Source organism: Megalops cyprinoides, chromosome 5 (genome assembly GCF_013368585.1).
Source record: "Megalops cyprinoides isolate fMegCyp1 chromosome 5, fMegCyp1.pri, whole genome shotgun sequence".
NCBI classification, from domain to species: domain Eukaryota; kingdom Metazoa; phylum Chordata; class Actinopteri; order Elopiformes; family Megalopidae; genus Megalops; species Megalops cyprinoides.
In genome coordinates, this window is record NC_050587.1 from 13,933,364 (window position 1) to 14,003,177 (window position 69,814).

Genomic DNA, 69,814 nt, shown 5'->3' on the forward strand with positions numbered 1-69,814 from the left:
TGTAAGTTTGCGTGGTTTACCTCTTCGTGGCTGAGCTGTTCTTGCTCTAGATGCTTCCACTTGACAATAATAGCACTTACAGTTGACCGGGGCAGATCTAGCAGGGCAGAATTTTCGTGAACTGACTTGTGGCAAAGATGGCATCCTATGACAGTGCCACGTTTAAAGTCACTGAGCTTTCCAGTGCGACCCATTCTACTTCCAAGGTTTGTCTGTGGAGATTGCATGGCTACGTGCTTGATTTTATGCACCTGTTAACAATCGGTGTGGCTGAAACACCTGAACTCAGTAACTAGGAGGGGTATGCATACAAACTTTTGGCCATATAGTGTATAATGTAATTAAAGTCATTGTCAAGCAATCTGACCAGGTAGAGCCAAGTGCAGATTGATTTCCGTGGTTATCGTATGAACTGTTTGACCATTTTCTTCTCAGTATGTTACTTTCTGCAGTTACATAACAAGCTTGCTTATTCTTTGTTTTGGTACACTATTGAAAAGATGATCCCTGATGACTGGATAGTGCTGACTGGAGATTGGAGAATAAATCCTAGCCTCTGGCTGTGTTTTAGCGGCTGCTGTAGTGTCCTCATTTCACCTTGTAAGAAGACCAAACACATGAAGTCAGGAAAAGAACAACATACTCAGATATACAGGTTTTATGTTTTTTAATATTTTATCTACAAACTCTCATTGCTGTATTTCATGTAACAAAGCATATGAAAACCAATGCATTCATTGACTGCATTTAACACGTATCTTAAGAAAATTGAAGAAAGATTCATTGTAAAGTGCAATTATTTCATATATATATAATATTGAAATGAATATAGAAAAGTGCACATGGGCCCATTTTCCATTTATGCCAGAGTATAGTATATCATCACATCTTACATATTAAAGCTTATTATGTATAATCTTTCCTCCAAAAATGATGCAAGCCGTGGTTTGTATCTGTAACATACAAGTTGTGGTCTTGGTTTAAAAAGAAAAAAAAACAAATTCATGGGATTTACAACAAGAACACTCTTGACAGACATTCCATTAAAAGTCTGAGCATTTTTTTTAGAAAGAAACACATCAATTGTACAAGCAAAAATATGAAGATATTCATCCAAGTTTGTTTTATCGGTTGATTTTGAACCTGTTGTCACCTGAATAGCATACAGCATTGCCAGCCTTTCACATTCAGCTGAGGCAAAGGACAAAATCAACAGCCCTTTCATGAAGAGCAAATCACATCCTGCTGGACTGGCACCCTGCTTAAACCCAGATGGTGAATGGGGCTGCACTTTACAAGTAAGAATTACATTGACTGTGCTGTTTGTTGAGTCTGTGTTCCTCTCCAGGGTGTGGTGGAGTCACCTTGCGTGAACAATCACACAACAATCATGTTCAATGCAAATAAAAGAGATAAAATTTGTTCTTTGAGACTGATACAATGGCATTGCTGAACAGCAAAAACAATACAGTACAACAGGTAGAACAAGTACAGAGAGGGCTTCAAGGAAGCTAAGGAACACCAAAAGGTGCCCGTTTACACATTTCCAACCACCTCTGAAGAAATTGTTGTATGGAGTTGAATCTGAACATACACATGGTTTCAGTTGCTCATCATACTAAGTTGTATTGACAGTTTTTCTTTTAAAAAGAAAAAGATGCAGTCTTAATCACATGCATGCCGTACCCCAAGTACATCGCTTAGAATACTTAGTCACAGAAATGGACATTTAGTATATTACAGGCCAAGAGCCTGTAATTAATCAGATAGGTTAGTGTTGTTTGTGCTGTAACGTATTCGATTGGTTGTGGTCAGGGAGATTGGACCTTGAATATGTGTCCTGTAACTGAATGTGAAGCACAGTTGGAGCCTAGGGCCCAGAATACAGTAAAATGCCACTGTACCATTTTAGAGCAGAGGCATGGCTTCCTTCATATATATACTCCAGTGTATGTAATACTTCCCAAAACATCTGTTATACTTAAAATGTGAAGTACACCTGATGCTTGACAGTTGTAGGCCTAATAGTGGCTGCTGGTGTGAGCCGGATTAAGGCACCCAGAATCTCTCTGTGATTTTGTTGGGTTTAAAAACCCAGGAAAGTTTAAGGCAGTTTAACACTGAATAACACAGAATAGCACTGGTTAATCATTCTGCACCAAATCAATGCACCAAAACCAAAGCATCTTGTAAGTTATGGCCTATCCTTGGCCTGAAAGCCAATCAGGAAGTTGACCAAATCAGGGATGGCTAGATGGTCTAGTGTGTTGTTACCAGCCTTTTTCTGTTATGACCCAATACCCAAAAAAATTCCACTTAAGATTCTACAGCATTCAATAATAGCATGTGCTTGTTCACCCCGTAAACAAACATTAGCTGGAAAAACAAAAACAACGTAGGCAACAGAAGACATCACGGCATTCCTCTGGCTAAGTCCTCAGTCAAATGTACTTTTTTAAACACTTTTATTTTTTTCTACAAATAAAGAGCCATCTGCAAGCCCTTCTCTCACTGTAACAAGTCCTTAGAAAAAAAGAATTGCTAAAATCTGTCCTGGAAAAGAGCAGTGAACACACCACCACAGGTTCTATCCAGACCTTCAAGAGATGTCTACCCATCCACTTACATAAAAAACTGATACCTTTACACAAAAAGATCAGTGAGTTAGCTCTACATTCCTGCTGTACTTTTCTGTTTTCTTCCCTATTGAATGTCAGGGTCTGTGAAATAATGCTAAAAATGATTAAAAAAAATGAAAATAAATAAATAAATAAATAAAAATTGATCCCTGTGATCTCCCCGATTTCCACAGTCCACCTGTGGTCCTAAGACACAGGGAGGTTCTGTTTGATGATTTCTCTAGACTGTGGGGGTATCCTGTCAGGAAAGCGCACCTGGAACTCAACTATCAAGTCGCCGCGCTGCAAGGGGCTCTTTGGAAATGGCAACCCCTCCCCCCTCAGTCTCTTGACTGTACCCGGCTTGATGACATCACTGCAAGGAAGGGGAATCATTCTGTTGTCGATGGTAGGAATGTTCACTGTGCACCCACATAGAGCCTGCAGAGAAGGGGAGAGACATTATAAATGCATTGTTCTTCAGTGACCATTTAGCACTGTAGTAGACCTCAGACAACCTCACAAAATGGTATGCAAGTTTTTTGCTTTTGACTCTGAACTCAGTGAATATAAGCCAGACTATAACATTTATGCCTTTTTAAAAAAATATATCTTACGCATTTGAACAGATGAGTCTTTCTCATGAGATGAGTGTTTTAACTGGAATGATTATTTCCGCGGGAAGCTACATGTGTTACAACCAACTGGTCAAAGATAAAAAAGCACTCTGCTATCAGTTACGTCACAAGATTCTGCACAACAGATTTTTTTCCTGAGAACTATTGCTTGCGAGTGGCCTTGGTTATATAAAAATATGTTTTTTCAAGATCCCTCTCATAGAAGGGTTATAATATTACTGCTTTCTGAACATCTGGGTCAGGTGTGTGTAGGAGTGGGAGACTGTCGGAAGAAGGATTGCGTGGAAGCAGAGAGAGAGGCAGTGTGCGCAGGCGAACGTCTGTGAGTATGCAACGGCATGCGTTGCGTACTGCGTGGGAGTGCAAGTGAATGTAGTGTGTGGGGGAGTGCGGGAGGTGGACTAATTTTAGCTGCCACTCTCACTTTCTAGCACAGATGAGGTAACCGCAGAACTCACTCACGCCTCGAACTGTTAATGAGGTGGGTTCGCAGCGAGCAGGGGCAGACAGGGATAGAGTGTTGTTGGAGGACAGAGGCGTGGGAGTCGGGGCTGGGGAGGGAGAGACTGAGATTGGAACATAATGTGCAGTCGCCAAGGAACAGAGACAGCGCCGGCGTCTCTAACAATGTACTCAAACCCTGTGTGACCTCTCCTCCCTGTCTGATGAAGATAAAAGCGGCGGGATAACGCCTCTGAAAATTACTAATGTTTTTTTTTGAAAAATGCATGGCATAAAGAAGAGTATTATCAAAAACAATATTAATAACTGACACAAGAGGGTTACATGGAAGCAATCTATCATTTGTGAATGTCACAAATCTTGCATTGGTAAAGCAGCATATTGTGTTCTGTTCAGACAGTATACTTATACATCAAGATGCTTCTCACCACCAACATTCATCATTAAGCTGTTCAGGCAAGGACATGGTCCCCATTTCCCCCCTCACTGGCTTGCTAAAAATCATAGGCAAAGGCACCTCATACATCTAATGAGGCCAGTAATGCCTTTGAGCTGATTACATTAATTTCAACAGCACATGTTGATGGGAACTTGCCTTTGGTCACTTAAAATAGCAGCGAAGGCGTAACAGCATATAATTACATTAGTCTCATATAAGATGGTAATGCTCCAGATTTTAACCGGGGGACAATATAATGATGATAGACAGTGCTATTTCAGGACAAGACGGTTGTAGTCACAGCCATGGGTATGACTGGAGACAGTCTGGGTCACAAAAATGTTTTGTTTGTTTTGGTGTAGGAAAACTAACAGATTGAGGAAAAATTACTTATATGCTATGACCCATGTGACCAATTTACTGTATCACAATGTAAATTATAATGGGTACATGGTGACCTATGGGGTCTCTGAAACATCTAAAGAAAGAATAATCCTTCAGATTTGTGTATGTATCACTAGCCCTAGAAAAAATGTATTTTTAAATAATGTAAGTTCCTTAAGGGTGAGAATCCAGACATACTTCAGTCCTTGGAAAACATGGTTTTCTACATTAATGTTTAAAATGTGCTTGAAGCAATCTGTGTGCATCCCTAATGTTGTGCTGAATATCAGATACCATAGATGAGCAAATACTTGTTTCAAATTCTGTTTTGACACTACTGACTCCTAAGTACTTGGGTGAGTATTCATTTGTAGGTCAGCAAGCATCTCATCTCCCTTTGCTGGTCTCAGGCCTCCCTCTACTACCTTGGTGCAGACCTACCTCCTTCAGACTGATCTTGACGGTGTAGATGATATTGGAGCCATCCCTCTTGAAGTGGGGGTGTCCCTTGTCTTTGAGGACGAAGGCGATGTCGGCGGGGATGTTCTCGGAGGTCTCGTCGCCCTCCTTGGGGAAGGTGATCTTGGTGCCCTCCTTCCAGCCCCTCTTGATGACGATGTTGAGGATCTTGTCCTCGGTGCGCAGGGTGCGGCCGTCGGGGTTGAGGCGTCGGCGGGTGATCTTCATGCGCTTGGTGCAGCCGTGGAAGACCTCCTCCAGGGAGACGCGCAGCTCGTGCACCACCGGTGGGTCCTGCAGTTTGCGCCGGCCGTGCAGCGCCTCTGCGTGGTGCCTCCGCCCGGCTCCGCCGCCGCTGCCGTGGTGGAAGCCGTTAATGCCATTGAAGCCGAAGCGGCTGAAGGCGCTGAAGGGGTCGTCGTCCCCTTCCACCTCGATGTCGATCTCATGGTCCCCGAAGCCGTTGGTGTTGCCCCTGGAACGTCCTGAATTGAAGAACATGTCGAAGGGGTTCGAGCCCCCAAAAAAGGAGGCAAATGTTGCATGGGGGTCCCCATGAAAAGTGTAGTGATAGGTGTTCCCCTGCCCTCCAGCTGATCCTCCTCCTCCAGCTTTGAGGCCTATAGGGTAAAAGAAAATATGCTATAGTTAAATACATACATCATATATACATGTTTTATTTATTGTTATTATTATTTATGTAGTTAGAAGGAGCAACACACAATAATCAACATATCAGCAATTGTTAGATTTAGCTATTAGTGTCAGATACTGTCTGCAGGAGATTATACTATACTGAGAAAAGAGAGCTCACAGCATCTTGAAATTGTTTTGACTGCTCTTCACAAGTATCATGGTATACTACACTGCAATTAGGCTGTATATGTAACTAACGTGGGGAATCCAAGCAGTGACTCATGGCCAAGCTAGCATGGTCAGTCCTTATATATTCATAAATACTTAAATGAACATATACTGTAGATAAGTGCTGATATCCAACTTGCCCCTTTAGTCTCACATTTTTTTGTTATGAAACAAAAGGTACAGAGACAGTTTTGTTAGAGCAGCACTTCAAGTGATAGTCTGTTACCAGGGAATCCCCTTCTTGCATATCAGTTTTCCTTGAATGCTGTGAAATATTTCTCAGTTCGTTTTGATTTGTTAGAATGACCCTTTAAATTCACACAGTTGAGCTACGCTCTGCTCCCACACAAGCTGCCCACTACAATGCTATTATTATTCCACAGAGGATGCATTATGTGCATTTCCTGCTGGGAAAATAACACCATTTCAGGTCAGGAAGGACATTCTCACCTGGTTCTTGAACTAAAGCACAAGTTAGTCTTCTTGTAGGTTAATGAGTCTTTAACAAATAGTTGTGTATTTTCTCAGTACAGTGGTTGGGAACAAAGGAAATATCTACACTCCAGTTTATACTGAACAATAGGGGCCTATCACAAGACTTGCTTTCTAGGATTCTGCCATTTCAGAACAGGGGTAATATAGGTTACATTTTAGGCACATGGGGGCATTCATGTCTGGTGCAATGAGTCACAAAAGGGTTGACTAGACTTACATTTCAGAGACAGTACTTAAATGCTCTGAACATATCCCTTACCATATCATAAAACACTCAAGATGAAAGGCAAGATATACACATTTTCAGCCCAGACTGAATATCCCAGACATTAGATTTAAAAATAATGCATTGCTGTTATCTCTTTACCTTAACACTTCCCAATATTATTTACAGTAAGCCCCTTTGGGTCTCACAGAGGCCATGCAGTGGTTTGGTTCAGGTCCACTGTTTGTGAGACATTGGCTGAAGTATGATTAAAATTCAGCCATCTCTTAAGAGTCATCAGTCTAGGTATTGCACTGTAGTTCAGAACACTCTGCCTGCAGCATCCTTAAAGCCCCAGGTAGGCAGCTCTGTCCCTGTTACTCCTGGCATGCTCTGCAGCTAGCAGACACAGTGTGAAAAGAGGTGAGGTGACTCACTCTGGGGAACTTCAAAGCCCTCGGTCTAAAGATAGAACATTATGCTGGCACTGAGCCTGGCACAGAGGGCATGCGAGTGCTGGAACACTGAATAGTACAGAACGGCCTCAGCCAAAATCACTCTGCTATTTCTGGCATTTTTGGTGTACTGCAGTCGCAGCCAACTCCTGTCTCGTCTGGAAGTGCTCTAGAGATCATTTGTGTTTTCATCCTTCAAAAGCATAGCGTTACTATCCAATCTGGGAAAAGTCTGCTTCATAATACAGCATCCTCACTGCCTCGGTCTAACTATATCAAGTGTACACAACTTACTAGAAAGCTGAAACCCATCTCATTACACCAGAAAGAACACTTACCATCCTCTCCATACTGGTCGTAGATTGTCCTCTTTTTTGGGTCGCTCAGCACCTCATAGGCCTCCGCAATTTCCTTGAACTTTTCCTCAGCGTTGGCCTCCTTGTTTTTGTCCGGGTGGAACTTGAGGGCCATCTTTCTGTAGGCCTTTTTGATCTCATCCTCGTTGGAGCCAGACGGGATCCCCAGGATCTTGTAGTAATCCTTCCCCATGGCCTTGATGGACAGGCAGTGCACCTCTGGGACCACGCGTGCTTGCTAACAAACAGGGGTCACCACAACTTGGTCAGTCACACAATAATGAAAGCAAAAAAAAGAAATCAAGGAAAAGGGGGAGCAGTTTCAAGTCAGACTCTGACTTGAACGGTGCCAGGTAACTTATTTTGAAATGGATGTATGTTTGTATGCAGGATTCATTTCTTGCTGTTTGGGTCACTTTGTGAAACAGGGACTGGACCCCCTTCCTAACCTCAATAAAAATGAATTACACAAAATAAAAATTGATATTGGCAATCTTACTGATACTGATCATGCATTCAGCTGTGCAAGATCAAGGACGTCTTTCAGACTGAACTATATGTACCCATATCACTGAGACACAAGATCATTTTAATCATGCTGTGGTATCAAATGTACAAAGTCCTGTTATTCCTTGGTCAAGTTGCCAGAATAGGATCCAGCTCAATAGGGGATCCCCTTAAACGGAAATCTGAACCACAAGACAGTGAATCACCATTGAACAGCCACAACTCCGGCATTCTCAGACACTTGATTTGACTTCCAGAACAGACAGTGCCATTGTACAGCACAGGCTGGCAATTTTTAGCACCCGGCTCAGCCATCCAGCCATTATTCTAACCACTCCAATCAGTAAATAGAGTATTAACATATTTGTTAATCAGCCTTAGGTGCACCTTCATTCATTACAGCCTCTGATGCTACATTCATGCAAGACATTCTAAGTGTATAATGAGTAAAAATATTAAGATAGCTTAATTAACTAGGTGTTAGAACAATGTGATGCATGGCTGATTTACTACCAGACCAAGTTGCAACCATAGTGATCATATTCAAGTGCCATGACGAGCTATTGAGCATTACACACTCTATATGATATACATTTTGGCCAAAAGAATAGAAATTTCGAAAATTGCACTTGCTAATCACCTTGTAAAAGGTTATTTGCTGTTTAGGCGTATACAGTATTACACCTGCGTTAATGAAAATACATCTAACATACCGTGTGGTACAAAGACACCGGCTTCTTTAGGATAATGCACTAAACGTAGAGATGTAATGTAGACCAGGATACACAGACAAACTGCCATGCTCGGTGAGATTTAAAAATGGAAGATTTAGAAAATAATGATAATTTAAGCCGACAGAAGAAACAGCCAACGAACAAAAGAGTACCGTATGAACAAATGGTACTATGAATGCGGCACCTCGTGTAAGGGAATGAAAAAAATGAATTTACAGAGGAAAAAGCACTCCTACCAAAGATACTTGCTGAGAGGGAACCAAATTGGCATAGATATGCTGAATCAGTGCAATATCCTTAATATAAAACCTTTTCCTCGACTATTTCCCCGCTTGGTCTGCGCTATGGTAAAATGATAAAGCAGACGATATTCATCCAGATCGGGAACAACCGGTAACAGTGCGAGCCTGACGTCATTCTCTCCTTGGCTATTCTGAACCCCGGATTACCGGGAAAGCCGCAAAATCAAACCATAGAGCGTCTGCAGTAACAGTGAAGTGTATACGGCAAGATGATTGAGAGTAGTTATAAACCATACATGCATGTTTAATGAACACATACGCAGAATAATTCACTTGATATATTAAGAATTCCTTTCTGAAAGTATAACAATTGAGTTAGAAAGCAAAGTATAAAGACACTGCAAGACAATGAACTCTAAAGATAGTCTGCGGTTCAATATATGCACACACATAATGCCGAATAAAGGTTTACCAGGAGCTTTAACATAACATTTCGCACTAGTCACAATAACATTGCATTACATTATTGTGATTCAGCAGACGCTGTTATTCGGAGCGCCTTACAATTTTATCAACTTGTACAGCTGAATATTTACTGAGGCAATTGTGGGTTAAGTACCTTGCCCAAGGGTACGACAGCCGTGCCCCAGCGAGGAATCAGACCAGTGACCTTTTGGTTGGAAGCCCTGCTCCTTCCCCTACCCCACATTAATTGATAATCCAAGATTCCTATACACTAAAGGCAACATTACACTTTCTCAGCAACGAAGGAAAGCATAAAACAAGTTATAATTAAAAGGAACGGCAAACAACACTGATGACAAATGAATACGAATAAGTTTAAATTCAACGGATGCTGATAATGACACAGTGAAAGTTATAAGAAATAAATGCATTATGACATATAAACACCATACATTAAACACATTCCAATACAAGAAACAAAAAGACAAAGCTAAATGCATTTCATACAAACAGAATTTTGAAAGATGAGAAAAGTTATGAATAATAGTTTAAATCTTACCCCCATTATCCAGCTGTCATTTCTGTGTATAACACGAACCTTACACTTAAGGTTTTTGTGTTTCAAACCAAACTGAGTCCAAATCAATACCATGGTGTTGAGCAATTGAGTTAAGCAATTCTACAGCCTGTGTGCACCGGTATTTATATAAAACCCTTGGACCTTACCGTGTCTGAGTACCGCTTTGCTGACTGCCAGCCTCCGCTTCTCTTGACACCCTATTCCACAAACCCCGCCTACACAATACGACCGAGCATCCCCAGAACTGCCCAGTCTTACGTATTAGAGGGAATACCATGCCAATCGTTACTACTGTACAGTCATTGGTGCAATTGCTATCATTCACACACAAGTGTCCGCCTATTTACCATTAGGATCAATAGTTTCCGGTACTCTCAGTCCGCTGACAGGTTTTAAAATATATTTTATTGTGTCGTTTGTTATACAATACATTTATACATTTCTGAACCCTTGTACAGTGTTTAACCTGAAGAAAATCGTTAATTTGCTTATTACTGCATTAATAGGCTAAGTTTCTGCTACGGTTCCGTTTTGATTGGTCCGGTATCCCCCCTCTTCAATCACCCCCCCCCCACACACACACACATACACACACACACACACACACACACTTCACGAGTCAAAGTGCTTTGTTGCAGCTTGTATGTCAGATAGCCACGGGGAGTTTTTCATTTTTAAAAATCGTGAACCCAGGAACTTAGACTACAGTGCCCACGTAATACTTTTCGTGTAGGCTACATGGGATACTAAAAGATTGTCAAGACTCACACAATCCGGCCAGTTAGTTCAGAAAAAAAATGCGGTATACACACACCGCCCATTTCCAATATATATATAAATAATGATATATATATATATATATATATATATATATATATATATATATATATATATATATATATATATATATATATATATATATATATATATGAAAAATAAGACTATTACCATTGTGTATATGTGGACAATACGCACTATCTAGTTCTTTCAAAAATATTAAGCATTCGCTAAAATCTGACACCTGTCTTCTGAAAAAAAAAAAGATCAGAGCAGTCAATTTATCTACTGAATTATTCAATTGACTGAATCATTCAATCAACCTATTGATTATTGATATTTCAAACGCCAGTAGAATTAACGTCCATTAACGGTTTAGACACTGTGGAGATCTGTTACGAAACATGGCATTACATTATGTGTGAGTTAGTCTGAACAGGACATACATGGCCATACTTCCTGTTCCTTGGTTCAGCCAATAGCATAAGAGTTGTAACCAAGGATTCTCCACAGAAAAAGGAAACGAAGACAAATATGGTCTGGATGTGCTCATCAAGACCGTCAGAGGAATCACTGCAGGTCCACAATGCCAACGAATAAGAAAAAACAGGATTCAAGGATTACATGAATCACAGAGCGATGAAATTATCACAACTACTATTGTTACCCTTCTGCCCACGGGAACGCAAAAATGTTGTAGTTAAAGATACTGTACAACACCTCTAAATGACATTAATTATTGTTTATCATTTTTATTCAAAACATTGTAATGGTGATGGGTGTTAGGGGCTGTTAATATGCTATTCAGATATAACAAGTAGTTATTAAATTAACTGTATATACAAAAGAAAGTAAGTGTTTTATATATAGACTATTAAAAAAGTCAACCAAACAACAGCATGGGACTAGGACTTCCTTCTTTTGCTACCATTTGTCTTTGCTATTAATGTCAATGAGGTGCATTGCTGGATTTAGCAGTACACTACATGTGCTTATGATATGCATACTCTAATGAACTGTTTTCTGTACAATAAAATGCTCTCTCCCAGTAAATATCCAATTCATTTTGGATGGCTGACTTTGAGTTTTAAAGTTTGAAACATGAATTATGTATTAGACAGCCAAAGCTCTTTCTGGTGTAATAAAGAAATGGTGCTTTGCTGATATATAATATAGGAGTAAAAATACATGATATATATTGTAGACAGAAGACTCGCCTTTTCAGGAGTGTTACATTTTTTATGTGCCTGTGCGCTTGCATGCATGTGTGGGTATGTCTCTGTGTTTTTGTGAAGGCATGCTCATGTGGATTTGTATAATTCACTATTACAAGTAGCAGTTATGGTTCCTGAATATCTGTGTACTGTTTTACAATACATGTATATATACATATGTATGTATTATGACTTGTTGTAGCATTCTGAATATTGTCCTCAGGCACTCCCCAATCCACAGAGATATTCAGGGTAAAATCATGAAACTACCTGTCAGTGGCCTTTAGTAATATCCTTGCCCACTGTGATCTTTGTCTGCCATAATAATAGGCACCAAATTTAACATAAAGTAATAATACATTCATGGGTACATGGTCTGAACAGCATTGTGGACATTTAATTAACTTAATCCTAAAATTAAGGCTGCTAATTAGAAGTCATTTCTCTTTGCCAGGGAATCTTCTGAATGCTTTAACCTTTAGTCGATGTTTAAAATGTACAGTAATTTTTCCACGCTGAACTGTCTCCAGCAATACATTTATTTTCAACTTTTGGAAATCCTAGAATTCTTTTCAACTTTATTAAGCTTCTTTTAAACATAATATTTTAGAAAAATACCTCTTGGAGAGGACCTTTCACATGTGATAAGAATAACAGCTCTGCTCAGGCAAACAGAATATGCCTGATTGAGGGATTAAATTAAAGAATTTCATCATAATCTCGCTCAAGATTCAAATGAAAGAAATGAGATAAGACTGATACTTGAATGTATACTCTTAAGGTACAAATTAAAATATTAAAATGAAAACACATCTTGATATTCTTCACATTAGTACCTGATCACTATTCTCTGCATATCTTTAACTGATAGATGTGATGAGGAATCACAATTTACCTTTGTGGACCTGACAAGGTGCACTTTGAAATATACCATATTGTACCTCTTTTGCATGGTCATTTTATCCATTCCTGATGCTTGCACATAACTTACACAAGTTAAGCAAGCAAAGTTGACAGTGGACTAATTAAAGTCCTATACTTTGCTCTCAAATAAAATATCAGTGTACACCTGGGAAGCAGTCTCAGTCCAAAAGCTTTCCTTTGCTCTTGCAATCACTTAAGTCTGCCCATAGGGTAGCCTACAGGAATATTTTCAAAACCTGAAAACCTCAATTCTGTGAATACCCACTGCTGTTGGAGATTTGTGGTTCAGATGGTTTATGGTTCAGAAGTATGTGCCATAGCATTAGCGTTTCCTGTAAACATGACATTGTCACACTGTAGCAGTTGCCAATTGTCACTGTATGTGCCACCAAGTGAGGCAAATTTTTGTTCAATCTCCGACTGAAAACATCGACACCCTATTGGTGGAATGGAGCAGAATGGGGAGAAGGAGAGGGGGCAGAAATGGCAGTGTGACGAGAACAATTTGACTGCTGTGTGAATTAAGAAACCAGCCACACCAATCAGGGAGATTATATACTGGTTACAGCCTAATCGCCCTGCGTTTCATCCGCCCACAGTTCATACGCCCACCACTTCCTCTGCTCTACAGCAGGAGAGTCACTTTCATCCCCTCTCTCCGCTTTCCCAATCTCAGCGAGCATTTACAGACCCTCCTCTTACCTCTTCCCAACAGCGCATAGATTAGCGTCTTAATACTGCAAACCTCTCCCCTGTGATCTTGCCCAATCTCAAAGTCTCCTTCTGCATGTCAATTTCAGTCATATTCCATTTATTCACATTTAGAAGCAATCACATACGTGTTATATAACTGGCTAAAGATATGAACCATGGGTTTTCGTGAATGTTTCTTAAACCCATTAACTGACTGCTGTGTAGATACTTAAAAGGAATGTTCATCACAAGGCTAAATTTCCTTGCCAAAGACATATTTTGGTTTGGAACATCATGTTTAAATATTCAGTTCTGAATAAAAACCACAGTTCATTCATACAACCTGCAATGAAAGGATGACTCGTTTATTCTATGAGAAGGAGAACGCACAAGTGAAGTTTAGCTGTTTAAAGGATTGAATAATGCTTAAGCAATGCATTTCTTTCTCAATACATTGAAAGATTATGACTGTACATGATTTGTGCTTTCGTGATTGCTGAATTAACTAGTAACACTTTTACTAAAGATGGATCCACATTATATGTTCTTATGTATATCAAAATGTATCTGTATATATACACATACACTCAATGTGTGTATATATAAACGGTGCTTCTTTCTGTTACAAATATTCTTCACTTTGCAAGGGCTGCTTGCTACTTTGCTGCCCTGATACTTCTACACATTTCTGCAGCCTTTGACACAGTAAATCACCATGTCTTCTTTTCTTCCTCAGTGGTGAAGGGTGTCTTGGGCACTATTCTCAGCTGGATTTCCTCTCACTTCCCAGGGTGCACCTATCAGGTGTCCTGGAGTGATGCTGTATCAACCCCCTGGAGCCTCTTTACAGGAGAACCTCAGGGTTTAGTCCTTGGCCCCCTTTTGTTCTCCTGGTATGCAAAAACATATGGCTTCATCATTTCTTCTCATGGCTTCTCATACCACTGTTATCCTGATGATACCCAATTGTTCCTCTCTCTTCCCCTAGCTGATACCCAGGTTTCATCATATATCTTGGTTTGCCTAGCTGATGTCTCATTATGGATGTCTGATCACCTGAGCTTCTGTATATTCCAGCCAAGTTCTTTTCTTTCAAAGACCTGACCATTATGAGCAAAAACATCAGCCTTCAGAGCCATCAGTGTCAGCCTTCTGGACTGTCAAGTTCCTTGGAGTGACACTTGACAGTAAGTTGACATACACTGACCACATAGCGGCAGTCAGTAGAATCTTCCCCTTGTCCACTCCTTATCCATGCCTTGGCTCTCTCACCCGCCTACACTATTGTAACTTGCCACTTGATGCCATCCCTGCATGTGCAATCAAACCCCTGGAGTTCATTCAGAATTCCACTGCTCAGTTTGTCCCCAGTGTTGAGAAATTCTCCCATGTCTCCCATCCTGATCTCCCTCCACTGGCTACCAGTAATGGTTAACATGCGTTTCAAAATGCTGGTGTTAACCTACCAAGCAATCCGGATAGTGGATCACTCTTGTCTTCAATTGATTATCAATACCCAGACACCAACCAGGCCACAGTGCTCAGCTTCCTCAGGGCACTTGGCTGTACGCCCCTCTCGTGACCTCACATCATGGGCATGTCCTCTGTCTGTCTTGGCCCCTATGTGCTGGAACCAGCTTCCTGTTGAGTCAGAATAGCAGAAATGCTGGCCATCTTCTGTGGCAGACTGCAGACTACATTAGCATTGTATTTGGAATGGTATCATCCCTCTGTTGTGTATACTGCATTGCATTTGCATGTTGATCATGCCATGCCACTTTGTTAGATGCTCTTTGTAAGTCATTCTGGATATAAGCATCTGCTATGACAATAATGTAATGTAATCATTCCATTACTTCTCTACATCAATTATTGTACATGCCTGACAAGTGATTTCACTTTGTTCACTATTGCAGCAAACTCTAATTCTAGTTAACCTAGCAGCATTGAAACCTCATGCAATTAGTATAGGAGTGTATTATTGCAGTAATGTGTTTAAATTCATAACTTTGAGGAAATCAAGAGTTTAATGACAGGTAATTAGCTGCATCAATAACTTAATGAATGAAATTTCTCTGTGTGCAAGAATGCTCACTGTTCCGGTGCATTCAGTTGCATGTGTTCATAAGCTCAAACAGACATTGCAGGCTTTGCACCAGCATACCAATAGAATTGTTGCCTGGAAATTTGTATTTATGGAAAGATGAATAAATATTCATAACCACAAAGGCACCCAACCCATAAGTCATCCACAAAATTTGAAGCTGTCCTGTTATGGACCAGGCATTGCATGCATGCCAACGCAAGGCTATTAGAAAAACTAGTCTACGCTCTATATGTGTGTATTATTGGACCTAAACATGGACTTAATCACTGTAATACTTACATAATATTATCTTAATTATATCTGCAGTTCTCAAAAAGACAGGACTTACTCTGGTGGAAAAGCATTCCTTCAAGTTTAGAGAATGAGTAGACATTACTTGTTTGACAGTTCAGCTGGAATGAAAACCAGTATATACAGTGCCCCCGATATACCACAATCTCACCTATCAAAGATATACATTTTTGCTTGCAGAAGCTTGATGGCAGTTCAAATGTTTGTTGTACCTTGGTAAGAAAGCAGGTTGTTTTTCATATCCTAGCCGTATTTTTCTGGATATTTCCAGCCTAACCCACACATTCCTGCTGATTATGACTAGCCATGATATGCATTCTGTTCTGATCACAGCAGGAAAGGATGATTTCAGGACTGGTCACGTCCTCTGCCTGTGACAGTCACACCAATTAATGCCACTTCCTTTAATGATAACTTTAAAACTGTCAGTGAAATGACACTTTAAATCGGATGAATTCTGTACTTGTGGAGGGGCTAAAGTTCACAAGTTTTATTAAACGCACTCGTCACAGAGCAGTTACACTTTGTCCCCTTCACTATACACAGCGCAGCAGGTATTAACATGTATTTAAATAGGAAAGTCACACTGACTCTGAAGCTGTGTGAAGTCTTGGTGTTAAGCACAGTCCAAAGAGGAACAACATCAGCCTCTTCCAGCCTGCGTCACTCCGTCACCTCCTCGCTGCCCTCAAATGTCAGGTGGCGTGTTAGCGGCTCGTGCGGTGAGCCGGAGGGCCGGATAAGCGATTGAATCGACACTGCCTGTTGCCAGGAGTGAAAGAAAAGGAGGATCACGGATGGCCGCAGATGAGGTGTGCTGACCGAGGTGGTGGTGGTGGTGGTGGTGGAGGAGGAGGAGGAGGCAGGCTGATCTCATCCCAGCGACTGCCGTGTGACTCACCTCCACAGACGAAGGCAGCAGGGAGGCGTGAGCGAGCGGAGTGACTCGCTTTCTATTCGGCCAGAGGATGAGGCAGATTCTTCGATGGATGAGATGGCCTGAGCCAGTTCTGGAAAACGGAGGCTTACACAGGAGTAGGCAGAAGTGCAGTGGCTGCTCTGTAGACTGTACAGAACTCAGCCTCTGAAAACCCCATTGTTAGTTTTTGTGACCAATTACTTCTAAGACAAGAGTACAAAGAATAAAATTATTACCTTTTGCTATTAATGCCAGTGATTGCCAGTATTTGTGCAGTTTAGCCCAGCCTTAAGAATGAGCTGCTGATTAATATGTTTATTATGTTTATTATTATACACTAAAACACTGCCATATTTTGACGCTATAAGAGACATGTACCACTGTCTGTCTGGTTTGTGAGTGGTTAGTCATAGTGAAAAACATTAATGGTTTGATTAATGGAAATTTCGCAAATAAGAACACAAACACTGAACATAACAAATAAAAATGCCTGAAACTAAATTTTATTTTTTTATTGTTACACTGTAAAACTTAGTATGAAATTTCTATTCTACAAAAATCATTATTCCAAGTATTATGGGAAAACGTGCTATAGAACAAAAGATAGTAAAGATAATGGTGTCAGATGTGTAGTACCTTCACAATGAATACTGTTCATATGAGGAGTCCTTTCAACACTGTGTTTTGTACAGGTCTTAATGGTCTACCATGGACATACTGTACAGGTGCACTCTTTGTCTTGACATTTCCAGACTGTTTGCTCAACCAAATGCAGTACAACACAAAACCAATCACAATCATATTTATTGGTATTGATTGTATTACATTATTGTCATTTAATAGAAGCTATTAACCAGAGAGTCTTACAGAGATCATGTGTTATCCATTTATACAGCTGGATATTTACTGAGGGAATTGTGGGTTAAGTACCTTGCCCAAGGGTACAACAGCAGTGCCCCAGTGGGGAATCAAACCAGCAACCTTTTGGTTATGAGCCCTGCTCCTTACCACTATGCTACACTGCTACCCTATCCCACCATTTTCCCTGTCATCCCCCCCCCCAAACCAAAACAGGCCAGATCTTGCTCAGCGATCAGTGCCACATTCAGAAGTATGCTATTATACCAATCCAACGCATTCAAAGAATACTCCTTGGATTGAATTCCTTCAATTATTTATTTACAGAGGAGTTTATTATTTATAGCAGAAGCCTCTGTCCTGTGTCTGGCTGAGATCTTTCTTCTTGCAGATACTGGCTCTTGAATTTACATCCTCCTCTCTGCCTCCTCGTGCCTCTCCCTCCTCTGTCCTCTTTGACAGGCACGATTTGAGCGAGTGATGCCCCCTCCCCTAGGCGGGGGAGTGAGAAGCACTTTCTCTTGCCAAGGAGACATACTGTGCAGACAGCACTGCAGCAGTCTCACCGTGTTCCCTCTCCTCCCAGCTGCAGCCCACTCACATGTCTGTGAGTGTGACTGCATCCACACAGCCCGTGGGTGCTGCCTCTGTGTGTGTGTGTGTGTGTGTGTGTGTGTGTGCGCGCATGGCAGAGCTGCACTGAGTCGAGGAGAGAGAGACAGAGACAGAGAGAGACAGTGGGGGAGACAGAGAGAGAGAGCACTAACAGAGGAGGGGGGAGGCAGACAGTGAGATAGAGAAGGGGGACACAGAGGCAGAGAGAGATTGGAGAAACAGACAGAGGTAGAGATGGAAAGGGAGAAAGATACTGGTGAAAGATTCAGGGTCCAGTTAGGTTTTTTTCATATGCTTTAAGGAGGACAATTAAGCCAGTGCAATGCCTACAAGGAGTGTGACTGCAATACCGATAGATGAATGGCAATCATTGGATTTACACAGGAACAGTGACCATGGTAACCTGACAAATGATACATTGCATCTTTGCAGACACCCTCCCCCTCTCACTATTTGCCAGGGTACAGTTAGCTGTTAACTGACACAAATAATTGTCAAGACACGATGTCCTTCAAACACAACTTGATGTCCTCACATTCTCCCTCTTCAGTTTTTTTTTTTTTTTGATGCACTTGATTCCCCTTATGCCTTTTTTTCCCAGAATGCGTGTGAGTATTGAAGATCACCGTGCAAAAATAGCCTGGAGGGGAGGATGCCGTGACAGACACCGCTCGGGGAACAGAGCTCTCATGAAAGTATCGGCAGAGTCACAGGAGATCATCCTCCAATTATTTCATTCAGTACAACAGACAAGTGTCCCGATGTGACCATTACGTAACCCACTTCATTCAAGTAGTTACAAGCAATTATCACTATCAATAAACCCAGTTGTAGAGCCCGCCACCATCAGCTGTAAGGCCAGTTTGGGAGTGATTAAAGAAAAGGTGTTGCCCTCCAGTTTTACAGTTTTAATCAATTTATTTTCTTGGTGGGAATCATTGTTCACATGTATAAACACATGTTTACATATGCTTACACAATTAGCAGTGTGTGTGTGTGAGGCTATGTTCTAGATACCATATTTACTAAGGGACCCTGATCTATTCTAAGTATGTTGGCTGAGCCTAAATTCAGACTAGCCAAACCCCCAAGAAAGATTAAGATCTTTCTGTTCTCTTTGTAGTTTGGAGAGTTCAAAGCACACATCGGCTAGAGAAGAGGCACAGAGAGACTCCCTGGAACTGTCTGATTCTGAACTGGAGCTGCCTGCACCAAATTGCCTGGTCATCCCATTCCAACCCCATCCCCTCTCCCATTCCCTCTCATTTTATAAGCTTTGATGAAAAATTATTAATCCCATTTGTCATTTTGACAGACAAAAAAACTTTAATATGATTTATAGAGAATGTCATTTGCTTTGCTTTACATTGGTCCTCTGTTCAAATTCACCCTTTTGTTTAAGTCAAAGCAACTGTTAACAGTTACAGAACAGCACCTGCGAGCTAGGGTTGCCTCAAAGCCTCTGTCTACATACTGTATCTGCAGTTAATAATGTCATGTATATATTAACTCAGCACCACTGACTAAGAGGTTACAAAAACTGCAGGGTATGGAGGACACTGACTTGATCATCTTAAAATAGCGTTGCATTCTTTGTCAAGGGTCCTGTGACAGATTCAACAGGCAGATTAAATACATTAAATGCAATTTTTCTCACTTAAGTACATGTTCGGCAAATGATGCTCAGAACCGCATGCACTTCAAGAGATGAATCAGGTCCCTTAATTATACGTTGAACATATGACAAGTTGGTCTGGCTGTTATATATAAGAGTATTTAGCATGTGAAATACGCATGCAATTGTATCCATGCCCAGATGAAAGTGAAACATTTCACTAGTACAAACATTGGCTGCACCCCACTATTTTACAGATGTGTCCTCAAGTGTCCTCCTCGCATCTCTTCCTTAATTCCTTGGTGGCATCCATCAAGGAAATGAGGAAGAGACAGGAGGAAAAAATAATCAGGTAACTAATGCGCTGAGGGAAATGGGGTGTCCTTGCTCGACTGAGTTTCATGAATTTTGCATGACTTTCAGTAGGAATCCCTTCTCTCTTCACAGCAGATATGTTATTTTAACATGAAATGCGTGGTTAATTTGACTATTTTGCAAGCAAAATGTTAGATCCATAAAATGGTGTTTTACATAAAAATCTGAGATGAACTCCTTATGGATAAAGTCACTTCATTGATACATTAGACCCCTTGATAAGATGATGTATTTGGCATCAGTTCACCAGTAATGTCTTTGTTTATGTGATTTTCTAAGTTTACAGCACATGACACATTGTACTGAACACACATGATCTGTCAAAACAGATGTAACAGCACCAGCACTACCCTTTGCAAATGGGTGGGGTAACTGCAGTATACATGAGTTTAAACAAATGCATCATCAACGCCATTCAGAAACAAGCTTGGCTAATTTAAATGGTCACAGTGGTCCAGTTCCATTCAGTCATGTAACACTTTGAAATTCTCAGTGTTCAACCCACATGTGGATTGAAATGCTAAAATGTAATGATGTAAAAGAGTGCTTTGTTTGAATGCTTGACCCTTCTGCTTCCTAACACTTCTGCTCTGAAAAGCTCAATGCCTATTTGAACCCTGAGATTGACCTGAGAACAGGGTGAAGGATAACTCATCTGACTCTCTGCTCAGTAGACCACCACTGCCTGTGTTATTTGTACTACTTAACTCAATAACTTGCATTATTAGGTGTAAAAAGGGGTTATGCACTGCGACTTGACTATAGTGTCCCCCTCTGAAGTTCTCAGCAGGCTCCTCTTGATGAAACTGTCAATTCATGCCCTAGATTGATATTTACAGTGAACTGATTCAAAGCTGCTTGTCTGTTTTGCCTTGCATCCTGAATCAATGCATGGACACGGTTGAGGAGTATGTGCCACAACTGCCTGTAACCAGTATGTAGTGGGCCTTTTCCCTCACACTTCCGTGCCGTACATCACCTTAGCCACTGTTCCTCATGAAACATTAGCAAGTTGAGCTGTACTGAAACTACTGCCATTATTTGTCTAGCTATAGTAACCAAAATAATGGGCAGCTGGGTGTACCCAGTATTTTTATACATGACCATAAGCAGGTTGACATATTAATTGCTCAATTAACTCAGAAACCACACTTGTGTGGAAGCACCTGATTTCAATGTACTTTGGGTCTCTCTTATTTACATGTTTCCTTTATTTTGGTAGTTGCCTATAGCTCATATTCTCTATCTGGTATGCATGGCTGAATCAGGATTTTGAAAACTGGGCCTGTGGATTATCCACACTCTCATTGCGATCTAGTGAATTGTCTTTGTTATCTAGCTTAATCTCTGGTGGCTTTGGAAGGACAAGCAGTGCTGGGGTCCTGAGGACATTTGCGGTGAGCCGAGGTCACGAATCTCATAGCTGCATCTGCTGGAAATTCAGCAGAGTGCAGCAGCTCTGCAACCAACAAGAACACTGTGCCACTCCAGACAGCTCGGCACTCACCTGGAATACAAATGAGTCTCCCCCATGCCGAGGCCACAGAACCCCACGTGCTGGAAAACACGAGGCACAGCCTCACATGGGCTCCAGCCCAAAATAGGATTCCTGCATTTTCATTCAGAGACTGATTAGAGTTCAGGCTTCAGAGAGACAGGCAGAATTCCAATTAATTTATGTTTTCTTTGCATTTATTAGCTCCAAAGATGTTTTTCCCAAAGTGAATGTTGTCACACTGAGATGACATATTAAATCACACAGCCCATGAGGGGTGATCCCATTAAACTTGTACGATGAAAAGCTCCATACCAAATTCAGATGGGTAAATTCATGAACAGGAACACAAATCCATGAATAGAAAACAGTCCTTTGGACATTAAATGACTACAAGAAAAATATTTCCTCCAATGATTCTAAGTCACAACCATCACCCTATTCATCAAAGGTAAACAAATAACATATAAAGCAATCGTAATATAGAATCTACATAAAGATATTATTCATTTTGAAGAAAAAAGGTGCACTTTAACGTGAGATTAAAGCAGTAAGTCAGAGAAAGCCTGTGCAAAGTGTTCCTATTACAACCATTTTCCGTCATTCCAATAACTGAATATTTTTAATACTGCCATGCGTCTCTTAACGTGCACAATACGTTCTGTGAAACAGGACGTTATATGATTTGGACGTTGTATACAGTATATGGTATACTATGTATTGTACCATTATACGCCTGGCAGCGCAATCGATTTATTTCTATGAGACATGAGATACACGTGTTGCGTGCGGGAAGCGTTGCCATCACTACGTCCGGTTACGTCCGCTACATCCCATTCTGCGATCGGGATTTTTAAACTTTATTATAACCTTATGTGACTACAGTCGTATATGCGAACGGACGTTGTCCGAATAGACGTTAAGCGGCACATGACTATACTGTGTGCATTAAAATGAGGGCATTGCATTCGTGAAGGATATGAATGTCACAAAAACAGAGATCTAAAGCACTTCACAGAGCCACACGCCCTCCACTCTAGCCAGTGCTGTCCATCTTCAGTATGTCGAACTCCTCAATGACTCCTGGGAAGTCTTGCCATTTCTTCAACACCAGTTTCCGCTGGGTGCGACTGTTGACAAACACAAAGCCGTCTGTCTTGAGAAGGGGCAGCTCGGTGAAGCACAGGTACGAGCCCATTATTCCCCAGTCAGCGTTGCATTTAATGCAGGAGATCTTGCTCTTCATGTCGACGTCGTCATATTTCTTCGGTTTCGGGTGCGGTGTAACATTGCAGAGCGAGATGAAATTTTTGTTGATAACAACCCGATGAGATTTCTGCAAAAGAGACAGTCACTCACATGGCTTCCTGTACCAGTGTCACTATTTATGCCTGTTGTGATGACAATAATAAGTTTAAAATATAAAAGATTAAAATTTCACCTTAATGACTCTAAGATCACTGGACTTGCAAGTTAACTTATTGCATTTTCCACACAGCAGCAGGAAGACATCAGTTTCCTGCTTCTTCTTAGCTTCCATCAATTTCTCCATGTCTTGCTTTTTCTTCATAATTGTCTGTATTTTCTTCACCTTTATCAACAATTGAAAAAAAAACAACACGTTAAATTCAGGAATCCAATCAACTGCATAAATTCCGCTCCCCCCACACCATAAATGGCAATTTAATCATTTCCATAACAGTATAAATTATACAGTACATTCATGATATATTTCTTTAGTCTCCATACGGAATATCCTATTTAGTCTCAGAATTCTTGCATCTATATCTCATAAACTCAGGCCTGTTACAGTACACAAAAATCAAGTTCATTAAGAGGAAAAAAGCCCTCTCTGTAGTGCCCTCTCCCTTTGAAGAGCTTTTCCACTATAGTTACATCCTCATTGCACCAGATAAGCACAGCTGTTTCAGATGGAATAGGCAGTGTAAGAGGTTTAAGATTTTAAATTCAAACTTTAGGCTTCAGTTTTCCTGCATTCATCTCCATAGTCTCAATAATTAGCTGTGTGTGCCAAACGTTACCTATGCAGGACACTACAAACATAATTTTGTATTTGTTTATTCTGAAAATCATAATATCCTCTGTAATAGCCTACTCTCCACTTCAACGTGAACTGTGATTTACCCTGGCCAAGAACTGGGCGTGTTTGATGCTCTGTATGTTGTTGATGGCATCATACATCATCTTCTCATGCAGGATATTGATCTGCTCCTTGGTGGCGCTCTCCGAGCTGCTGGTGATCAGGATGCAGAGGCTGTCCTTGGCTCTGCCGCGGCCTGGGACACACACAGCACACTGTCAGTGCTCACATACTGCGTCTGTCTTCTGTTCTGACCACTGAGAGGGAACACTGTAACAGGCAAGGTAAAACTGTGACATGATTTCCCAGGAGCGCCGTAGTACCTCTAGTTTGCACCATTTTGATGACATTGCCCACATAGTCGTAGAGTAGCACAAGGTTACAGGTGGCGATGTCAATCCCCTCATCTGCCACAGAGGTAGCAATCAGCAGCTTGCTGCCTCCCTCCTGAAAGGCATCCAGGGCAGCTTTCTGTTTGGACAGGGTCATCCCTGGCACACGCATAGGGACAGCTCAAAACATACAGTTTTGCAACTCCTTAGCACCTTTACTTGTCCTAGTGTGCTGCTCGAGGTACATTACTCCACGAGGACATGTGTATCAACATTTGTACATATACACTGCTGGTGCAGGACTTCCCTGCAGCGGAACTGACGGTGATGTGTTCTAGGGAAAGCTCCACCCCAGCTCAAAAGATGAGAGGTTTTGTGAACAGTATGCACAGTGATCACAGTTCATCAGTGGCTACCACAGTTCTGTTAGGAGAATATGACTCGGTTATTTTAAGAGAAATTTGTGGAAGAACACACCTGTCCCCTAGTAGATGTGGAGTAGTGCGCTTGCAGATGCAGCAACACAGGGTATTATGTCAGTAGTATTTGATGAGCACTATATGTAATGCGATAAAACATAACCAGTAGTTAATGGAAAGCAGTTTTTTGTCTCAGTCTTGCAAGTGCATTTTAACTTCTCATTAGTCGGTAGGTTCGGCTTCCCCCTCTCAGTTGAACACATAAAAACCATAAATGAGAGTGGTTGGTGCTTCTAGTTTGGATTGCCTGAACTTTGTTGTCTCAACAGAACCATGCTAAATACCACTTTTACAACTTGTTCTTATTGTGGTAAACCATGCAGTATTTTAATAGAATGTTGAATAGCATAGTAACATATAGCAATAATGTGACTGGTTAGTTTCGTGAGTGTGTTTAACTGTTCATTAATTGATAGTTTCAGCTCCCCCCTCTCAGCTGGCAGCATAAAAACTGTGTTTTAGGGTGCTTGTTTGTGTGCGGTTAGTTGTGTTTGTGTAACATTCCATGTTGCCTTGTTGAACGCAATTTGTGCTTTACTTTGTAACTTTGGGAGCTATTCCAGATTATCTACTGAATTACAAAAATGTAAATGTAAATATAAATGTAAATGTCCTCACATTTTATAAGCTGCTCTGGATAAGAGCATCTGTTGGATAGTAAAAATGTAAATGTAATATAAACGATTAACTGTGTGTGATTGGCACTGTGATGTCATAAAGCATTCCATAAATGTGAGTATCTGCATTGAGTATGTAGTGGGCCTTTTATACCCCTGATGTAAGACTCATTTCCTTCACAGCCTCTCAGTAAAGCTGAATTCTGCTGCTTTGGCTCCAGATATACTTTCATGCCTTTTATTCTCTGCATACAAGAGGTCATAGAGGATCATTAGTTCATAAAGGACTGTTGTCCTTTACATTACCTTCGACAATGTCAGTTTTCCTTCGACCAATCAGAACTCGCGGTTTGAGGTGAGCCAGAACAGGTGTCTCCAAAACCCATTCTTTCATTGCCTGTAAAAAGAATAGAAGAGGTAAGAAGTATTTACATAATGAAATTAATCATTCCCCCTTGTTCATTAACAGTAGGCTTTCTTTAACTGTCTGTTGCATTCTTAGACAAAGTGTCAGACTAATTTGGGGGATCCACACTGTAAGTCTGGGCTAAGACTATGAAATACACTAAAGTGACTGGGTGGCACTGAAGACAGATACTGTACATTGATGGCACATCCAGCTTGGAAACACACAGCTCCACTCCTATGGTGACTACTGACGAGTGCAAGTCCGCCCCAAGTTCTGCTGCCCTTTTGTGTTAATGAAAATGAAAGCCTGTCTGAATAACAAACATTACTCTGTCTCAAATCAACCCCAGTCATTAAAAATGTCCTCACAACGGGGCCCTTGCAGCCCAAATGACAAAAGACATTTTGAAGCATAATGGAACAGACAAAAAGAGTATTTTGATGGTCAAAACAACTTTTTTATAGTCTGTGTGCAGCACACTAGGTACAGAGAAGGGAAAAACAAACTGAAAACAGGTCAGGACTCCAGTAAGAACAAAATGGATGTGAGCAATGGGATGAAAGGGTCAGTGGTTTGATATGCATTTCCTTTAATCTCTGTTTGGGCAGAAATTTCTCTCTCATGCCTTACCTCTGCTAGTGCTCTGGTCCTGACAAACAGGATGGTACGGGTCTCCGGCTTAAATCGGTACTGCTCCTGGAAGACTAGCTGCAAGTCGGACAGTTTGGGATTGTCTGTGATGCTGTCATTCGCAAACTCCTGCAACATCACCTTCTTTTCTGTAAAAAACAATGGCAAATGAACCTTTTCACTGGTACAGGTAGGCTGCAGTTTACTCCCCTCTGTCTAAGAGTGAATCAGCTTCAAATTGTGAAAGCCAGACACATCACGTGAAGCTATAAAGCCAATGTTTAACCCCAAGAGTCACCTTGGAAATAGCTGACCAGTTCTGCATCTGTCTCATCAAAGTAGGCCGGGTCCATGTTGTTAAAATAGTCTAACAGGTAGTTAAAGGCATCTTTCATACGAGCATCCTCTGCTATGATGAGGGAATCGTTGTATTTCTGAAACGGTAGAGAAAAACACAATGTGACATTAAAGTTTCCTTTTCCATGTTTTGGATCCTGGGATTGTCTGGGTAACGCAGCACATTGCAGGGGTTCTGGTGTAGAATTACCCTCAGGTTCTCTGCACAGGTGACCAGTTTTCTGCAGACCTTTTGCTCCTCTTCCTTATTGTCCAGCCTCAGGACCTTACAGTTTCTCTGCACCTCCACAATCCACTGCTCGTAGCTCTGGCTGCCACGAGTGTTCCGGGGGATCTTGGACAGGGTGTCTAATAGACCAAGCAGGCAGCACAGATTATCATATACTGAGAACCAAAAATGACAGCACCTTTAGTCCGAGGCTGCTAGGGTGAATACACAGATTCACTAAACTAGAATTCTATGTCTGTTGACATGGACCTTAGATTCCATCTTAATTAATTTCAAGTTATTTAACCACAGTTATTTGATTGAATTAGTATGCCAGTATACAGTGAAATCAACTGCAGGTAGGCATGTAAAACATCAGCAGTCTTATAAGTAACTCAAGAATGGAGAGATCACGTAGACGAAAACAAAGTGGTTTTTGATCATCTTCTCACCAATATTGTAGGTCTTCATCGCGATTGATTCCACCTGTGCCATCAGTTCCACCACTGTGTCCATGAAAGGGCTGGAGGCACGGCGCTTTACCACTCTGGTATCTAGCAGGGAACATGGGTGTTAAGCACTCTCTCACACTCAAACCATGATCCACACACTGGAAAGAAACAATACTGATGAGGCAACACTGTCAGGGTGAGCATGGCTGTCGAAATACAGGCAAGGCACCTTTATCAACTTAGCACAGGCTACAGCCCTGACACTGGGCTGAACTGTAGCCCAGTCTCTATTTAAATAACAGCAGCTACACCTACAAATGTGAATGTTGTCACTGGACAGGACACCAAGACATTAAAAATAATGGCTTTCACTGTCAAGCTAAGAGCCAGGCAATGAGCTCCATTTTTGAAATACTCTGACATTATTTGAATGGGATTCAAAATATTCTCATAGGGGAAGAGACACTTTCACCAAAAGGCCAGTGAAGTTAATAAAAACTGAATATGATGGACAACCTGAAGGAGCAGGAGAGAGCAGGAAACGGAGTAGGAGTGGGAAATACTGCACCTTTGTTCGGTACAAAGACGTGGTTGCGGAGCTCTTCCACATGTCGGCTGACAGTGGAGATAGTTTCAGTGTCCAGATTGGCACACAGCTGGTAGATGTGCTCTCTGGCGTCCTGCTCGTTCTTAGACTTGCCCACCCCTACTGATGCAGTGAGACCCACTATCTGGAGAGGTATGTATAAGTATTTTACTGTAGACTGGGTCACACAGAGCCAACTTCCTACTCGCACATAATTTTTTCCTCACAGTGCTTAAATACTTAAAGTTTGGTGTGAACGATTAGATGTTACTACAGTGTTAACACATTGAAAGTGCTCGTGCTGCTTACAGAAGACTTAAGGCTCTTTTGTGATTCTTTAAGATTCTTATGTTTCATCAAAATACTTCATCATTGCTTTTCCACATAGTTGGAGCATGAAATATACTCTTGTGGTATCTTGGATCAAGGGCACAGAAAGTCAGACTTATATTACCTGTGGGAGTGCAGCCGGTTCAGGGCCCAGCTTGAGGTCCATGTACATTTTCATGATTGCGCTGTAGGAGTGGTTCTTCATGGTATGGTGGCATTCATCAAAGAAGACAAGGGTAAACGATGAGAGCCCAGGGATGTTGCCATCTTCTAGGTTCAGCTCTAAAATCTTTGGTGTCATAATGATGATGTCATAGTTCTCCACTGCAAGTATGGCAGCCATTGGGCTGGCAGTTTCCCCAAACTGGCCGGTCACCTCAAACCTGCAATGCCACACAGACAAATTGCACACTTTGACAACCTGACCCACTTTCATACACCTCAAGACTGGTTGTGCTCACTGCACTTTATGTTGTGCATGCCTGCCATCTGCTGGATATACAGAAAACAGAAAGAACCTTGCATCTGATGTGCTGTATAGAGTGGGTTGATCATGATCACATGTTCATGCAGACATACCTCACATCACAAATCAACATGACTCACAGGAGGGTTCTGTGGAACATAGTAGCTGAAATGGAGGAGGCCTTACTCTGTGTTCTCAAAGTACTTGCGAAACATTTCCATCTGCTGTTGGCACAGTGGGATAGTGTTGGCTAGGAACACTACTTTCTTCTTTTTCTCCTCTGTACCCTGCTCTAAGTGATGTCTGCAGATCTCCATGGCAACCATCGTCTTCCCTGAGCCTGGGCCAAGACAGCGTGTTCTTAGTCTCGGGAGCCAGACAAAGTGACAGACTGAGTTCTCACGATCGTCTGGAAATCTGTATTGGGAACATACCGGCTTAACCACTCTTCCACATGGACTCCGCCTTTGATTTTTAGCCCACATTATATGCTTTAGTATTTGGAACAATGGAGCTTTGTCTTAAAAATATGATTTGTGATAGCTACACTGAGATGATGATTGAGAAACTTGTATTTTTCCTACCATCTCATGCACCTCTCAAGAATAAAATCTTTTATCATAGCATAAAATCCCACCTGTTGGGGCACATATGATGGTGTTTTTGCCCATCAGAGCTGGTTCGGCTAATTCTCGTTGATAGTCTCGCAGTTTCACAACAGAAGGACCATTCTCAGAGTTCATTGCTGGTTGTTCTCCATCTTTTGGAGTGTCTGACACAAAGAAAAAACACAGACAATGCACAAGTGTAACATTATTCACAATTCAAATGTCATGGTCATTCACATGAAGCATTTTACTTGCATAAAATATCTGGTAAAATATGACAAAGATTACCTGCATTGGCAGAAAGATTAGCGTGAGCTGCTTTTTCACTGTAAGAAAATTCCATTTCTTCCACTTCCATTTCCCCACACTCAGCATCTGGATTGAGATTCAGAAAAAAATTGAATTTTTACCTAGGATTCACCATGCAGAAACTGAAAACAAATGGTATCTCTTTAGAATGATTTCTGGTGATTCCATTGGTGATTCCAACAATGTGTGAATTTACTGGCATAGATTTACCACTCTGCTTTGCTGGATTGTCATCTGGATTATCCAGAACTTCCACCAGGTGGCGATATCCACCCAGTCCCAGTGCATTCAGGAAAATTTTGTACCAGTTAGGATTATCTGTCCTAAGCAAGAAGTCCACCAATTTGTGAATCCCATGTGTACTTCCTTTCACCTCAGTCTCCTGATAAATATGACAGGGTCATGACATGTTCATAAATACAGTACAAAACAGGCTTTACAATATGCATGTGATTTTCAGCCACATTTCTGAAGCCACTTCACTTTGCTTTTTAGGTACTTGTTGCTGAGAGAAATAACATATCTTACATTTTGTAATATCTAGCACTTATAGAGCTCATGTTTACTGAGGCCATGAAAGCTAAGTACCTTGCTTAAGAACACAACAGCAGTAACCCACCTGCAAACAGAAACTGCAAGATCTGGCCGAGAGGCTCAGCTTTTTAACTATCCTGCACAAAACTGTCAATTAGGTGGTGATCCTCTGGTATTAAAAGCCCCCATCTGTGACTGCACACTGTCTTTGGTTTTGTGTAAGCAATGGAAACTCACTCACCCGCTCCACTGTCTCCTTCTGGTTCTGCAGTAGGCAGTCAGTCATGTGTATAAGAATGTCTGAAGGCTTCACGTCCTTCAACATTGGCTTGAGTCTCCGAATCTCATCCTTGTGAAGCTCTGCCTTCTCTATCTCAGTAAAATTGTTCAGATCAATGGCGTCTGCAAGGGTGCGGTAACCTGAAAATAGATGAAGTGAACATCATAAATGTTACAGCACTGGCAGTCAGCAGAGCCGGTTGGACAAATGTCAGTGAGCGCTTCCACAAGTTTGGGTGGACCAGTGACTGTTTCCTTGAAAGATCTTGGCAAAAGTGAAACTCTCTTAAACACTCTCTCTTAAAAGGTAATAGGATATTGAAAAATAAATGGTGAATACAAGTGATCCTGCTATAAGGGTCTCTCTGATAGTGCTAGCTTTTTACACTCCAGTGCAAGAAAAACAGGGGTGTTATTGATGGTTTTAAATCAAATAAACAACAGGCAAAGTGAATCTGCTCCACTAGGACAGATAATGGAATGGATAATTTGGTTTAACCATTGTGAAGCTGCTATTCTTATATATATCTTTAAAACCAACTGAATCCTAGAGGACATCATAATCAGAAATGGCTGGAATGCTCTGTATTTTCTGACAGTGCTTGAGGGGAGGGGGATCTTTACCTGCATTACTGAAGCCATCCAGGAGCATGCGAAACCAGCCTGGAGTCTCTGGGAGTGTGTAGATAAACTCCATCATCATGGTGGCTGCCTCAGTGAGGCCCTTGTGGGTCTCTGCAGCGCAGATTTGCTCCTCATATTCTACAAACAGAAATTATTATTTTAAAATTATCCCAAATGATTAGTTTAATTCAATTAGTGAGGGTGAGAGAATGATTATACATGTACTTGTATATTCTCTGACTTTTTTCCTACACACAAAAGAAAAAATGCATATACAGTATAACAACAGCAACTATTCCCAATTAATTAATCAAACATTCAGAAATTCTCTCTAAGCATCAACTGCAACACTTGCTAGAACAGGTTAAACTCACTCAAACACACTCAGGTCAAGAAAGGTGCTAATGCTACTGGGCACCATTCTGAAAATGGCAATGCATTCCGAAGGTGGGGCATATCTGTGGAATCTACGTGGATTAGCTGAGTATAATATCTTACATACCTCCAAACCATGAATGTGGATACACTACCACTATTCCTCTGTTACATTCATGTTTGAGCTGTGCTAGTTTCACATCAGTATGATGATTAGATCTACTTCTATGCAAGAACATGAACCAACATAGATTACAGACAGTCAACTAACCCTGTGAGGGAAATCCAAATCTAGAAATTTTGAGTTTGGGTTTTGGGGATTTGGGGACATTAGGGGTACCTTGTCATTTTCACATTTGATTGATAGAATTGATAGAGTGATCCACCACCCAAGCACGTCGTATTAAATCATTACTGATAAAATAGCATTTGTGGCCATTTTGTGATGGCCACAAATATGTATCACTGATGTAGTTCATTTTAAAGTTAATTTTAACAACAGATATCTCTGTGCATTTATGGCAAGGTTGGCATTGCTGCAATGTTATCATTACATTACTGACAGGATGAATGTGCAGGTGACACACTTTGATAACAAAATAAAACATTGACATTATAGCTATGGCAATACTGAATGACCAGAACAGGATGATGTTTCAGACATACAATGTGTCAGCTGCTCTGGCTGTAATTAGGAAACTTCTTTGTCAAAAAGTCAAAGACTATTGTCGTTGTCTTTTGGCATTTACAAACAGAAGTTTAATATCAGAGAGATCTTCCACCTAAATAACAGCGTTTTCTACCTGTCAGCACGAATTACCCCTAGTGTAACTATTGTTTTTTTAGATGGTAGCTTACTTTTCGATAAATTTTAACATTTACAGTTCATTCTGAGAGCGTAGCCAATTTTGTCAAATTGGTGTTGGACAGTAGGCTACCGAGTAGCCCGAGGAAGTACCGAATTTTAGAACACAGTCCCTCTTCAACAAGTTCCACAATTCGTAGCTTCCCCGTCAGGATGGGCTACTCGGTATGTCAGTAAAAATTCTAAAATTGGAATTCTAAAAATGGAACAGATTCAGCTATTTAGTCGCTGTGACTTACCTTTTAAAAAGTCAACCAGGGGCAATATGCAGGATGGTTGAATTATCTGTATGATATAAGTCTGATAAATTCGTAGAATGTCCTTCTCGTTCGAGGCCATGTTTTACGAACTGATACAGGAGTCTCTTCGCTCTCCCCTTCTTGTCTGCTCAGTTTCGTTTCTCGCTTCCACGAGGAGTCGCAAACTTTCGTTTTTGCAGAATTGGAAGTATACCAAGAATCCCGAAATCTAAACAATCAACAAGTGAGTGGAGAATAGAAACCTTTAATCGCACGTAACTTGGACCAAAAGTAGAACTGTATGGGAAAAGATTGGGTTTTATATTACTTTTTTTTCCCATAAATTATGCGTTCTATGGAGATCTGCATTAGGAATGCGTCAGTTAGCCCAGATAAACCCTTACAAGCAGATTTCTTCATGCTTCTAAGTATTTGCCTTTTGTCTCAGCTGTGGGGTAGAAACTGAACATTTGCATGGGTGAATTTAGCCATATGGCTTAATATTATCATTTTCCCCACATGTGTTGTAACAAAACACGTTGTCGTAATACCATTTTTTAAAGAAACGGATCTTTAATTCGACAATTTAACATTAGGCTGCTTCAAATACCTTGTAGCAATACCTCTAACAACCACTGAACCAAACAGAAAACCTTAGACCTTTATATATTAACATATTGCAGAAGTGTTGAAACAAGCAAAAACCAGTATGGTTCTCAAAGCCATGGACAGTTCAATAGCAACAGCTCGCGATATAAACTACTCAATACGTCACTGGTTCAGCGTGAATTATTCAACAACGACTCAGTTTAACACAAACCCAGTGGCACATCTTACCACACTGCCACCATTTTTTGGAAAACTTCCATAAAAATATAGTGTTAAAATATGATGCCATAGACCTACTGCCATGAACTATCCTTGGCAAAAATTCTGTTCTGCATACCACAGCACTTCATGCAACCTCTGAACCCGGGGTGGCAGTGTGCCCTTGTGGTAAGGAGCAGGGCTCATAACCAAAATTTTGCTGGTTCATTTCCCTGCTGGGTACTGTTGCTGTACCCTTGGGCCAGGTACATAACTCAGAATTCCCTCAGTAAATATCCAGCTGTATAAACATACAACATGTAAAGACTGAAACCTATATAAGTCACTCTGGATAAGAGCGTCTGCTAAATGCCAGTAATGTAATGTAACCTTTTCATATGATCTAATGATAAATGAAAGGGTTGACATGTATTGCAAGTTAATTTAGAGTTGTGAAAACCAGGCAATGTCAAGAGTATCAAGTTTTCTCAAATACAAAGCAATGTTTTGTCTACCATTTAATGAGAATGGTGTTGCTGGACTTTTCATTTGTTCTCAGAAGCAATGTGCCTAACTACAGATATTCTTTTTTAACAGGAAGTCACATTGTGAAGGAGAGCCTTCACCTGTTCTCCAAAGTTGTTTCTTTGTTGTGTAGTCATTTAAATATGTGTGTTTATAAAATGATGTTTGTCTTTCAATGTGCCACTTTCAATAACTGTACTCCTGTGAATCAATTGCCTTCAAACCAGGTAATTGTTAAATTGTAATTGTCTGTTTGTACTTGAGTCATTGTCTTATTAACTGAAGTAGACGAGTCATTGGTTTTTAAAGATGTAAGTTTTATTGCTTCTGCTGTGGGAAGTGTCAGCCAGCTTCTTTACACACCTAAATTGCATCTAAAATGCAATAAACAAAGGAAGAATCATTCATATATGTTTTTTTTTTACTAATAACTCTAATTACTTTCTACTGTAATTAGAGTCTCCATAGGTTGAGAGATATGTACTTCAACCACAGTGGGCACTGGGTAACCAAAAACTGAAAAAGCTCATTTAGAAATAACCAGGAGCATTGCTAGCTATTGAAAAGAGGGGCTAAGTCAAGTCTGCCTGAGGCTTGTCTTTCTTTTTTTTTTGGAGGGAGATCAGCATCGGTAGGTTAGGGAGGTTATATCTACCTTTACAATAAATAAATATTATCACACCTTCGGACGCTGCAAGTCGAGTTCCGCTCTGTTACACAGTCTGTCTGTTGCTTTGCTATAAACACCTCCTTTTTCAGGGCAAAAATATTTGGGGCTACGCTCAAAATATTCGGGGCTATAGCCCCAAATGATCGGACCCAATGACACCACTGGAAATAACTTTGTTTTACAATCATGCTCTACCCTCAGCATATTATGTAGTAGGTGGAAAAGGACACAGCAGGGAACAGACAAACTGTGTGAAATATGACAGTGGAATGATACTTACTCTTTGCCATCACAGTAGCCATGAATGGAATATCTGGCAGTAATGAAGAAGTTATTCTGATTTGAGATGATATCAACGATACAGGTTTCCCTCTCTACACAGATTAACAAATGACAATAGAGCCGGTTTCTTTCAACCCCAAAGTGATTACAAGAATAACATTTTGCAAAACATGATATGTTGAGACCTGCCACCTACATGAGGCTCTGCACACAAGCTAGAAAGTGTATACTTGTAAGATGGGCAAGACAATGTCTCAGAGTTATTATCCAGGACTGCAGACAGCACTGTCTCCCCATCTGACACACGGTGCAACTGAACACCTCTTGAGCCGGATGACACGTGGAGCGAAACGCAGAGCCTGTCTGTTTGCCAGGCCCAGAGAGGCACTTAAGGTGCCTGAGCCATGATTGGACCCCCAAATTTTCTGATGGATGGTGTCCACAACCATTGATTTTGGATTCCCTTTCTCCAACGTTGATGGCCTGCTAATGCAGAATGCATTTAGTTTTTCAACTAATATATCAAACAGGCAGATATTGGATTGACTTCTTACACATTAAAAAGCTTAGCAGATGATTGTGTTACTAATGTACGTGTGGTATACAATATTGAGTGAACTGTTGCATGTACTAATGTACACTGCAAAACGGCATGTCTTTATGCCAGGATTTTAATTTCAAACCTAAGCACAAAATAGTGGCCTGGTATAAGTAATAAGTAATTACATACTTGCTCAGCCTAAGTGAATAAGTAAAGATATTGAGAATCTTAGAAATATTAAGTGTTAGCTGAGTCAAATTAAGAAACACATGGAGTATATGTGATATGATGTATATATATATATATATATATATATATATATATATATATATATATATATATATATATATATACACACACACACACACATCATATCACATATACTCCATGTGTTTCTTAATCAAGGGGGATAAGGGGGAACAGGCTGAAAGTAATGATAGATTTAAAGGTAGTGTTTGGGCTTCCCCTGTTTCCAGCTCACCCGCCGCCACTGCTGATTACCAGCAAATTATCGTGGATCCATTATTCAAGTTTTTAACAAACATTATGTGTAGATAAGGTATCATGGACCACTTAATTTACTAGAAGGACAGTCAGCTTTGTTTATTTTATGTGGCATGCTATATTTCATGCTGAAACACACTGGCCAGAACTGTTTCCACTTCCATGAGAGTGCCTCTCCATCCATTGCCAAGGTGAAAAATCAGTGCAAAGGGTCAGGAAGTCTGATTAAAAAAAAGGTGGGTTGAAGGTAGGTTGAGAAACAGGTTCAGCTCTGTGTAGAGTAGATGGATTTTACAGTCACAGTAAGGCTCTTTTTTGGGTCATAAACAGTTAATTAGGGTTTTATGGTCAAACTTGACAGCTTTCATACAAACACTTGGGAAAAATAACTTAAAAAACCATTCTGATGCAACCAGCTGAGGTATTCACCCAGATGAAAGTCCTTACATGGTTATTTAAAGTAACTACTCCTGCATGTTTTTGTCTCAGGGGAGCAAGTCCTGACCAGCAACACTACCTCTCTACAAAAAGAGGGGCAGCAGTGTGTTGTAGTGGTAAAGGAGCAGGACTTGAAACTGAAAGGATGCTGGTTCATTTCCCTCTTGGGGCACTGCTGTTGTACTCCTGGGTAAGGTATCCAACTTACAATTGCATTAGTATATGTTGAGCTGTGTGAATGGACAAAATTGTTGGATATGAGAGTCTATTAAATGGCAATAATGTAATGTAATGAAATGTCCTTGCTTGCATCAAATTGCAGTGCAGTTGTTGACTCTTAGCAATAAATGTTTTATTTGAAACGTGTAATGTTCTGTTGTCACATTTCACACTACCTATGAAGTGTTAAAATTATTTTAAATTGCATACTTAAACAGCCTCACTGAATGCAGTGTGAATCATGTTTACGTATCAAATTATAAATTATATATGTCTGGGTCAGAAAATTGACACTTCTAGGATATGTGTTTAGTCCTAATGGACAATTTATGAATTGACAATGTTTCAAAAAAATTGAGAAGACTTTTTGAGAACAAATAAGTGGAATGGAGCGAAAAGATTAGGAAGTAGGCACAAAACAGCTGGAAATTTATTTTGTACATTTTATGGTTCTGGGTGGAAATATGAGCTTATTATTTTTGGCCTTGCATATATTTTGTTTATGGGTAGCCAAAAAAGCACAGAATCTTTATGACTGGCAAGTTGTCTGAAATTATCACTTTTTACATACAGAAAAAATGGGACCCATCACAAAGGAAATATTCATCTTCATACTGAATGAACAGCCTCGTGTGCATGCTCTGCTACAAGTCAGTTGTGAAGCAGATGTTGTGTATTTGCTGCATTTGACTCCTGAGCTGACCTTTGACATGGGGAGTGCTCTTAAATCCCTTGCTCATGTGTCCTGCTACACAATGTTCACTCAAGCTGAGAATGATGAAAGGAATAATGGCTCTTACTACTGTATGTCTCTCATTCAGTGGTGAGAGCCTCAGGATAATAAGCAGATGAAAGGAATAATGCTGCTGGTCTGCTTTATTTAACCTGGCAAGTGTCTGGGACATTTCACTTCATGGGATGAGAGTCAGACATGAGCCTCTGCTTGCCGCTGAAATCTTCCCAGGATTGCTAGTGTTAACAGGTGTGTCAGGCTCCATCAAAATCTCACAGTATCTCCTCCAAAATATGTAAAATAGAGAAGGCATCATTCTTCATTAGATGAAAACAAATATCTAAAACATGATGCATAAATTAAGAATTATGAATTAAGTTTTCCAGTTCTTGTTCAAGAACTGGAGCTGGAAGAGACTGAAATGTTCTGCCTTCAATCCAAATAGAAGCGTTGGGCTTACAGTTGGATTTACAATATGTGCAATACCATACTCAAGAACTGTACAAATAATGAAGATTTTAATTTCAGTGATGTAGCCATTGCTGATTTTGGTTTGCAGGTAGATGAAGGGTTGCTTTGAGAATTTTCTCCATGGTCTCTCTCATATGTGCTTGCTGTAAATAAAGGGCTAGTAATTATGGGGCTAGAACTTTCCTCTGCCAGGTGCTTCTGCTCTATGCAGAAATGTTTATAGTGTTTGCAGAGTCTGCCATGACCACCTCCTGAATTACTGAAGTCAAGACAGACTGTCCAGTCCTGAAGCTCTTTGTGTGGGATCCATTAAAATACCTGCCTTGATGTGACAAGGTGCCAAATCTGCATATTTACCACTGCGTAATGTTTTCATAGCACCTCATTACTTCTAGAAAGTATTCTATAAAATGAGCTGCCAAATGCTATTGCCATCATACTGAACTGTAAAACAATTCCTGAAAAATTAAAACATGGAAAGAATTTAATATAGATATACTGTGGTGTGATCAAATAATCCAACTTGACTAAAAAACTATTTTAAGTGCAAAATAACCCGGGGGGGATTTTTACACAGATGTGTACTATAACACATCTGCAATAATGAGGAGTACACAGAGGAGTCATTCAGCAGTCTAAGGCAAGAGACTCCAGCATGCCCCAAATAAATTTAGGTAGTTATTTTATGGAGCACTTTACATGTAGGAACTGCTTATGTGTTGTGCTCAAGTCCAAGAACAACCTGTCAGTCCCAAAATGATGATCTGGCTGGAGGGTGTGGCCAATATTCAACAGAGTCCCATCATTCATGGGGTTCTGGGAACTGGAAAGCCTGACTAATGCCTCAATGTACTGCAAGCGACAGCCATCTCACAAAGAACTCTGTTTAGAAGCAAGCTGTAGAGTCTTTAAACAGTATTAATACAGCCCATTCCCAACACAGTGACTTGGAGATCATGATCGATTCATTTCATTGGGGTGCTTTTATGGCTGATTTGTTCCACATTATCACCAAGGACCAGAGCAACAAGAAGGATGTGAGGGCCTGCTGAAAATATGTGACCACAGGGTGTCACTGGTGTGCTACACAAAGTAAACATCTTGGCTTGATGTGGTTAACCCATAAAAGTACAATTCAGAAAGGATTTGGTCTTCCATAGGCTTTTATCACCAGTATGTGCTCTGAATAAAAGAAAAATCTTGTCTGTGAGCATTTTTTCCTTTTTTACCGAACACATGCACGACACTTGCATGACACTTGTTTTGTTCATTGAAATGCTTCAAATCTGTGACATATGGGATCATAAGTAGGACTGGAGGGTAACTACTCTGCTGTTAATGTAAAGAAAGAACAGAGGCCCAGAGTGTTACTTTCTTAGTTACTCTTGAATCTTGTCAGAATCTGCAGTGGCAAACGTGTGTCATGTCACAAGCTTCTCTTTGCTCTCTGCATGAAGGGCTCCGATTTCCATCCGCTTAGCCAGATGTAACAACACACCTCTCTGGGCACAGGGTGAGATCAGCAGGCTTTATGCAGTGTAACTGCAGCTCATCTGTGGCGAGCAGGCAACTGTGAAGACCTAGAGGAGGGCTGGTCACCTGATCCTGCGTGAACCCCACATCCAGGCCATGACCTAACCAAGCCTTTTTCATGAACGCAGCAGATGTGGAAAAGCACAGTCCTGGGGCTAACTGTTGATGGCTCAAGATTTCAGATAAATCCTGTGAGCATTGCCCTCATGCCTGATGTCAGCCCGGAAATTCCCGAGAAATGTAGAACCTGGAACAAAAAGAGCTGTCTGTGTGAGTCTGGATTTTGCTGCACATTGCTACCTAACTTAGTGGCCTGCACATTTCCTCTTTTGCATCATACTTGTTCACTTTTGGCTACAGTATTTAGTGCAGGATTGACTGCTGCTATGAGCAGTTATTTGTGCTTGTTTCACAGTTTGACAGAAATGATTGAACTACGGTGCATCTAAAGATAGCTGTTAAATTATTTAATTAATCAAGAGGAATTACATCAATGATTCACATAACTTTGAATGAGCAGGCAGATCATTTTTGGCTTGACCGGTACTGGACATTTAAAAGTTCCTTTACAACTGTGACACACAATTGTGTAAAAACTGTTTATTGAGTTTTTTGGTCAATGTGTGCTGGGAGGAAACCGCGGGCAAATGATATGTCACAAAGCATTTTTTATTGAAACATTGATCGCTAGATCTGCATTAAAAAATCCACTAAAAAAGAAGAGCATTCTCAATTATTTGTTTAAACACAGTGTTTAGTCTAATGATTAGTGTTTAATCATTACTGGATTTACCAGAGACTATGTAAAAATAGTTTAATTTCATCCTTGTGCCACCATTTTGCTGCCAATCCATTGTCATTGTCCAAGAGATTGTAGTGGCAGGATAAGATGCAACATATTTGGATTACACCCCAGGCCAACCATGATCCTGTTTTCTTTCATTGCTTTCACAGACTCAAATAATAATAATAAAAAAAACTCATAAGGAAGTACACTGTGCTGTTTAGCGTTGTTATGGAATTCAAAAGATATTAACTGTATTTTATCTACTCCTCAAAGCTCCTCTTGGCTTCTCGTGGTAGCTTTTTCCCTTTCATTCTGCCAACCTCAACTGTAATGTGCCAATAATTTACTTGTATCTTTACCTTTACTGTGAGTTTCCTAGTTCCAGTGAAGTATGTAGAAGTTGTGTTAAATATAAGGGAAACTTCCTTATCAAGAAGTAAAGCACATGGGAACAAGGGAAGGAGTCAAGTCTGCTGTCTCTTGAAAAACACAGAAATTAATAGCGACATTTTTCATTTTCAATTTTCAAGCAACAACATTTATCAGTGGTGAGTGTAACAGCAATCTTTAAACAAATTTGGGTCCAAATTTGAGGCTGCACTGGCATTTGACCATCCAAACATCTTTCTCTTCATGCACTCTAGTTGCTAAAACCATATGTTCCTCTGATCATCGTCAGGTTTAGACATTATATTTTAAGCAAGTATTCTACCACATACACTCAAGTAACAGTTTTCCAAATGTGTCAAATTTCCAAAAACCTATTTGTAGAACCATTTGAAATTTCTTGAAACTTGACAAAGAATGTGCTTAGTTCAATTTAGTTCAAAAGAATGTGCTTAGTTCAGTTTCAAATTAAGCATAACTTAAAATAGCAGTATTTGCTTGTAAAATGTATATTGCTTCAAAATTTCCTTTAATAAACCTTTGCAAGATGATATTTTGCAATAATTTTCTCATTACAAGATTTCTAAATTGTCTCTGAATCAAGTCAAAAGAAGTTCACAGAATATTGCGCTAACAATTCATTCTAACAATTTTCTGAAGGCTGGAATTCATGAAGCTTCCCACCAAAGTGAAACTGTGTTATTTTGTTAAAGTGCAGATGAGCAGCATTAGAAAAGAACGTGCTGCTGAATTCTCTCCCACTGCATGAGTTGAGAAAGCAAAACCTTTCCCCTGGATTTACACATCTCTGCCATGACAGGTCTCATTATCTCCTTACCTCAGTTTATACCCTGCTCTACAACGAGAGACTTTCAGACTCCATCTACTGTTGACAAGTATTACATATATTATTGTCTTGGGCTTTGCTTTTAATGGATATGTTACAGATAGAGCAGGCTGACCGCTGACATGATGTTTTGTGATACCGTAGGTGGTTACAAAGCGAAAGCCATTTAGTGGGGGGTGGGGGGGGGGGGGGGGGGGGCAGAGTCAATGCTCAAATGAAAAGACAAGATGTCTGTGCTCTGTAATGACAGTAACAGTAAGTCAGAAAATGATTTAAGATGCATCAAACTTGTTCTTATGTGGATCTTAGAACTGCACAATTTGGCCTTGTCCTTTGGTCAAGAATCAAAAGGTGGCCAAGACCAAGCAGTGCTGTAAAAATGAATATTTCCTGAAGACAGCATGGTTCTTCTGGGACACAGCAGGACTGTGTGTGTGCATGTGAAATCATCCATAACCTTTGCCTGTGGTGCTGGTACTATCCTTTGTCCATTCACATCTGTGGGCACCTAGATGGACCATCAAAATCAAAAAACAGAGCAAAACAAAATCACAACAACCATCAGCATCAGCTTCTTTAAGGACAGCACATTTTTGAAATTTGGACGTTGATTGGTGGCACTCCGAGGGAAACCCCCTCAGGACATTCCTTGCCCTTGGTTACTGTTGGTAACTATGGTTAGGTATCTCATCATCCACTCACCATGTAAACCAACATCAATTCAGTCAAGTTACAGCTAATTTTTACAATTCAGATTCAATCACAAAATGCTTTTCAAATACCATAGTGGATTTTCTAAGGCCTGGACAAGTCATTCATCTGAAAAAAAAAATCAGCAAAAATAAGAAGCTGCCTGAGCACGCAGCTACAGCCAAAACATTCATATGTGATGCTGTTCCAGCCACACGCTTGTTTTTGACCACTTCCAGTTAAGGTGGGTGTGGCTCATTAGTCAATAGCTTAAATAATTTGACAGCCACTTTAGGCAATTACAACTAAGGTATTTGCAATTAAATTGTTCGCATAGATCTGTTATTGACGAGTTAGGAGGTGTTTTAAACAAGGGATCCCATGAACATTGGAACAAACAATTTAATTATACAATTAACACGCTAAAACTAACTAACTATAGGTGAAGGTTATCCTTCAAAGGGGGGAAAAAACAGAATAAATCCCAGGCCAAGTGGGAAAAAATGGATAAATATTCCCTGACCCTGGGAAAAGACAGTTGAGAGGATCCTGGAAAATAGTGGAAAACCTAACATAGGGATACATATTAAAGGCATCAAGACATGGCTGACCCTGGTTTCCAGCCTTCCATTGTTTGCCACTGCTGAGCACCTACCTACCTACAAAATGACCCACCCTCCCTCCTTCTCCAGTCTCCCTCTCAGAGCAGAGAATGTGGGAAAACCAGGAATAACTTCTAAAATTTGAAATATCTTTTGTGTTTATGGTTTCTAACTTGCTGTATTGTTACTAGCTGTGTTTGCATTGTAGTGAGTGTATCACTTCATTTTTAGTGAGTTTCTCTCACCTTCTAAAATATAATACAGTTTCAGTTTATAGGGACCTAATTTAAGACATATGTAAGTCCATACATTTTAAGGGACCATTTTAATCAGATGACCTAAATTCAGTAACTCAAGCCATGCATCAGGAGAATGTGGCAGAATGACAGGCAGAGGTGATCCTGGACCTCCCACCCTCAAAGAACAGACAGACTAAATGTTGACATCATTAACTAATTACCCTGCCATCTCTCTCATACTTAGGGTGAGGCAAGGGAGTAGGCCCATGGATCTATTAGTTCACCCACTCTGGGGATCATTCTGTGCAAGTGCAGCAGTTTTCCCCTCACTGGCAGCTGCGTAGCTGTGATGTAAGGTGCACCTGCTGTATACCACAGAAACACAAGCCAGAGCCTCCCACTCACAGGGCTAAAAGAGCAGCTGAATGTTGAGAGGAGTCAGCAGTGTGGAGAGGGTGCAGAGAAGCATGGCAAATCAATTCCTCATTAGATACAAACTTAACTTTAATCTTTGCTCATCAAACCTTTTCTACTGTACACAGGAAACAAAACTTGGTTCAATTCCTATAGTGCTTTTGTATTTAAGGTGTGAATTTGTCACAAAGCAGCTTCACAGCGATCCCACTACTGAACCCCCAAGAGCAAACCAGTAGCAATGGAAAAACTCACATGCTAAAAGGAAAAAAACTCGAGCAGAACCATAAGGAGAAACCCATCTGCGTCTGGCGGGAACCAGGTAGTATAATAATAAAATATAAAACTCTCTTTTGAATTGTAGTTGACAGTCTATTATGAAGCTTTAAATATTGTTGAGCCCCTGAAATGTTTAATTACCAGGATTAAACTGAACTGCATCTGTTGTGTAGGTTAATAGAATACATGTAATCACGGAAATACAGTATGAAGCATATGCAGAACATGCTAAATCATATAGTACCTCTCCACTGAGTGTGAAATCAGTCTCGGGACTACAACAGAGAGTGTTTTGGCTACAAACCTGAACATGAAGTGGAAAAAAAGACACAACGCACCTGACATACGTAGTGTTTACCTAGATTTCTTTCCACTTGGGGATATTTAAAAGCAGTACATCCTGTCAGTCTGTGAGCTGTTATCCTAATGAGGTTAAGAGAGCTGCCTTTCAAAGACAGTATGCTGATGAGGAAAAAGGCCACTTCACTTCTTCACTTCTGTCTAATTACTGTTTAATAATAATAGCTGTAAGTCGTGATCTGTTGTCTCTCATCTGGTGATGGGAAACTATTTAATTTTCATAAGCATGTTTTTATAACAAAAAAGAAAACCACAGAGACAACATTTTTTTGCATTATTACTATGTCTGTTGCACTCCGCAATGGCGTCAAGTCATTATCTCACTGTCAAGTGAGTGCACTTTCCTGGCAAGAACTATTTATTGCTCAGCTCCCTCTATGAATATCAGATTCCTTTTTGCTGGCCTTGCCCAGACAATTGGGAGGTTTTACTGTCAGAATTATACGTGAGGAGCCAAAGAAACGGGAAGAGGGTGGTCTGAAATGTTGGAGGCAGCCCAGCTTTGCGGGCCATTCTGCTGGTGATGGACTGACGGGTTTCATTACACCTGCCATGTGGGAGTCATAAAGCTGCACGTTGCCAAACAACACACAGTAAATATGGTCTACAGCATATTGAAACAGCAACACAATTCAAAAACAAGAGAGGACACTTGGTCAAGCCAAGTCATTTTTGTTAGCATGGATTATTGGAGTATTTCAAAGCAACCACTTCTGGGCCTTGGACCAAGGTTGCATTCTATTTTCTTTCTTTTGCTGCCTTTCCAGTTTTCTCCATGCAAAATACAGTTGGTGGAAAGCAGGGAACACAAATGACTAATCAACAAAACAATCAATATTTTCTCCATTTTGGTCTTGGTGGTGTGCAGCTGTTGTCAAAGTTATATACTCCTGGGATTGATCAATTTTCTTCTGGATGGCTCAACCTCCTCCTTAGTAGGTCACACTCAAACACTATACACCAGTGGAGGGTTACCTGGAGCAGGTGTGTTTTTTTTAGGTTGGAATTGCCCATCAGCCAGGGGGCATAGCATCAGATGTTAGCCAGACAACATTAAGCATTTTTGTACTCTCTCAACCCTCACTCTCACACAATATGTTAATAACTTTTAGAAATTGATTAGACTATAAAACCCGGTTTAAGATATAACACTGATATTAAAGATGGATCCAACTGAAGTAACAAATCAACAGATTTTTGTTCCACAATAGAATTGTTCCACAAAAAATAATGAAATAAGATATTACCATAATATATTAAGTCAAATGAAGAGTCATAAAAAATTTGGAAATTGCCCATGTTTTAAATCAATTTGATAATATTGCCATAAAAACCAAATTATTTTCACTGCATGGTATGATGGCTTAACTAAGTAATGACATAACCATGTGTACTATATATGCAGTAGATGTATACTGTATTCTCGTTAAAGGGATGGCTGCACTAGTACTTTGAGAGGTACCTTATGCTGTGCATTCAGAGATCAGGCAGACTATGCTATACCACTGAAGGCACAATCCCTCCCTACCCTTCTGGACACAGGGACCTTTCTGAGGGAGCTGAGCTGACAGGTCTAGCATATCCCAGCCATTAGAATGAGCAATTTTGTCTGATGTACAAAGCCGCATCATTTTTCACGGTACCCGTTATTAACATTATATGACAACCTGTAGCGGAGCGCGCAGGGGGGCAGGGGGTGCGGCTGCCCCGGGCCCACTGTTCTTCCAGTTACAGAGGGGCCCACCTTGGGCCCAATCTGCCTGACTGAATATGCATTTTTGTTGTTTTGTTGAATATTTTGAATAAAGTTTGTTTGTGTGTCTTGATTGTGCCAAAAAAATAAAAAGTCAGACTGAGGGCGTAATGGTTTCAACCGCCTCCTAGCTAAGTTTCTCGCCCCGATATTTATTTTGAATGAGCAGAGACACGATAGTTACAGAAAATTTTATTCGCTGTCCAGTATCCTTGTGTAAGTGCACAAACAGAAAAATTACGCCTTCTGTTCTGCTCTGAGAAATGGCTTGCTCCTTGGATTGTGATAGAGACACTTGTGTATTAATGTATTTTAGTTTATTTAGATAAAATGAAATGTATATTGTCTCATCATCATCAACATATATGATCTTGCCTCCACCTCACTGTCGGAAAGGTTCCACTTCTTTTTTGCCATGTTCATTTTATTTGCTATTTTTATGATAATTTCAGTATAAAAAATGTCTCAAGTTGCCACCATATAAGGAGAATTGAAGGTGTTCACTGGGTGAAGTTGTAAAGTTTGTTCATGTACACACACAAGTATGACCACTTGTGATTTATCCAACTTTATTTTTGTGTGAAACATGCACATCTGTGATTTATCCAACTTTATTCACACATACACTCACTTGGTACCAAATGAATATGAACTTTTCTTTACATTCAAATGTAGTGTAACATCCATGTGAATCCTAATAAATGAGGTCCCTGGTTACTTTGTGCAGTGTCTTTGCACTTACAAAAAGTGCTTTATAAGTGTCATTTACTGTATTACTATTCTTATTATCAAAGAGGACAGGCAGCAACACTGGTATATTTATATGAAAAGTGAAAAGTGTGTTTTTAAACGGCTGACATGGGTAGCTGAAGAACAACTTAGTTAAGAAATTAAGCACAGTGGCAAAACATGAACCTTTGATTTCAATTGTTAAACTCTCAGACCTGGCTAACAGCCATGGACTTCCCGCCAATATGTCTTGGTAAAAACAAATTCAAGATGACAGCAAGTGCAACGAGATGCTTCAGCCCCAGCCCGACCATGAAATCTTTTCTTTCTTCCTTTACTCTCTGCAGGACTGGTGAGCTCATTTCCCAGCCTGCCATCCCTCTAGAGAGGTCAAGCAAACATCCGCCAGGAAGACACAGAGGATGGATAAAAACAGAGAAATATAACATCAGACTCTCTGTTGTGAATTCTTTTGTCAGACTGCTGATGGCATTTCCATGCTCCTGGTCTGCACAGGTGATCAGTGACTGATGTGAGGTCCCTCGACCTCAGCAGAATCCAGAAGATATTACGATAAGGGCTCATTATTTTAAGTACTACTATTACTATTTTAAGCAGACATCCTTTGGCTGAAGACGGCAGAACTATGGCACGCCTATGGAAAGTTCCATTGGATTATTTAGACCAACCTGAGTTGGTGTGCATAGAGAGCAAGCTCAGCTGCATTGGGTTGTTTGCCCATTAGGTTGGAATGGTGCCAAGACCAGTTTGCGCATGCCTTTGCAGAAAAAAAAACACAGCACAGTTTAGAAAAGTTCAAGGACTGCTTTTCAAGATTATAGCTGAAGTTCATTTTTCACAGTGTCCTACTCATTAAAATGCTGGATCAGAACAAAAGTGGTTTATTTCATCAGAGGTCTGTAATTTGAAACCCATGTCTCATTCCCTCCTCAAACAACAACTTACTAAAACCTAAATAATATTGTACAAATATATGAAATATACATAACATGTGCATCCAGGACTGAAAGGTGTCATGTTTGGCATGCTGTCAATTTTCCTAATAATTGTCAAGCGTTTGGGGATCTGACAATAGTTGGTACATTACCGGTTATAACAGTGGTACCAGTCTGTACAGGTGATCAGTGATCAGTGTCAGGTCCCCTCAATCTTTTCACTCATTCAGTTGCATGGTTCTTTGACTATTACATCAATGCTAATATCTTTAAACTAGTTTGAATCACCATTTTAGTTGCTTTTTCATATATGAAGGAAATGTAAAGTCCAAAAAGTTTCATCCAAGCAATCTTGATGTAATCAAAACACCTTCAACAGCCTTTCGAACAGTTATTGTGAAAGCGAAGCCAGTTAGTATCGTAAGCGTTATTACTTTTGATGGTATTCTTAATAACTAGAAGAAGAAGAAGAAGCATTTTTCAAAAACAGCACCACCAAATTATTGGTGCTCCATATCCCTTTACGGTCATTTCAGGTTTCTTTGATGAATAGCAATAAAACACGTGGGCGCACAGGTAAATACTTAATGTCCACAGTATATTACGGATATATACGGATATTTGAAAACAAACGCTATCATGGCTACTCTTGCTTGACATTTGAAACAAACTGCTTAAAGAAATTATTACATTTCAGATCCGCACAAATTCTCACTCTCTTCTGGCAGTGAACGAGCTTGTCCCTCTGACTTTCCAGATGTCTGGGCGGTGCCTGAGAACATGTGGGGCGGGTATTCCGGTCAAGCGAAGGCTAGGGTTTGGTTGAGTTCGCAGTTGATCATTTCGAACAACAGGGAGGTTTGAATTTTACTAGTGAGTTGTGTGGCGTGCCTGTCTTGGGCCAGAGCGGAGCAGAGATTGATCGAAGCAGAGGGAAGAGGAGCTGTCGACACCATCTCGCAGTTGACTAATTCTCTAAAAAAAAAAAAAAACTATGCCGCCCCACGCGAGTACTCAGACCAGGCGGGATATTAACTAAGTTTACAGCACTTTTTGGTCCATGGCCATATATTTATCAATCACTTTGTCATCGCTGTTTTAAAGCTTTGCGGGTCCAAGGCCGTGGGACTGCAAGAAGGAAAGCGGAGGCCCGATTTCCTGGCATTGCCGCAAGTCAGCCTCTCTTCGTCCTGTCCGACTGAGTAACTGAGCGCATCACTACAGCGATCTGGATGGATGGGAATGGGAAAAAGAGGATTTTACTACCTCGGGGCTGATCGCCCCATGCGGCCATCTCCTCTTCTGTCTCTCGTGGTGCTGATTGCTTTGACCTCCAGAACACAAATAGGTAACTTCTTTGTTGACAGTATTCGAGGTTGTTCGCTATAGGGCAGCCTTTAACTATATATAAAGGATTAAGGTGTACAGTAAAAAACGGTTGCAGGTTTAGTTAATAGATCAGCTATTATTATTATTATTATTATTATTATTATTATTATTGATGCGCGTGCGTGTATTTGGTATGCCGTGTAGCAGACTACCATGTCCCCCTTCCTCACTGTAGTTTCCGTGCGCAGAACTCATTAGGTAGAGTCTGTATCTGTACAGGTTACTAGAACATGTTTAATTTCACATCGTTTCGGTTGAAAATAAGAACAACTGTGATTCATACATGTTCTCACTGTTCCTCAGTTTATAACAAATAGCTATGGAAAATTTACTCTGGTGTATTCGTTATCAACACTGGTCGTGAAACATCATTAGTGAAGTAGTTTTATGGACAAATACCTGTAAGTTAAAAAAAGACTGTACTCTTAAGTCGTTTTATATGAGCCTTCATTTTAAATTAGCTGAAAATAGAAGGGTGTGAATACTAGCGTCCCATCACTTGTGTAGAATCTTAATTTTATTGCACAACAAATTATGTATTATCAGTTTTGATGGAATTTAAAATGTATTCTTATTGGAGTTGTGAGAAACTGAATCTCAGTAGAGACAAAAACAGAAGAAATTATCTCTGTTTTCTTATTGTGTGCTCACATCTAATTAGTCATGTTACCTGCAGTTACAGTGATCACATGAGAGATTGGAGTTATTAGGTGAAATACTGATTTTTTTTTTTTTTTTCTCATGATCAACCTTGACATGGTACCTGGACAATGAAGTGTGTGTGTGTGTGTGTGTGTGTGTGTGTGTGTGTGTGTGTGTGTGTGTGTTTGTTTGTGTGTGTTCTTTTTAAGTAGTTTAGAAATGTCTTTATACACAGACAGAATCCTGTGTTTCTGTTGAGTAAGCCTGAGATATTCTGTTAAAATCACAACAAGGTCTGAATTGTACACTTGTGACACAGTAATTGTCATTATTAGTTCAGTGCTGCCAGTCATTTTAGCGATGTGAACAATCATGCTAATGCTATATCACGACAGAATAATATATATTTGTGTGATCTTGCAGCTGTTCAGACATCCTGCTGTGTTTTAATTGCCAAACTCACAGGTGAATTTTCTCCTTGTCCTCTATGTCCACTGGCATTTCACACCACCTCTTGCAGGAGTTCACACATTGTTGTACATCTCTCAGTGTTTTATTTCCAAACTGCCATCAACTGAACAAACTGCAGCTGTTACAGTATCTATTACAGAGCTTAAGGGGTACTATTGTTACAGAGCACACACTAGTGAAAGCATTGTTTGTGTAGGAGGAAAACACTTTTCTGAAATGTTAATATACTCACCATGTAATAAAATTACACTCATCCTAAAAAAACTCACTGATGGACACTTTGTCCCAGTGTTTTTTGCTCCTTGATTAATGTGGTTCCTGCTGAAGAAATAGAAGAGTTCTGGTCAGGGTTCATGGCAAACCCTTAAAACAATGAAGTTGCTGAAGATATTTGAACAGGGTACTCCTCTGAGTCTGCCTTCCCTCCAGTCTAAAGAGGCCCCAGTCAGTGTGCCAGTGAAATTTCAAGATGTGGAATTTGGTCAGGGCAGAAAGGTCAATGAAGCCGGTGCTTTCTCGGGGAGCAAGTTTTAACGATCGCATAGCAGGCGAGGTGCGGGTTTTTTACAAGCCTCGATTGTCTGAAACTCATCTCCAGCCCCGCAGCGGGTGCTAATCAGAAAACAGTTTATAGGCTAAATAGGGTCCCTGACTGGACTCTGTAGTTCTACACTGCTTGGAGATGAGTCAAATGGATGTGAGTTCTGGTCATTCTGCTGTCCTAACCTATTATATAGCTTATGGCAGTTTTGTTGCTTCCATATTCTCTTGTGTCTCTTCGCGAGAATCTTTTCCTGGCAATAAACAATGCCTTATCTTTATTTTATTCTTCCTGAAACTGTCTGTACTAACAGCCTCGTTGTAGAACCAGATATGGGCACAGTTAAACACGTGAATTTTTAATGCACAAAAATGAATGCCATTTTTTTATCATCTTGATTTCTATGGCTCTGTAGTTTGTAGGCAGCTCCCTGCAAATATTGATAATCATATTATTAACCATAAGAGACATTAGTGGGATTGGTGATGGAAACAGATTTGGCTAGTCCTTCTTGGGATCTAATGAGGAATGCATTGTAGTTTAAATTCAGATTCATGTAGCTATTTCTTACTTATGTACCTAAACTTATGTATAGCTTATTGGCCGTTAATGGATAGCATCACCAAATATCAGATGATTCTGCCGATCTTTTGCCACCGACTGAAAACTCATCTCTTCAAACTGTATTTTGGTTCAACTAACACTGAAGTCTAAGCATTCATGCTATATCCTCAAACACATTTGCTGTATCCTCAGACTTCCTCTTCCACCTACTATGGCACTTAACTGAATATTGCTATGTAATGACTCCTGCCATTGGATTGTGATGCTTATGATTTAGTATCATCTCTGGCCTTAGCCTAACCTTCTTGTATGCACTTTTCTTAGTTGCTCTGGACAAGAGCATCTGCTAAAGGACTAAATGAAATGTAATGTAAATTACGGTGCAGTCAGCAAACAGAGCATTCCTCTCTGAAATTGCTGTAAATTCAATATGGTGAAGTAGGATGAGGAAGAAGCCTTCTGGCTGGCTGGCTCCTCTATCCTGTTGGATCCCGGTGATACGCCTTTCTCTGAAAATACTATGTTACAGCAGTACGTTTGACAGTCATATATATTGCCACTCGTGTTGTAGTAATCTTTTTTCCTATGGCAAAACACCCTTGTAGATATTTCATACATAATTGATTCCATGTTTTAACAGTACCTCTATTTAGCAGAACAATAACATGACTTGTTTCTTTCCAAAATGTATCACTCTTTCAGATGTTAACCACAAAAAATTAGTCAATATGTGACAGTTTGTGGGAACTCTGTGCTGTTATTCATCTCTTTTATTGCATGAGAGAGAATTTAAATGTGTTCCACAATTTTCTGGCAGTGCGCGTGATTACAAAAATGGGAAGAAGTATGGTGTAGTAGTAAGGAGCAGGACTAGTAAGCAAAGTTGCTGGTTCAATTCCCAGGTTGGGCACCACTGTGTTACAGTTGAACAAGGTACTTAAATCAGATTGCTTCTGAAAATCCAACTGTATAAAAGGGTGATATGTATGTCAATATGCGATTTGCTCTGGATAAGAGTGTCTGCCAAGCAAATGAAATGATGAGATGACAGAACTGCACACGGTGGATAAGATGAGAATCACTGACTGACTGACTTGCATCAGTAGTTATTCTTTTCAAAGGATGTATTTTGATTGTCTGTATGCATTGAATAGCAATAGGCTGGTGCATTTCCCTGTGGCCAGTATCAGCTGCAAGTCTGTTCCTTTATTGTGTGTCATTTGTGATTCCGGGTATTTGTATGCATAAGAGTCACTTGGTGTTTAATGGTCCGCTAATGGCTGTATCAGTTAGTGTAAGACCATATCACTGCTTTCTGAAGTAAATGAATTGTGCTGTTTTTCATATAATGTCAAGAGTCTTCCTACTCACAGGTGTGTTGTGTCATTCCTGTAGAGAAGCGGATCTGACTGTGCCACTTTGCTGTGTCGATTTCAATCCACTGTGATATTTTACATGATGTCTGTATCTGTTTATTGGTAGTATTTCTGATTTATGAATTTGAGATGCAGTAGTAGTGTTAATGGTTTAGGGGATAGCCCTTTGGTGACTGGCAACACTGAATTTCTCAGTAGTACTGCAGCACATGGACATTGAAATAAAACAACGTGTACATGGCTAGGATACAGTGGGTAATTCTCCTTTTGTTTTGGCTTAACAGTTAAGGTTGAATTCCAGCCACTGCAGTTTGCTAATATTATCGTCAGGTTTCATTACGTTTTATCAGAACTATAAATTATTATGAGCTCATGCAGCATTTTCGCCTTTTTTAATTTATTCCTGTACATAAAACAGCTATTGCTACTAACAAGTACAAGTTGCACAAAGAAGGTAAGTCTTCCGAATCTTTTTGTAAACCATGGCAGTGTTGCTGATGTTACTCTTTGTCACCATCTGCTTTCCAGGGCAGTGCCAGCTGCAGCTCAGTCAGTGCCACATCCAGAGGTGCACGACAGACTTCGTCTCTCTCACCGCCCACCTCAGCCCCTCCCTGGAGGGCTTCAGCGGTGAGTTCTGCAAAGCACTTCGGGCCTACTCGGCCTGCACCCAGCGCACTGCCAAGAGCTGCCGCGGCAACCTGGTCTTCCATTCAGCCACGCTTGGCATCAGTGACCTCATGAGCCAGCGCAACTGCTCCAAGGAAGGGCCCACCTCGTCCAGCCGCCCCGAGGCCCCCGCTGAGCCCTGCGCCCGCTGGCGCGACCCCCGAGGGGGTGAGGGCGCACACCCCGCCCACCTTTTCTGCGGTCTGTTTGGGGATCCCCACCTCAGGACTTTCAGGGACCACTTCCAGACCTGCAAGGTCAAGGGGGCGTGGCCTCTCATCGACAACAACTTCTTGTCAGTGCAGGTCACAAACGTTCCTGTGGTCCCTGGGTCCCTCGCTACGGCAACCATAAAGGTGAACAATTCCCTTAAATGCTTGTGGCTTACAAGTGTAATTACTGAATAGAAGAACAACATTACGCCTGTCATAACTTTGGCCCCTTGTGCCAGTGAACAGATACATTGCTTCTTTCTAAATGTGTCTTTGAGTCTCATTACATGTTGTGATCCCCCTTCAAGTTAATTATTGCTAGCATAACTACAGCATTCTTTATATACAACCCCAACAGGGTCTGTGACTGAACTTTACATTAAAATAACAATGCTCTGTGGAAGGTATACAGCTGTGTGGAGATGTGTCTCATTTTCCTCTTTAATGCAGTCCAGCATTATTAATTCCATTGAGGGGTTTGCACAGACTTTGTATCTGTTCTTTTGAATGGAGAGCCTGGAGTCATTCAGATGAATCCTTTGTAATGTATGGTCAAGGCACACTGAGGAGCCCATTGACTCCAGATTTACATTGGTGAGCTGTGGTGAGCTGGTTGTAGCGACAGTGATATCCATATCTCAGTCAATACTGAATGCAATATTAGCTGGAAACCCATGCTGTACTATATACATACAATGAGTGCTACATTTCGGGAGTAGGGGGAAGATTCTGAAAGAAAATTCAGTCTTATTCATATGTGAATGTAATGGAGAAACGATGGCAAGTATTTATGCATTATGTCTGAGGGTGTGGACTAATCTTACCACAATGTGCCACATGTTAATGCTGTACAACTCGAATGGTACACTACCATACCAAAGTCAAAAGAGAATACATGTAGGCCCACTGAATTTCACCATCTCAGAGTGATTATACATTGTTGTTATGTCTGTACCAATAACGTGAGCTGCTTGTATATATATGCTATGTGCTATAATCTAAAGTTCAAGTTTATTAACCATCAAGTTTACGTTTAAAGCATGCAATTAAACAAGACCACACAGTGTCCCACGGAGTGACATGTAAGATTTCATACACTATTGTGAAATGGACCTTTCAGTGTGGCTTAGTACTGTACATTATTGTTGCACAGGACCTTTGAGCTTTGTTTCATGGGATAAAAGGAGTTATGTGGAGGATGGAGTGGCTGATTAACTGTGTACAGTTGGAAAACCTAAAAGCAGAGTGTCAAATAATCAGTTGTAGGCACAAGCATATAGCACTTTTTAAAAACAAATTATTTATTTAATCGCACACTTACTGATTCGTTAGTTTAAGCATACAAATGATACAACAGGCAGGCATTTTATTGCTGAAACCAGTCAATGGAATCCGTTTTGACCTCAGTCTGGATTTGACCAGTAAGAATGAGACATCTCCAAGCAGCAACAGAAAAAGTGAGAACAGCAGGGACCCAAGAACTGAGTCTTGTGGGACACTGTACCAAAATCTGGAAAGTTGTACAAACTTGGGATTTTTAACATCAGTACTTGAATACTAATGATACATTAAAATGAAATGCTAATTTGGAAACTCTATGAATGCACTAACAACATTAGTGGTATTACAAATCTGGTGAAAGTCACAACAGATTGCAAAGTTTATTGAAATTATCACACGCTCTTTGACATAGAATAGTGCACGGCTGTCATAACATGATAAAGTCATTGCCCTCTGTACAGTTTTGTTAACCGATTAAGCCGTGCTGTGGAGTGTCCATAATCATGATAACTGTTAACTGTAGTCTGTGATTTTGGACACACTGTGAAGCAAGTCATGCAGCGAGTCATGTTCTGTGTGTGTAAACTTGCTATGACGTAATACACAAAAGGTGAATTTGAACAGATGATCAGTAAGAAACCTTATAAGGGTCCGAGCAACATGTTTCGTGGTCTTTCGCTGCATCAGCATAGAAGCTCATTATTATTTGTTTATTTCCAGATTACAATGATCTTTAAACCGTACCAGGACTGCACAGACCAGAAGGTGTACCAGGTGGTGACGGACGACCTGCCCGCGGCCTTCACGGACGGGACAGTGAGTGGGGGCAGTAGCAGCGGCCGCAGTCTCTGGATCGCGGAGAGGTCACCGGGCCGGCACGTGGAGATCCACGCCGACTACATTGGCGTCACCATCATCGTGCGGCAGCTGGGCCGCTACCTGACGCTGGCAGCGCGCGTGCCACGGGAGGTGGCCATGGCCTACGACGACACACAGGACCTGCAGCTCTGCATGGACGGCTGCCCTGCAGGAGAGCGCATAGATCTAGAGGGCTGGCTCCCTCTGCTGGCGCCGGGCTCACCCCACCACATGCCTTGGCACCAGTATTGGCAGCAGGGTCCTGGGGCCGGCCTGGGCCACCCGGGGCCGTGGAGCAGCTTCACCCTGGAGAGCGCTATGACTGCATGCCAGGAGCTCCTGGAAGTCAGGGATATCTACTTCCACTCCTGCGTGTTTGACCTCCTCACCACCGGGGACGCCAACTTCACATCCACCGCCTACAATGCCCTGAAAGACATGGAGACGCTCCACCCAGTGAGGGAACGCTGGCGTATTTTCCTCCGGTCAGAGTCCCCGGCGCCTCATCCCCTCCACCTCAAACTGTGCCTGCTCTACACTCTTATACTTGTGTTTCTCTTGGACTTCTGCTGATGAACTTCAAGAAAAGTAATTATATATTGTCATAATATATTTAAGCCACAACATATATGTATGTGTATGATGTGTATCTGGAGGGAGAGACAATCCTAAATATTGTTTACATGTTTTTGTTATTGAACCCTTAGTGATTTTTAATACCTCGAGGTTGAGGCTACTGTTCAAACAGAAGCACTTTATTTTTCAAATACATACTGTATATGTTCCTGCGTGTCAGAGCAGACTCTCGATTGTAATTTTGACAGTTTTTTGTTATTATTTGCTTTTTGCATCAAAAAGCCATATGTTGAGCTGTGTATGAATATTTTATGAGCTGCGCAGTCTACAGTCGCTAATAGTTTTTAAGGGGGGGCTTACTAGAGTCACTGAACACTTGGATATCTAACACAAACCCACATTCTACAAATCTCATATAATGCATCATTATAGTATTACACCTTTAATACTTATGAACATCAGTATCATACTTTGGATACATGGCTACTGCCATATTAACCTTGTGGTTTGTAAATTAAATGGCTAAGATTAAGTTATGACTAATTTCACAAAACTAATGACAAAATGTAACTGTGAAATGGTTGGACTTTAGTTTAATCTAGGTTCATGAAGGCAGTTTACTTGTCAACAGGACACAACAGAAGCAAGCGAAGATATTAGGGATGCACTGATGAGGATTTTTGGGGCCAGTTACCGATTTTGTAATAGCGTGATAGGCCGATATCATTGATCGCCAAGGTTGTTAGGAAAATATAGGACACATATTACCCGGACTTTCTACAAGTGCCAACATCACTTTATTTAAAAGATTATACTTATTATTGTTCTTACTGCTGGCCTATGGGTTACTCTGAACTTTTTTAAGTAAGTCATATTTTTCGTCGTCATAATGTAATGCGATTGACGGTGAGATTCCTACCTTTTGTGGCAGTTAACTGTAGCAGATAAAATGGTTTTCATTTAGGCATCATATACCATGTTATCCAATACATTTGACTGTTTCTAAACATGTAGGCCTAATTATAAAATTCAATAAAAACTGCTGGCAGTGTTTATTGTAGTGTATAACCGCTAGTTATGCAGGCTTGTAAGCTAATTAAACAGGAAGACAGCTAATCTACGCAGATCAGGACCTTTAGCTAGTTAGCAAGTTACGACTAAAATAAGTAACATTATAATACTGTCTGATTATCTGAAAAAAAGAACAATAATTGAATGAGAATTTGTTCTAAGGTTCGCATTTGTATTCATTGTCGTACTGTTAACTCCCCTAGCATGTAGTAATATTGTGTTTAAAGATGATCACTCAAAAACCTAGCTGAGTTTTTGAAAACTACAAAAATCGAGTTACAGTTTCGACAATGTTTTTACATTGTGATACTTTTAGTAATTTTAGTGATATCTTTCCTGCTCAACAAGATATTCAGGAATGATTTGCTAACTGAAAAATAGGTTTGTTTTGGGGGTATTTTCTATCAACGGTTTTACAGTTAACACAATATATGGCGTGTAATGTCTGTTAACCTTAGCTAAGTTAGCTAGCTTAGTTTGCCTTCCGCAGACACCTGAGATAGAATGATGAAAACTGCTTCTCATTTGCTCCAACTGTTTTTACTTTTTCATTAAAAAATGTATCTTCATCATAAACTCATAATCATAATGGGAGAATGCTTAATGTTTCATCCGTAGTGAACCTCCATTCAGCACTGCAATGATACTGAATAACAAAGTTAACGCTGTAATAGCAGTCTCAGTCTCTAGCATGGTGATCTAGTCCAAACCCACTTGTGATCAGAAATGTAGCCTATATGGGCTGATCATTGTCAGTGGACGATCGATCTGTGCGTCCCTCGAAGATACACTATATGGACAAAAGTATTTGGCCACACCTGTTTTTCAGGGTTTGGGCTAGGCCCCTTATCGCCAGTGAAGGGCAATCTTAATACTTCAGCATACTGAGACATTTTGGACAATGCTATGCTTCCAACTTTGTGGCAAGAGTTTGGGGAAGGCCCTTTTCTATTCCAACATGACTGTGCCCCAGTGCACAAAGCAAGGACTATAAAGACATGGTTTGATGAGGTCGGTGTGGAAGTACTTGACTGGCCCGCACAGAGCCCTGACCTCAACCTCATCGAGCATCTTTGGGATGAACTGGAACAGAGATTGCGAGTCAGGCCTTCTCGTCCAACATCAGTGCCTGATCTCATAAATGCTCTACAGAATGAATGGGCACAAATTCCCACAGAAACTTTTGGAAAGCCTTCCAAGAAGAGTGGAAGTTGTTATAGCTGCAAAAGGGGGACCAACTCCATATTAAAGTATATGTATTTGAATACAATGTCATTACAGTCCCTGTTGGTGTAATGGTCAGGTGTCCGAATACTTTTGTCCATATAGTGTATTTTCTAAAAAGCCGTACATAAAACTTCCTGATAAAAAATAATGACTTTATGTCATGGGAGCCAAATGAATTGAACCGTTTTAGATGTTATTTCTGGAAGTTGTTTAGCAAGATTTACTTAGGTAGGTATCAGGGAGACACCAAAACCTTGCGGCTATTATAATCCAAATTCAAACAGCTGTAAAGAATGACAAACCTGAACTCCATGTCCTGGTTCCTGTATTCTTCTGTAACTGACCTTGCAATTTTGGTTTTATAGGGTTGTGGTGAGGTGTTGTATTGTTAAATCCAGCAGACCCCATGAATTTAAAATATAGCCTACTCAAGAAACAGATTCCTGCCCACTGTATGTTCTTTGGTTGAGTGATGACAATCGTAGCATAGCAGCTGCTGGACAATTTTGTGAGGTGCTGTGAAAAATCCACGTGTTTGCTTGCAGACAGCTGATTGAAAGCGGGCAGTTTGTGGCAGGAAGTGGTTGGCAGAACCATGGAGATCATATGGTCCATTGCACTATGGCGTAATGATTTATGATACAGCGATAGGAAGCATTCTGCATTTACTTTGTTTTATATAGCATATGAATGTAATATGTGACTGCTCAGTATGTACATGCTCAAATTAGGCATAAATGAGTGCTCTCAGAGGAAATATCTCCATAATCTTGCGATTGGAAAATATTTCAGATGTGACTGCACTGCCACCTAGTGGGTCTTAGTTGTTACTTCAGTGTTTTACTGGCTACAGTGGCTAAGTGTTAGCCTTTTATTTAAAATAATGTAACAAGTACCAGGAAATGTTTTTAATACTGTAATTTCCATTAATCACAAATAAAACACTTGATGCATAGCCAGTCAAAGGGTACTTCAAAAATATAATTGTTCATGCAGGTTTGAAGAACAGTGCCACCCTCAGCACAAGAATTAGAGAACTTCTGAGACTACATATCCATTTATCAGAGAGAAACTCAGTGATTATCTGCCACAGCACAACACTTAGGCAACTTTAGTTATGTTTTATTGCCTGTTGTTATCTGCTTACTCAATTCTGTTCACATACAGCCTCGGCAAAAATTGCTAGTCAGAGTCCTTTACCTCCTTATTTAATGGATGAAGGCACTAGAACAAAATACATGTAGATATTGGAAAGCCTAAACCTGCAGACTGCGCAAATTCTGCAACTGAGGCATAATACATAATAATACATAATACTTCATAATACAATGTACAACATGAGATGTACATAATACAATGTAAGAGATATAAAAATAATAAGGTTGTCTGATCCGAGCTAAATACTCATGTTGTTATGTTGGAAAAGGAATAGACCTCAACATCTGGATAATGTCATTAGACTCTATTTTAATAAGAAACACAATTTATTCAGTGATAATAGCCCTTCATAATATGAGTTTCGTATTATGTTCTTTTTAGTATTGTAAATGTAAATCAGGAACCAGTTCAGTTTTAACTGCTTTGGTATCAGGTTGCAAATGTATCGCTAAAATGAAGAAAGCAAAACTTTGTAGGATAAAGGAAGGTGTAAATCAATAAATATTTGTGCTTAATTAAAAAGATTTCATACATATTGTGAAACCAATGGCAATTCCCAGTTCAGTGTGCGCTTGATGTTGAGGGTCAGTGGGAAAATGTAGTTACAGTTGAAAAACAGGTAACTGCTGTAATCACTAATGTTGGTACAAGCTGAGTGAATCAGGCACAGAATACATGGAACATTCTTTAAAGCCAGATTATTAATGAATTCCTTATTGACCAAGAAACTACACTGAGGTGTGTGACCAGAGATAAATGCAGCACTAACAGACACCACAGCATGTGCTACTTATATCTGCTACTTGGGCTGTGAATTTATGGTCTAAGCACAACACTTGAACAGGACAGTTCTGCTGAGGTGCAATCAGGAGCCAGAAAACATAGCCAAATCTCTAAAACTCCCATTTGCTGCATTCAAAGTATAAAAATACATCCTAGGAGTTCATCATTGTCCCTTCAGACATGTTTTTTATTTAGTAAAAATGTCATAGCATAATTGTTTTGCGAATTGTTTGCAGTGAGAAACATTTCAGATGGGTTTCACTCACATGCTGCCATTTGTGTTTTATATTATGGCTATACTGTATATCAGAAGCGTGCAAAACAGAACTACAACACTTGCATGCAATTTTGTAATTTTGTTGTAGTTCTTTCATCTTGTCAGATGAGGGAGCTATAGCTTTTGTTTTCACCCCTAGTCCCACCATCAAGTCCCACCATATTGGATTATGTATGTATGAACTGTTTCACTTTAAATTCACCAGTGCAATGGCTTCATGATCTTGTTACTTTTACTCTCAGAATTGAACTTGTTTCATATGGGTTTATATCTGTTTATTCCCAACATCTTTAAGATGTAACATCATTATACTGTCTAAGATATAAGACATTTTATTGAGGAGTATTATAACAGTATTGTATTTATAATTAAACTACATTTCCAAAGAAATAAGCCAGAGATCAAAGTCCGTTGTTTTAAGAGAGTGTGATGGGAATAGCTTCTGAAATTTTGTGAAAGTAATATCTCACATGTTGTAATCAGTCAGAGAGCACATGCATTGTCAATGATGTGCTTTGTGTTCCACTTCCCAGTAAGTAAGGCAATGTACATCAATAACATTCTTTTATCTATACACTGTATAAGGCTTATTATGGGGGTATAAATGTGAGGTTTTCAGGTTTCCAGAGCAAGTAGAAAACAAACAGGCGGGAACGAAACAGACAAAAACGCTGAGAGAAACTGGCAGAGAAACAGGGCAGATAGAGGGGTTCATATACACAGGCTGGTGATGAGTAAAAAGCACAGGGTGGGCTTCAGGTGGTGGGTGTGGCAGCAGGGCAGATAGGCGGGGCAGGAGGTGGGGCGATGGGCTCAACAAAAACAAAAGCACATGCACGCAAAAAAAACAAACAAACAAAAGACACACCCACACTGACACACTGACAGACAGGAAGACAGAAACAATACAAGCAGGACATCATGCACATATTAGGACACACTCCCCTTTATAATGCGTTAACATCAATATCAACATCAAAAAGTCTGGTAAGAAAGCCATGCAACATTTTTCCTACATGTTGTATATATTTACTGGGGCTGTGCTGACATGTTTTGCTGGAGCCGTAGATGTATCCATAATTTGTGTTGTGCTATCAAACAAATAATAATCACAGCTCAAATCCCAAAAATACTATGGCAAACACTGCAAATAATTACATTAATCAACCATTACTTTGTTTCTTCTGTTCAATAACTGGCTTCCCATTTCCTCCAGTTTTACAGCATGAAAATCACTATTCTAAATATTTTTCCTTCTCTTTTTCCTAAGTTTTTCAGGAAACATTCATCTTTCAGAAGTCACACTCCAGATATGTATGGCCTTATAAATCCAGTTCATTAACATTCACATAGTTTTCTAACAGTTTTTTTTTTCACCATCCAATCAACATATGGATTCAACAGTGAATCTTTCCTGCTCTGTGGAAGCTCTCCCAGACAACTCCTATCTTCAGATCTGATGACCTTACTCTTGCAGAAAACTATACACTTTTATAGATTCTTCCAATTGTTTAAATTCTTGGAAAGTTACCCACAAATCAACATCTGGAACACCTAGAAAACAGTAAGCTTCTCAATGATCCAGTGGCTTTGGTTTCTGTCCCAACAGGTCCACTCAGTCAGCTATATTACTTCTTCAAATAGAACATACACTATATGGACAAAAGTATTTTTGGAATGGAATAAAGTCTATGAAGTAGCCTTATCAAAGAAAATCAAAGGATGCTGCTGTTGAAACCATGCATCAGGCTTAACAACCAAATCAATGCCCCGGATGCAATTGTCCATAAGGATTCAGCTGGTAGAAAAAAAGGTGCACTACTTCTTTGTAAAAAGATTCGATCTAGGCATGGTACAGACTTTATCCAATTTAAAGTTTTAAAACTTAACCCATTGTGTAGCCAGTGTTGTTTTTGCGGTTCATCACTATCGTGATGATGTAATAAGTGTAACGTTCTTTCTCTCAACTTTATTGACCGGCATGAAACCATACTGATGAGACAGTGTTTTCAGACAATAGCTTCACAATAAAGGTACAATAAGTCTGAAGAGGAAGCTATTCTTATATAGGACTTTCTAGCAACTTAAGTAACTCTTAAGTGCAAGTGAAATGCTGGGAATGTTAAGCATAACAAGATTCTGGTTAATGTACAGATTTGCTGTATCATGGTACGTAGTCCTCAGTCACAGGTGCTTACTTCTCACTGGGATATTAAGAAAAAGAGTTGAAGTAGCACATTAGAACGACTTGGTGATAAATGGTTTTAGGGAAATGTTACAGAAATAGTAATAGTAATGGCTTCAGACAGAAAGTAGAAATTGTGCATATTCTGAGTTTGGGGCCAGGTTTTTATGGATCTCATTCTGAATGAGCACCTAAAATGTAAAGTATTAACATCCCAGATAGTAATGCATTATATACATATGTGGAGCTGGCTCCTGAGGACCCACCCCAACACATTCTACATACACGTACACCTCGTGACCATAGTTATATACATTTAAAACGAAGAGGAAAAAGTCAGTTAAAACAAAACAATTCACAGCGTGTGATTGCTGTTTAAGCAGGCATAAACTCCCAATGAAGATGTTATATTACATAACAACAAAGTTTTTTACCCTGAGTTTCAGGCATCTGCCATCTGACTTCATGTATCATTTTGCACATCTCTGAATCAACAATGCAAAATGCATAGTCAGTGTTATTGCATGTATCATAGTATTTATGAAAGTTTCTTAAACATATTATTGTACATTGTTTAGAAGTAAATATGAATAGAGGATGAAGGTGTATTTGTCAAAATTATTATGTAATTGTCTTTTTAGCAAAATAAATGACAGTGTGTAAGGCTGTACATATGATCAAGTGTCAAAGGTAAAATTTGAATTCAGCCTTTCAGTCTCGAGATGAATCTCATTATCTTTGACTTTCACCTCAGTGAGCTCCTTTTCAGTTCCTTCCATTTTCAGGCTCTGGCTTTTCGTCCTCCTCTGGTTGGAATGTCACTATATTTATAACTGTTTCATTATTGTTTAAATGTTGATTTATCCACTTCTTTTTGTCAGTCTCCGTCAGTACCTCTTCCTCCCTTTCCGCTTGCTGTATATTCTGTTTGTGCTTCTGTAGCTTTCCTGCCTTCTCTGCTTTTGACATTTTCCAGAAATATGTGAGATTTTTCTCAGGGTATGTAACCTTTGCAAGAGGCAGTTTATGTATATTTTTGGTTTCTGTGGTGATCAACAAAAAGGTGAGAGCGGACAGGCAGAAGGGCCAGGTACAGGCAGGCAAGCCAAACTGTAAAAAGATAAAGAAAGTCATCCAGGAGCTTATATGTAACCCGTATATTTAAAGAACAAAAATGCCAACTTATCATCATTTCCTATATTCCAGAAAGTAGGTTGGATAGCTGAGAAAATTAAAGTATAGCTTGTCTTAAATGATTGTTTTTATGGAAAACAATCTACAGTACCAGTGAAAAGAGCTGTGAAATATTCAACCCTGGCTTTAATATACTTACTGTGGACATCACATTTGTGATTGCAGAGCTCAGGTATGCACAGAAAAATGCTGCAGAGAAAATATGAGAGGAATATTTGGAATAACAGGCATCCATTTACATTTTAGAGAAATGCTTACTGTATAGATCCAAGGTTTACTGCTGGTATTGAGGAGACTCACCACAGGCAATGGCCAGAAGATGAGACTGCCAGGTCAGCACATAAAACATCCCTCCAATTGCAATACAAGCCAAAACACAGTTATAACCCCATAAGCCAAAGTAGATATTCTCAAAAGGTGAGGCCAGTGCAAGACCTGCAAGACCAATCAATACGATATAAATTATTCATGGTAAACCTGATATAAAAAGTAAGCAAAATGCAAAATGCATAAAAAATGTATTATATTTGCCTGCAAGTTCCATGCTGTTCTGTGAAGACTGTGTAGTAATATTGTAAGAGTGCTGTCTTCCTACATCCCTGCTATTTCTGGTATAGAGAATGTATGAGAGTGCAGTTTCCTTTCCACATTTGAAGAACCCCAAATTAAGGTTATCATCAGACTTTAATAGTGCAGATGCCGCTGCAGCCCTGCCCACATCCACATGTCTTTGTAAGCCTTTTTTTATTTGAAGGTGGGTCACAGTTATTTGAAGTGCTTGCCTGACACCATGCCAATGGTTGAACCAATAATCGCATGTAAGCAAGTGATTGGGGAGGAAATGAACAAGGCAGCGATGAAAATCCCTCCTGTCCATGGGTTGTCACATCCATACACTTGTCCGATACCAACTGGCACTGCTCGAAAAAGCTGGAAAAGAACAAGAGACAGGAAGAAATCAGTGAAGTTTCAGTTGATTTACAAAAGGGCACAGTTCTCATCATTTTTTGAAGAGACAGCATAACACAGATTGACTCAATGTACATAAGCAGCCAGTTGTCATCTCTTCTTTTCAGTTTACCACTTATGTACTCAATGTTATCCTTCATTATAAAATGTGGCATTTCCAGTTCAGATGAATTGCACAAAGACAGCATCAGTGTCAGACTGCGCTCATTTGTAAGTGCAAGGCCAGTGTTTCTCAATCTATGCTACTGGAGGCATATCTTGTGTATTGGTTCTGACACCATCTGAGCTCCCAATCTATGAAGCTTGATTGAGCTGTTCTTGAATAATAGTTATTTAACTTCACCTAACAGTTATCTACTGTCCCTTATTTAAGATATGAGTTGTTGGAGGCGTTTGTTCTGTCACAGGATTACCAGCAAAGTGTTTTCTGCAAAGGATCTATTCAGTTATGCTCGTTAAACAAATACAGACAGGCTTTCAACTTTACTGATTAAGAGTTTCTTGTTTTTCCAACAGCACATAGCTTTCACAAAAAAAAAAAAAAAAAAAAAAATCATTAACAAATCTACTTTCCCAGACCCAGATTAAAGGTACTACTAGTCTACCAACAATTTTGAATGGAGATGTTGAATAGCTTAATTTTGATGTGGAAAACTAGCTCAGTTTTTTCTGTGTAATGACTTAATGAAGAATTACTGTCACATTCGAGTTTAATGCTAGCAAAAGTAACAAATGCATTACATTTGAGTAACAAATGCCAAGACTTTACAGCAAACTGATTTGATACATGTTGCAATATTTATTGGGTTGCTTCACATAGCATACACTCACCACTGGACAGATTATTTAATATTACTCAAACTTAATCTCAAACAGCAGAACATATAGTCCTCTGAGGAATAAAGGAAATGCCCATATAAGTATTTTGTTGCTATATGTAGTTAGAACCTAGTTGCTATAAAAAATATACCAATTATATGTATTGTTACTTTGTAGTAAGTAACTGCTTAATGAAATTCAGATGTTTCTACCAGGACAATGATTTTGACCTTAAAATAATAACATTAATAACATCAATGCTGCAAGTTGCAATGAAAGTAGGCCTACAACAAGGTTGAGTCTATTTAGTATAACTGAAGGTAACTGAAGGAATTATTGGCTTGAGCATATAAATAAAACTTGGTTTTCACTGTATTCTGTAGCTGTATCCTCCAAATAACTCTTGAACAAAACAGGTGACAAGCAAGTGATTGGAAGGACTGACAGTGAGTCTGTAGTGGGCTCATCTGGAAAATTCAGTCACACTCCCTCTACCACTAACCTTGGCTGTGTCCACCTCTGACCAGGTGATGTTTGGGAGAGATGACCTTGGCTGAATAAGGACCTGGGGGAAGTGGTGGTTATAGTGGCCAGTGGCCACCATGTGCAAGCAGACTAGGATGTTGAAAGGAAGGGTGAAGACTGGAAGGTCCCATCTGCTGTTGATTGATGCCAAGGCACTGGAAACTATTGGGCTTGGAAATGTAGAAAGTAAGTGTATTGGTAAATCATCTATTGCAGTTCGAGACAAACACTTCATACAGAAACATTAATGATCAGAAATTAATAATTAATAATTCTATGAAAGTCAATCATTACACCAAGTGTTAGCACTAGCTCAGTGCTAGTGTTACTAAGCACTTGTAATATAGACTTGAAATACAGTCACTCACCATGCCATCGACATGACGATATTTGGAAGTAAAAGCCACCAATACCAGTCCCCCTTATCAGAGAAAACTGCCATCAGAAGGCCGACCAGGATTCCATTGTAGCCATACAAACCAGCAGCTATGGCTTCCCTAAAAAACATTTTGTTCCAAGTTGCAAACTGCTTAAAGGAACAATTTTGACAAAAGAACCAACCTTATAATTATCAAATTATATCAACAGCTGTCAGTCATAATTATAGGTAGAACAATTTTTTTCCAATCTGTATAATCACAATCAATCGTCTATCATATTACGTGTTAGACATTGGCACAGTTATTTTGATAAGAATTGCTTTGACGACTTGCAGTTCATCCTGCTATGATTCAAAATGGTTATTCACTTCGCCCTAAAAGGTGTCACCTAATTATGACTGGTAAAACAGTGTTGATCCAAAGAAACCATATTAAAACCCACCAGCTGCAGGAAATGTCTCTATTTGTGTCAATACACATTTATAATATATTTCTGTATGTATGTACAGGTATTCACTCCCAATTAGATATTAATATCCCCCAAAGAGACAGCAGCTGGTAGAGTACCTGCTTTGTCTGAGAATGAGGGCTGATATGGTGGCAAACAGGGTTCCCACAAAGCCATTCACAGCCCACCACTGGTTCTGCAGTATTAATCCACCAAAGATGATCATCCCACTCAAGGGGCTGTTGACAAATACGACCTGAGCTGCTCCTCGAAGCACCCAGTCTAGAAGCTGCAAAAGGAAGAACTGCCCTAGACATTAAAGAAAGAGGAAAAGCTCATTATAAACATGTAACAATGTTGCATTGACTGTGGTGTGGTCAGCGCACTTCCACAACATGAATGTGAACTGATGCAGTATTAATTAAGTGTGGTAAGCTTTTAATTAACAGAAAAGGAGCTGCATAGGAGATGCTCTGTTGATACCAATATCTACTAGACTAGTGATGAAGACTAATCACACAGGGGTCTATTCAGCCTTTAGACACATGCTTATAAATGCTGTGTAAGTAGTTACACAGCGTAAGAGTTCTCTGTTACTGCTTTGTTTCAGCTACTGCTGCAAATTCAGACATTGACCATAAGGGAGAAGCACGTTTTGGGCAATTTTTGCCTAGGATGAGGGCATTTTGTTTGAAATTATGACGTGTCTCACTATTTTCCAAGATACAGCCATTCTGACCCAACACTGTTTGCTCTGTTTGCCCAACTCCTACACACACAAAAAGGTTGAATAAATTGTGCGCCACAGTGGTGACTTTGTGTAACAACATTTTTGTAATTAGACAGGTGAAGTGTAATTAAAATACAAATGACAGTTTCTGTTTTCCAACTATTGGATTCTCACACATTTTGTAGAATTATTCACAAAATTGCAAATATTTTCTTCCTCAGAAAATTCTCTCTGAGGTCTGAAATGTGGTCATATATGTAAAAAGCTGAGCTGGTATTCCAATAAGGATGTTGAAATGTGATTTAACAGTTTATCCATGTATGATAATCAGTTTCAGACAACAGTGCTCCACAAACAACTAGTGGTAAAATCAGCTGAGAAAATGTCTACCTCTCTTTATTTTTTGCAACACAAACATGTAAAAAGTCTGTCTGCAGTACATTCCACAGATGTATTAAAAACATGTTACCCATTCAAATACATGAACCATATCAACCAGAATGAAAATTTTCATTATAGTCATTTTTATAGGCACACTGAGATTAAGTTCTATGTTCATTTGATTTTTAAGGATATCTTTCAATGTCTCACACTAAATTGCTTGTGCGGTTTAGCATGACAAGTCCTATTGTAATTTGCATCAGTAAAATCAGAAAGCCACTCTTTTTGTTCTACAACAGAACATGCCACATATGCCAATGGCTGTTAGTAAAGTCTTTAGTCTCTAGATCAAGGTTACTGTGAGCAAGCTCTCACTTTTCATCCATTCTCCAAAGACCTCCATGTCCCCAGAGAGGTAGGAGACCATTCTGAATATCACAGCCTTGGCCCTCTGAAATGTGGAGGGGACTTCTGCCTGTTGGTGCTCTGTCTTCTCCAGTGCCTTTGGGTATGGGGATGTCTCAGGAATAGGGTTTGCCATTAGAGGTTCCAACTCCTGCAAGATATCTAGGTTCAATCAATTCACATTGGATTCAAACCTATTTAATGTTGTCTATGCATTCTAAAACTAACCAACTTATCTTCTTTTCCCTTTATGATCACTCTAACCACTCCAAAAAGAGTTAAAATTTACACTAAATGTATGATATGTAACTATATATGAAGGAAAGCAGTCATCTGTGACATGAAGGTGCAAATTCTGACATGAAAACTAAAGATTGACCAAAGGCACTCTTTCTCTATTGTTCTTTATCTTACCTTAAAGTTTTGGGCAGATGAATATTCACAAGCTGATATTTTGTGATCTTTGTTGTAACCGATGAAGCTTGTGATATTCTTATGAGTATCCTAAAGAATACAGATAGCAAGCATAAGAAACAGAAATGCATTTTTGTTTTTTATTAAATTATATCACATAATAGATTTTTTTTTTTGCCTTAAGGTGTGTGGAACTTCCGGCATGTATGCATTTTATTCATTAGGGCCACTTGCTTATCAGCATGGATACTGGTTGTAGTGCTGTCCAAGCATAGTTCAGTACACATTATTGACAGTATTAACTACCTTGTATTGCAGCATAATTTAAAGATGGGTGCACCTCTACCTCCATTTGGGAGCACAAATGTGACAATACCATCTGATTCCATACACTTCCAAGTGTCTCACATACTCCAACAGGATTCACACTCTGAAACAATACCTGTGGTCACTGTTTACCAGTGGTGTCGTTAGGTCCAATCATTTGGGGCTATAGCCCCGAATATTTTAAGCCTAGCCCCGAATATTTTCGCCCTGAAAAAGGAGGTGTTTATAGCAAAACAACAGACAGACTGTGTAACAGAGCGGAACTTGACTTGCAGCGTCCGAAGGTGTGATAATATTTATTTATTATAAAGGTAGATATAACCTCCCCAACCTACCGATGCCGATCTCCCTTAAAAAAAAAAAAAAAAAAAAAAAAAAAGACAAGCCTCAGGCAAACTTGACTTATCTCCGGATCTTTTCAATAGCAAGAAACACCCCTGCTGTTTACAAAGCTACTTTTGCCTTCTTTGGTACAACCAGCTATCTATTACAAACCATAACTCCTTGAACAAACTAGGAAGGATAGCAAGTAAGATTAATGAGCAACAGTTTGAACAGTGAGAACTGTACATTTCCTCAACTGACAAATT

At 40.0% G+C, this 69,814-nt stretch overlaps 4 protein-coding genes across 6 annotated transcripts; 1 reads left to right on the top strand and 3 right to left on the bottom strand.

The window, feature by feature from the left end:
• Positions 1-2,766: 2,766 nt before the first annotated feature.
• LOC118778117 (dnaJ homolog subfamily B member 5-like) lies at positions 2,767-10,117 on the bottom strand. 3 transcript variants are annotated; one of them, XM_036529468.1, is made up of 4 exons: positions 10,050-10,117; positions 7,358-7,613; positions 4,983-5,620; positions 2,767-3,059 (listed from the first exon to the last, which is right to left on the bottom strand). In XM_036529468.1, exons 2-4 carry the CDS (start codon positions 7,566-7,568, stop codon positions 2,826-2,828), a joined length of 1,083 nt encoding a protein of 360 aa, XP_036385361.1. In that variant the 5' UTR covers positions 7,569-7,613; positions 10,050-10,117; the 3' UTR covers positions 2,767-2,825. The 3 variants fall into 3 exon arrangements, with proteins under 3 accessions (XP_036385361.1, XP_036385360.1, XP_036385362.1); XM_036529467.1 differs by lacking the exon at positions 10,050-10,117 and adding an exon at positions 9,883-10,038; XM_036529469.1 differs by lacking the exon at positions 10,050-10,117 and adding an exon at positions 8,853-9,028.
• A 12,551-nt stretch (positions 10,118-22,668) lies between these two features.
• LOC118777645 (antiviral innate immune response receptor RIG-I-like) lies at positions 22,669-32,686 on the bottom strand. Its single transcript, XM_036528750.1, has 18 exons — positions 32,587-32,686; positions 31,108-31,245; positions 30,446-30,624; positions 29,881-30,052; positions 29,650-29,736; positions 29,391-29,525; positions 28,940-29,093; positions 28,412-28,670; positions 27,940-28,102; positions 27,372-27,473; positions 26,902-27,059; positions 26,653-26,788; positions 26,355-26,503; positions 25,622-25,712; positions 24,211-24,378; positions 23,932-24,083; positions 23,228-23,377; positions 22,669-23,122 (listed from the first exon to the last, which is right to left on the bottom strand). Exons 1-18 carry the CDS (start codon positions 32,684-32,686, stop codon positions 22,823-22,825), a joined length of 2,793 nt encoding a protein of 930 aa, XP_036384643.1. The 3' UTR covers positions 22,669-22,822.
• Positions 32,687-52,817: 20,131 nt separating this feature from the next.
• Positions 52,818-55,928, top strand: LOC118777646 (RGM domain family member B-like). The gene is made up of 2 exons (XM_036528751.1): positions 52,818-53,360; positions 55,218-55,928. Exons 1-2 carry the CDS (start codon positions 52,818-52,820, stop codon positions 55,926-55,928), a joined length of 1,254 nt encoding a protein of 417 aa, XP_036384644.1.
• A 7,469-nt stretch (positions 55,929-63,397) lies between these two features.
• On the bottom strand, positions 63,398-69,249 carry LOC118777648 (urea transporter 2-like). Its single transcript, XM_036528754.1, has 10 exons — positions 69,244-69,249; positions 68,898-68,987; positions 68,454-68,634; positions 67,087-67,276; positions 66,508-66,636; positions 66,117-66,309; positions 64,609-64,756; positions 64,127-64,261; positions 63,966-64,015; positions 63,398-63,742 (listed from the first exon to the last, which is right to left on the bottom strand). The coding sequence occupies exons 1-10, from the start codon at positions 69,247-69,249 to the stop codon at positions 63,398-63,400; spliced, it is 1,467 nt and encodes a 488-aa protein (XP_036384647.1).
• Between the last annotated feature and the right edge of the window lie 565 nt (positions 69,250-69,814).

Excerpts from the sequence above, each read along its gene's own strand:
- LOC118778117 (XM_036529467.1), bottom strand. The coding sequence starts at position 9,975 with ATGGTATTGATTTGGACTCAGTTTGGTTTGAAACACAAAAACCTTAAG. Across the intron at positions 7,614-9,882 it reads ATGACAGCTGGATAATGGGG|CAAGCACGCGTGGTCCCAGA; the intron begins GTAAGATTTAAA and ends CCTGTTTGTTAG. Across the intron at positions 5,621-7,357 it reads CGACCAGTATGGAGAGGATG|GCCTCAAAGCTGGAGGAGGA; the intron begins GTAAGTGTTCTT and ends TTTACCCTATAG.
- LOC118777646 (XM_036528751.1), top strand. The coding sequence starts at position 52,818 with ATGGCAGTGTTGCTGATGTTACTCTTTGTCACCATCTGCTTTCCAGGG. Across the intron at positions 53,361-55,217 it reads TCGCTACGGCAACCATAAAG|ATTACAATGATCTTTAAACC; the intron begins GTGAACAATTCC and ends GTTTATTTCCAG.
- LOC118777648 (XM_036528754.1), bottom strand. Across the intron at positions 67,277-68,453 it reads CTTTGGAGAATGGATGAAAA|GGCAGTTCTTCCTTTTGCAG; the intron begins GTGAGAGCTTGC and ends TTTAATGTCTAG. Across the intron at positions 64,757-66,116 it reads CAGAGGTGGACACAGCCAAG|CTTTTTCGAGCAGTGCCAGT; the intron begins GTTAGTGGTAGA and ends GTTCTTTTCCAG.
- LOC118777645 (XM_036528750.1), bottom strand. The coding sequence starts at position 32,686 with ATGGCCTCGAACGAGAAGGACATTCTACGAATTTATCAGACTTATATC. Across the intron at positions 31,246-32,586 it reads CCTGGTTGACTTTTTAAAAG|AATATGAGGAGCAAATCTGC; the intron begins GTAAGTCACAGC and ends TTCTGTTTGTAG. Across the intron at positions 27,474-27,939 it reads CGTCTTTGTACCGAACAAAG|ATACCAGAGTGGTAAAGCGC; the intron begins GTGCAGTATTTC and ends GTTCCCTGCTAG.